Source organism: Peromyscus leucopus, chromosome 6 (genome assembly GCF_004664715.2).
Source record: "Peromyscus leucopus breed LL Stock chromosome 6, UCI_PerLeu_2.1, whole genome shotgun sequence".
Taxonomy (NCBI): Eukaryota; Metazoa; Chordata; class Mammalia; order Rodentia; family Cricetidae; genus Peromyscus; species Peromyscus leucopus.
The window spans coordinates 17,576,952-17,649,040 of NC_051068.1; the positions used below are offsets into that span (position 1 = coordinate 17,576,952).

The window sequence follows — 72,089 nt, forward strand, 5'->3', positions numbered from 1 at the left end:
ACATGCCAAGCATGTGCTGTTGTGCCAAGCTTCAACAACATCTTGACTTTTAAAGTTTGGCAGAGGATATTATTTTTTTTTCTCTTTGGATGGCATATATTCATGACATTAATAATGCCTGGGGATCCTGTGTCATTAGATTGTGGGTGACATTCTTTCTACTTGTTGCATATACTTTGAATTTTTAAATAAATATGAGTATTTTGCCTGCATGCATGGATATGTACCACATGTGAGCCTGGTGCTCCTAGTAGTCAGAAGAGGGTCTCAGAACCCCTGAACTTGAAGTTATGGACAGTTGTGAGCTATGTAATTCTGGCAAGTGAACCTGTTTCCTCTACAGTATCAGCAGGTGTTCTTAACTACTGAGTCATCTCTCGTGCCCTGTTTTTTTAATCTACTAACAATGATTATATTTTCATTTGTGCATGTCTAATGCATTTAGCATGCATTCCTTTTAGTGAGAGCTTATTAATTGTAGTTTAAACTGTGACACTTCAGGCTTCTGGGAGCTGAATACAAAAATGGAATGAATGTATATCTCTTTGTCAGAACTTCAGTGAGGCCCTGTTTTTTTGTTTCTTTGGCTGGTTATCTTTTTGAGGAAGGCACAGGGTCCAAATATGTAAGTCTGGCTATCCTGACTCACTTCATAGACCAGGCTGGACTCCAACACCTGCCTTTGCTTACTGAGTGCTAGGATTAAAGGTATTAGACAGCCGGGCAATGGTGGCGCACTCCTTTAATCCCAGCACTCGGGAGGCAGAGGCAGGCGAATCTCTGTGAGTTCGAGGCCAGCCTGGGCTCCAGGAAAGGCACAAAGCTACACAGAGAAACCCTGTCTCGGGAAAAACCAGGAAAAAAAAAAAGGTATTAGACAATACACAAAGCTTGCCCGTCTTTCTTTGTAGTTAGTATTGTTCATAGTTTCTCTGACATGTACTTAGTATGTTGACTTGTTTGCTTGTCTCTCTCTATGTGTGCTAATAGTCATTTCTCTTGGAAAGGGAAGTTCTATTCAAATGGCCAAGAAATGACACATGAGAACCTCCTTTTCAATTTCCTTCTAAACTGACTTGGTGATTATATTATCACCTATGATGATGTGCTTATCAACTTCCCTTGGGAGGAGTGGGCTTTACTGGATCCTTCTTAGTAGAGTCTCCACAGAGATGTTATGCTGGAGACCTACCCAAACCTCATCCCTACAGGTAAGACTGTGGATTTTCCTTCAACATTTAAAATAAGGGGACAACGTATTCTAGGATTTTCATGCTCTTCTGTAATTTCAGTCAATAAAAGGGAAGAATGTGGTGAATGAGTCAGGCATGATTTGTAGGTAAACTGTGTAACATGAATTGCTGAATAATCTTATTAGTAAAAAAACAAACAAACAAAACAAAAAATACCTAGAGCCAGATATTGGAATGAAAGCTGAAAAATCAGAGAAGCAGAAAGAAGCCAGCCATGTTCTTACTGCTAGGAAATCCTCAGCCCAAGAGCGAGCTATTTCCTATATACTCATACCTGTATACATTTCTGTGCCCTGCCATCTCACTTCCTCTCTCACCCAGCCACATCACTTCCTCTTTCTGCCCAGCTCTATTACATTCTGTCTGTCTGTATAGACCTCCAGACTTTTAGGTTAACTAGGGCTGGGTTTAAAGATGTGTGCCACCATACCTGGCTCTGTTTCAGTATGGCCTTGAACTCACAGAGATCTGGATGAAGATCTGCCTCCCGAATGCTAGGATTAAAGGTGTGTGCTACTACTGCCTGGCCTCTATGTTTAATATAATGGCTAGCTTTTTCCTCTGCTCTTCAGGCAAGATTTATTTGTTAGAGCACGAATAAAATATCACCACAAAACCGGATAAAGAAATTTAAATTTTGCATAGTTTCCAATAATAAATCAGACATTTTCTGGTATTAGGGTACAAATGGGAAGACCACAATATTAAAGAACATTGATCTAGAAGACACGGAAGATAATTTTTATGATGAAAGATAATACAAATATCCCAAAGAAGAATTTTTTTATTTGGTTTTTCAAGACAGGGTTTCTCTGTGTAAAAGTCCTGGTTGTCCTGGAACTTGCTTGGTAGACCAGGCTGGCCTTGAATTCCATATAAAAAATTTTAATTTGCCCTGGAAATTTTATGGAAAAGCAACAGTGTAAATGAGCACAGCTTTCAGTGTATTGATGATTACCTGAATTCTCACATTACTGTGTATCTCAATGTTAAGTAGATGTTCAATATGGTGGTATTTTATTTGTACTGAAATGTGATTTTAAATGTATGTTAATAAATAAAGTTGCCTGGGGGTCAGAGCTATTAGAGCCACAGCCAAAGCTGGGCGTTGGTGGTGCATGCCTTTAATCCCAGCACTTGGTAGGCAGAGCTAGGTAGATCTCTGTATGTTCAAGGATACAGCCAGCATTGGAGACACACGCCTTTAATCTCAATACCATAGAAGACCTGGAGGGCTGTACAACAGACAGTGAAGAGGCAGTCATGTGGTTGGTTTTATAACCAATGAGAAGGCAGAACAGAAAGTCTATATAAAGACAAACAGACAGGAAGTAGGTCTCTTTCCTGAAGAGGCTAGCTGCAGGGTAAGGTTCTTAGCTCTGGTCTCTTGGCTTTCTTCTTTGCATTGGTTCTGTGTTTCTTATTTAATAAGACGGTTGGTTACATTTACAGATCTCTGTTTGCAAGGCATTCCTCTCAGAAATAAGACAATCAAATAATGCCTTAACAGATATCACCATTTTAATCATAGCCTCATGAGAACTAAACTATAAAACTGTTAATATGTTTAGTTCCATACCACTCAGGTATCGGAAAAGGCATACATGTGCATTGGGAGTTAAGTATATGTTCAAAATCTAATGACCAAATACTACCTTGTAAATCTAGTGTAACTTGTGGTGAGTAACCAGAATTTTGTGATTGAGACAATTTATGAGAATTAAGAAGGTTGTTGAGGAAAAGCCAGAATATCTATACCACATCTCTATGAGGAACAAAAATACAGTTTAGGAATGCAATATGGAAACTTTTGTTAATCTTTCTGTAATGGTATACTATAAATCACTGTGGAAACATGCTAAGGTTGCATAAATGATATGGAAAGAAGCAATGTATCTCTCTCTTACCAAGAACAATTAGAAGACGTGTAGTAGTCCCAACTTTGAATAACCTTTCTGAATGTGATATAAGTTTATAAATAATTGCTTTTCAAATCTCACTGGAAACACATCAGCAAACTCACCCCACAGAAAAGACCTTTAAATACAAAAAGATTGTAAATTCTTCTATTTGTTCTGGTTTGTTTTGCAAATGTAGTGTGACTCACCACAAAGGAAAATGTTATAAATGGGATCAGTGTGGTAAAGCTCTGAGTTCTTCCAGTTTTCTTCAATTATATGAAAAAAAACTCATATGAATAAGGGTACTATAAAAGTGATCCATGTACAAAAGGCTCTAACAATCACTGGTATCTTCAAACACACAAGTCAAATTGGCAGCAGACCACACGGTGACCTTCTGTTCAATGTTAACCCAGCTCCCTGTTAAGATGAGCCCATCCATCATCAGGCACTGTCTCTGTAGAATTAAGACATCTGGAGGTTAAATGTTCATTTTCCCCCCTGTTCTTTAAATGGCACTTTAGTTAGGTTATTATGAATAGTATCATTAGTTAGGGTAGTGCAGTGCTCTCATGATTGCAGTGTCTCACATGATCAACAAACCAACTCTGTCTTCCCAACACACAACAGCACACAATGTACATTCCCTTCCACTGGTGAGGGCAGCAGTCACAGTGAGGAAGGTGTCAGTGAAGGACAGGTGTCTTCTCTTTAATGTCATTAACCTTGAAAATTACTGCCTCTGTTTTAGTATGTGACTGTCAACTAAAGCTGAGTTCTCAATTAAAGGCATGAGCCACCATATCCAGCTTGTCTGCCCTTTCATAAAGTTAGTAATTGCTGATACTGTTTCTCTGATGTATACTCAACACTGTTGATCTGTTTGTGTGTCTCTCTGAACATATGTTAGCAGGCATTTCTCCTGCAATGCCATATCCTACTGAATGGGCCCAGAAACAAAAGGGGTTATCCTCCTTTTCTCTTTCCTTCTAAAATGACTTGTTTTTCTCTCCAAACTGCAGGTTTCATTTCTTTTTGCCTTACTTGTTGCTCTTTTTCACTATAGACCTGCATGAATCATAAGTACTAACTGTATCACCGACTCAGTGTTTTGACAAAGAAGTCATTACTTTTTAATTCTGCCTCAGTTTCTCAGTACTTGGGCAGAATACAGACAGATTTCTTTGCCAGGATAATATACAAATGGCCTGGCTAAGTTACTGGTTTACTGCTGTGAGGGGAACATTGTCAAATCAACACTTACAACAGGAGGTTTTTAACTGAGAGGTTGCTTACACTTCTCAGAGGATTAGTCCTGTTAGTGTTCACCACAGCAACAGCCTGCTTCTGCTGTCAAAGTAGATAAGCTACGTCATCACCTGCTGCCAGGGCCTTTCCACCATCAGGATTTGATATGGGCACCCCTAAAAAGTGCCCACCAGGCACAGCTCATTCTCTTTCCTCTTTGCCTCCTCTCACCTGTCTTGTCTCTTGTCTCTCTTGCCTCTCATGCTTCTCTTCTTCCTCTTCTTTCTTCCTCTTGTCTGTCTGTCTGTCTGCCTCTCTCATGTCCCCACTCTGACAAGGCCCTGCGCACATTCACTCTCATCCTCCCCAATAAACCCCTTGCACCAACTTTGTTGCTTGTGGTGTGTGTGCTTAGTGGCAGGCACACTGTGGCAGGACCCACCAAAAGTACCCACTTCACCTTTCTCGTTTTATTCTTTCAAGTCCATTATCATCATTGTAGGAAAGATGGCAGTAGGAAAGCACGGATCTAAGAGTTTACATCCTGATCTGAAGGCAGCGGGCAGCAAACAAGAGTCCATTCCCAATGACATACCTCCTCTACCTATTCCATATCTCCTAATGTTTCTCAATCAATCCACTAAATGAGGAGCAAGCATTCTAATGTCTAAACATATGGGGGCCATTCTCATTCAAAGGATATGACCTCCAGCATGGTTTTTGTGTGGAGTTTATTTCCCACTGTATTCTCATGACCATGACCTCCATCCACTATGTAAATTACTCTCAACAGTCATTTTCCAGATCTTCTTGGAATGGCCCATTTAGATCTGTGTATACAGGGACAAATAGCCAAACGAATGGAAACACATGAACTATGAACCAAAGGCTGAGGGGCCCCCAGCTGGATCAGGCCCTCTGAATAGGTGAGACAGTTGATTGGCTTGATCAGTTTGGGAGGCAACTAGGCAGTGGGACCGGGTCCTGCGCTCATTCCATGAGTTGGCTGTTTGAAACCTGGGGCTTATGCAGGGCCGCTTGGCTCGGCCTGGGAGGAGGGGACTGGACCTGCCTGAACTGAGTCTACCAGGTTGATCTCAGTCCTCGGAGGAGGCTTTGCCCTGGAGAAGGTGGGAATGGGGGTGGCCTGGGGGGAAGGGGAGGGGAGCGGGAGTGGGGAGAACAAGGGAATCCATGGCTGATATGTAGAACTGAATTGTATTGTAAAATAAAATAAAAAAAAGACCTGTGTAGAGTTTAAAATGGCTTTTGATATTCAAAGTCCTGTATATCTCCTGCATATCTCCAAAATACATTTTTCTCAGATTCTTACAGCAACAGCCTCTTTTTAAGGGTAGCCATTTTTGTTCTAAAAATTTTCTCTGTTGCTGTGATTAAATTCTTTTACCAAAAGCAATTGAGGTTATATATACAGGCTTACTTTGCTAACACTGCCAGGGCACATCCAATCATTGAGGGAACTCAAGAAAAAGGCATGGCTAGTAACGGAAGGTGTAAACATAGGAAAACATTGCTTATTGATGTGTTCTCTTGCCTGGTTATGGTCTTATGCTCAGCTAGCTCTCTTATCAAGTCTGGGCCACGTGCTTAGAGACACTGCCACTCTCAGTGATTGGACCTTTCTACTCAAACAATAAATGTATAATCTCTCAGGCATAGCAACAGGTGATTCTGATCTATGCCAGCCCTCAACTGATAGTCCTCAGATCATGCTAGGATATGTAACAATGACAGTTGAGGCTAACTAAGACACACAGAAAATAACGTGTAAGAATACTTAACAATTCCAAATCAATATATAAACCCTATCAATTATAAAAACAAAAACAAAAAAACAAGAAAACAGCAACAATTGGAAAACACAGATATGCCAAGAAATGAGAACAGGGAAGCCCAGGGCTGGGTAGTGGTGGCGCACACCTTTAATCCCAGCACTTGGGAGGCAGAGTCAGGTGGATCTCTGTGAGTTCGAGGCCAGCCTGGTCTACAGAGTGAGATCCAGGACAGGCACCAAGACTAAACAGAGAAACCTTGTCTCAAAAAAACCAAAAAAACAAAAAGAAAGAAAGTTCCCCTCAAACAACAAATTTCTAGAAAGTAATATATGTTAGCCAATTTTCAAAATACAAAATTTCATGTAAGTCCATCATTTTTTCAAAAAATAATACATTCTTAAACCTATAATTGATAGAGAAATGCAATATGGACAGCACCACTGATGAAAGACACAAACAGAAACATACAAATATAACAAGTTCCTGAGCATTTCCTGTTCACAGCCAAGCGGCCGTGTCCAGACACCATGGCCTAAATGAAAAGGGCTGGATCTTGATGAATGTCATAGACTCTAGAAAGCTTGGCAGAGATGTGAAGGAAACTGGAAATTTTTTTTGCCTGGATTCAGGGCTAGTAAGAAGATTCATCGGAAGCTCACAGCCACTAAGGGATCCCAGCCAGCCTGGGTCCTCCAGAGTGGCCGAGAGCGGCGTCTCTATGATCAAGGAGCCATAGAGTGGGCCTCTCTTCCCCGTGCCTGAGCAGTAGCTGTATCACCGAAAGATGGCGGAGGAAGGGAGAGAAAAATGATCTCTTTGGTTCCGGAAAATCTCCTGAAAAAGAGGAAGGCTTTTCAGGCTCTCAAAGCAACCCAGGCAAAGCAGGCCCTTTTGGCAAAGAGGGAGGGGAAATCAAAAGAATTCAGGTTTAAGCAACTGGAATCATTCATACATGCGTGTCCGGCAACTCGAAGTGAAACCTCGTGCATTGGAAGTGCCTGATAAACATTCCTTGGCCTTTGTTATTCGCATGGAAAGGACAGAAGGAATGAGTTTATTGGTACAGAAGACCATAGCAAAACTTCGCCTGAAGAAATTGTTCAGTGGTGTCTTTGGCCATGTCACCCCTCAGAGTGTGAAAACGCTACGCACAGTGGAGCCTTAAGTGACCTGGGGATATGTGACCTTCAGACCTTCCAAACTGAAGTCTGTCCGGGAACATGGACAAGCAAGGATTAACAATAAGACTGCCGCTGTGACAGACAACACAGTGATTGAGGAGCACCTGGGGATATTTGGTGTCATTTGCCTAGAAGACCTCGTCCATGAAATCGCCTTCCTGGGCAAGCATTTCCCAGAGATCTCCTCATTCTTGTGCCCCTTCTGCCTCTCCATGGCCCGGCATGCTACAAGAACAGGGTGGGGTTCCTCAAGGAGATGGGTTCTCCTGGCTATCAGGTGAATGTATCAATCAGCTCATCCACCAGCTGAACTAGACTGGGACCAGGATTTCCAAAACCACAGTGCACTGGAAGAGTGCTTTTGTATTTAAGATGACCAAGTATCTTCAGAGAAGATTGTTTTCTGCCTTCCAACACCGGAAGGAAGAGGCCGGGAGAAAGACGGGGGTCTGAGCATTGTGAACTTCAGCACAGCTCAGTTCCATGGAAAAATGGCTGCCCTGCTTCACCCTGTCTGATATCTTGGTGTATAATGTTGGGTGAGCAAATAGTCCAAACATCCCTCCCCCCCACCCCAACTGCTTCCAAGACTAACGCAATGGACCAGACCAGAGGCATACTTGAGTTTGGAAGAAAAGAGTTGTTTTTACTTTTTATTTTATTTTTGTCAGTGCAGGTGGCTTTTTTTATTTGTTTGTTTAGGACAGGGTCTCACTGTATACAATCCTAGCTAGCTTTAAACTCCATAGCAATCCTACCTCATCCTCCTAGATGCTGAGATTACAGGTGTGTGCACCCCCAGCCTTGGAACTTATTCCTCACACATGAAATATGGTTAGGAAGTAACAAAAGTGTTGTGTGGTCTTGTGCTGTGAGGCCATGGTGTGACATCAGTGTCAGCTTTGGTCAGGTTTACCTGTCCTGAGTTGGCATGGTGCCATTTGAACCCTGACCCGCTGTTTAATATGGGGATTGTCTATGCTAGGAAGACACATAGCCATACACACACTCCCAACTGTGCTCAGAACTCCATGGTGCTGAGACACACCCTCTTGGAACCCATGCCTCTTACGTGAGGACAGCCTGCTTTTATGTGCATTAGTCTAGCATTCTGTTCTAGAAGAGCCTAAAGTTTAGTCTTGGTTGTTTCCTGTTAGAACTAGTGATGAACTGGGCCTTGTGTTACACCCCCTTAATCCCAGTGCTTGGGAGACAGAGGCAGCAGAGCTCCTGAATTCCTTGCTCTACAGAGTTCCAGGACACCAGGGCCACACACACAGGAACTGCTCAAACAAAAAATGTATCTGGGAATTGCCCATTAAATTTCACCCTGGGTTTCAGAGTGGCCTTGGAAATTCCCCTATCAGCCTTTCCTTAAAACCCACACCAGAGGCTGGGTAGTGGTGGTGCACACCTTTAATGCCAGCATTCGGCGGCAGGTGGGTCTCTGTGAGTTCAAGGCTAGCCTGGTCTACAGAAAGAGTTCCAGGACAACAGGCACCAAAACTACACAGAACAACCCTGTCTTGAAAAAACAAATAACAAAACAAACAAACAAATAAAAAAAAAACCCACATCAGGGGTCTACTTTCTTAGCCATTGTTTTCCCTTGAGCTTCTCTGTAACCTTGGCTCACTGTGAAATTGAGTTAGAAATAATAGCAAGAGCCAAAGCCGTGTGCTGGTAGCACATGCCATTAATTCCAGCACTTGGGAGGCAGAGAAGGCAGATCTCTGAGTTCATTCCCAGCCTAGTGTGCAGAGCAAGTTCCAGGACAGCTAGGGATACATAGTGAGATCCTGTCTCAAGGGGGAAAAAAAGGGAAAGAAAAATTTAACAGTGCCTGAGAACATACTGGTTACAAGGTCAGTGGATTCCAGAATCCACCTGAAGTCAGTAACTGTTGTTGTAGAGCGTTGGGAGATGAGGTAACCAAAAACGCCTTGTAGTCATGGAGAAATGCTCGTGGGTACCATGCTTAAATGAGGGAACCCAAGGCAGTGTTAGAGTGCTTCCCTAATATGTGTGAGGCTCTTGATCTAAGATAAGGGGGCATGGCTTCAGTTTCTGGCCTGAAAAATGGAGCTAGTATCTTCCTGAATGTCTGCCTTGCTCACAATTTAAAACAAGTTTTAAATTAATTATAAGTAAAACAGTATTTTTAGATGGAAAAAAAACCAAATATAATAAGTTCCTTTAAACAAGAACTACAAGATCCTAATTAAAATAATTGAATCATGACCCTAATTAGTCTTAGCAATAAAAACCAAAAGCCAGGTATTGGGTTAAAACCTGAAAGATCAGAGAAGCAAAGGAGCAGCCACCAGTGACTTCTTACCTTTTCAGATCCTCTGACCAAAAGGGCTGTGATCCTGTCTCCACCCTACCTTATCACTTCCTTTCTCCACCTTCCTGGTAAGAGTAAAGTCAGGAGATTCCAGAGTGTTGGCATTAAAGGCCTGAGCCTCTCCAGTGGTGAGATTAAAGGTAAGAGCCTCCCAAGCCTGGTATTAAAGGCATGAGCTACCCACACCAAGATTCTGTGGCTAACTAGGCTAAACTCTACCCTCTGATGTCCAGGCAAGCTTATTTGTCTAAACACAAACAAAATATCACACAACATTTCTCCCTTTTTGCCTAAATACAAAGTGAAGGTTTTGATGAACACAGAAACTATATACAATAACTATATATAAATATATAAGGCAATAATTACATTAACCATGCCTAGTCCATTAACATTTGACAAATTAAGAGAAAACACTCCCATTATCTATCCTATCTTGGTGAGTCCAAAGTGTGGTACCTAATTCACCTTCTAGCCTAACTTGCATTACAAACCCAAAACTATCTTTTTATGTCTCTCAACCTTATACACTTTACACCTCTTTTATGAGTGTCTTTTCTGAATTTGTTCAAAAGGAAAAGTATAACCATCTAATCTTTAACTCCATCAGAGAACTTAGAAGGATATAATATTACTAAAGTAAACAGGAAATTAAAAACAAACAACTTGCAAGATTAAGAAATCACAGAGATCAACACATGCTTGAAGTATACAGGCTGATTGAATTCAGTAGGATTTTCTACTGCCGTATGTCTCTCTGCAGCTGTCATTCCTCATTAGCATTTGGAAAACAAAGTTATTAAAGCTTTATGCAATCTATCTCTGGGGTCTTTATTACCCCTTCCTGTTTATTAAGCATATCTTTTAGAGTGTGATTACATCTTTGTATAACTGTATAGGATTGTGTGGCATATCTGTAATATGTTTTATGTTGTAATATGCATAAAATTGTTTCATTTTACTAGACACATATTCTGGAGCATTGTCAGTCTTAATTTGTACAGGTATCCCCATGATGGCAGAACTTCTAACAAATGTGTGATTACAGAATCAGCCTCTTCAGAACTCAAAGCCATTTCCAATTGAAATCCTGAACATGTATCTATACTGTGGTAGAAATATTTTATTTTTCCAAACTTTGTAAAATGAAACACATCCATTTTCCAAATTTCATTTGTTTGAGTACCCTTTGCACTACTCTCTGCAGATAGTGGAATTTGGTAACACAAGGAACAAATAAGACATTTGCTTATATTTTCTATGACTTTCTATCAAGTGGTGGGAAAATCCTTTTACAACCTTTGCCATTGACATAGTGTTTTAAGGAACTTCTGAGGCTTCTAGTACATTCCCTACCAATAGTTGATAAGTTTCATAAAAAAACTTGTGCTAGAGAGCCTGATAGAACCATATGGGATCTAACATGTGTTATACATAAGGGATGACTTCAACTTATCATTATTTCTTGTAACTGAATAAATAACAAAATCAAGTCTGTATCATCTGAAGTAAGTTCAATTTCAATATGTAAAACACCTCTTTATGCATAGTGAGAGTCAGTAACTATATAAAGAGAAATCTAATAATATTGCGAGAATAGCATATAATTCTGACTTTTGAACAGGATCATAAGGGCTTTGAGTCACTTTAAAAAAAAAAGAGCAATTCCTGATTTGTTTGCATCAGTATAGAAAGTTGGGGCTCCAGAAATTGGTGTTCCCATTTAATGTGAGGAAGGATAATTCTCTTGCTTTTGGGATATTTGTTGTTAATCTCTACAAAAAATACCCTGCAATCAATTGCTGAGGTTCATTTTCTTCCAATAAAGAGGAAATTTCAGCATTAGTAAAAGGTACTATGATTTCTGCTGAGTTTATTCCTGTTAACTGGCAAAGTCCAGTTTTCATTTTAGAATCAACTCAGAATTTTTCTACATAGGTCATTAATTTCTGTTTATATGATAAAAATATCCATTCTAAGATATTACCTCTTTGCATTAAAATTTCTCCAGGGAAATATGTAGAAGGTAAAATAACCAGAATGTAAAATAGTTATAGATCTACACGATCCACATGTGCATTCTATAATTTCTTTTCTATCAGAGCCATTTCTTTCTCAGCTTAAGCTGATAATCTCTTCAACTATTTATGTCCTTGTCACCTTGTAAGGTTTGAAATAAATTTCTTAGTTCTTGAGTTGTTCATCCAATTGTTGGTCATAGCCAGTTACTGTCTCCCAGGAAATTTTGAAGGCCAGTTAGAGTCCACAATTGATCTCTCTTGATTTGTAGCTTTTGGGGCTGAATTTTTTGTAAATGCATTTTATATCCTAGGTAATTAATGAAATCTCCTCTTTGTATTTTTTCAGGAGTAGTTTGTAGCCCCCAACAAGGCAAAATTTTATTTCTTCAAACATTTTCCTTTAAAGTATCTATATTTGAATCTGCTAGTAAAATATCCATAAAATGGTAAATCAAAGATGGAGGAAACTGTACACAAAGCATTTCCAATGGCTGTTATATAAAATATTGGCACAGGGTGGGGCTGTTCCCCATCCCCTGTGATAGAATCTTCCATTGATATCTCTTATCAGGCTGAGAATTACTATAATTAGATACTGTGAAGGCAAATTTTTCCTCATTCTTTTCTTGTAAAAGTAGAGTGAGGAAACAGTCTTTTAAAGCAATAACTATAATAGACCACCATTTCAGTAATAGAGAAGGGAAGGGAATTCCAGGCTGTAAAGAGCACATTGACTGAGTCACCTTATTAATAGCTCTTAGATGGGTTATCATTCTCCATTTTCCAGATTTCTTTTTAATAACAAATACAGGAAAATAATAAGGAGTGTTAAATTCCTCAACATGTTGAACATTTAGCTGCTCCTGTACCAGCTGTTGTAAGGCCTATAATTTTTCTGATGTCAAAGGCCACTGTCCACCCAGACAGGTTTGTCAGTCAGCCATTTTAAAGGTAAAGATATCAGTAGCTTTAAAAAATCAACAGCTGTTGTGCCTTGTTTTTGTACACACTGAATGGTCAGTGACTGCTCTTTATAATTCCTGTTAATATTTTTCCCAGAAATATGTTAGTGTATGGTTTGTTTCTGAGATCAGAGGAATGTTAATCTTGGTATTCCATTGCTTTAACAAATCTTGTCCCAATAAATGCATTGCTATATTAGCCACATATGGCTTTAATTTTGCTCTTTCTGACCCTTTACATTAGAACCATCTCATGCTCTATTTTACCTGAGATAATGTTCTAATCCCTAAAAGATGAACATTTACCTCTTCAAAAGTATAATTTGGATGCCAAGATTTAGGTTCAATTATTGTTACATCTGCCCTGTGTCTACCAGACCTTCAGTTACAATGTCATTTATTCATAACTTTGGCTTTGGTATTTGATCATTTATAGAAGTCTGTAAAAATATTCACTTGATGGTTACTTATGAAATTTTTGTTTTATCTTCTAAAACTGTTCTATCATCCAGAGCAGTATAGATTTTTTTTTACAATAGGCATAGGTCCTTTAATTGCTCTGGGTAGGAGTTTACTCCATGTTGACAGGGAATGACTGACCCAAATTGGATATGGGGGACTATGAGAGGCCACTGAAGGCATTTCCTGCTGGCAAAGGTTATCCTGTCTATCCCTTGTTAATTTGGACCCAATGGTCCAATGTTAGCCTTTGCTACACATTCTGTATACTCCAGAAGGCAGGGGCCTTCTAATTGAATTATTCTTATAAAAACATTGTTTCTAGGAATGCCTGTCTACACTCCTTTCTTAGGTGATGTTGTTTTCAACAATTAAAACACCTGACATTTTTTTTCTTCAAGCCTCTGGAAATCACCTCTCCTATCCAAACATCATCATGGTTATGAGACTCAATACTGACTGTATCACCTAAAGGTACTGCTCTTGCCTTTAACAACCAAATTACACTTTTGCATTGTGAATTAGCATTTTCAAATGCCAAAGATTCAATTTGTATTGGTCTAGCTTCTGACTTTGGTATATTCTAAAGTCAATCTTTGTAAAAAAAAAAAAAAATCAGTGAAAGTCTCTTTTGGGCCCTGTATAACTTTATTAAATAACTCAGATCTCCTTCTGATTTCTTCAATTCTGTTACAAGCATTCTAAGAAGTTACATGGCATATACCCAGGGTGTGTCTACGCCATAGGCATTATTTTCTCTTCTATACATGCCAAACCAAAGTGGCTTTTCAAAGAAAATGGTGAAACACTAATTTTATATTTGTATATTTGTCACCACTAATGTGAACATCTATCAGAATGTAAAATTAACATTTAGCCTATGATAGAAAATAAACCACTCTGTACCATTCTAAATGGGAACTATAAGATGTTGCCAATGCAAATGTTAATTTGCAAATGGGAACAGTGGCTCATGCCTATAACTGCAGCCACTTAGGAAGCTGGGCCGAGTACATCATCTGTGAAGCAGGGGTGAATTCTAGACAGTGTCCTGCAAACAAAGAATCTTGCCTCATTGTACTGTGACTCTCCTATTCAATACTAGAGTCAATAAAAAATACATATTAGATGAAACCAAAGAAGTAAATTATGAAACAGACTTTAGATTATAATGAAATATAAACCCAAAATTCATCATGTTTTCCCTTAATTGGACACCTAAGGTAGAATTTTATGAATACTTATTTTATCATACATATTTGGCTATGTAAAATAAGCTGCTCTGAGCTCTGAGTTATAATTGGCAAATATCATAATCTCTCAGTTATTTGTTCACTTATAAGCCAAAGGAAGCCTTAATTTTGTTGATGACAAGTTCCTTTGGCCAGGCATGGTGGCCCATGTGTATAAAAAGAACAACTGGTAGTCCAGAAATGGGACTACCAGCTGAAATGGGAGAATCCCAGCAACTTTCACACCAGTCTCGATTCTAGCCATAGAGTGCAAACCAGGTAGCCTCTACTCCTTCATCCTACCTGCACTACCTGCTGGTTCTGTTTTATCCTGACAGCTTACTGAATTTGAGGAGACATCGAGTGCACTGGACAGGGAGAAACAAAGAGGAAATAAAGACAGCTGAAGGACATTGGAAGGGAGAGTTGAAAGCCCTGTGTGACCCAGAGAGCAGGGAGCAGATGTCCAGCCCATGGAGTCTTGAGCCAATGATGCTTTCACACTACCAGCCCCTCAGCTACACAAACCTGGCCCCAAGCCTCAGTGTCTGTTCCAGGTAAACAGGGACTGCTTGCCATCATGTGAGCTAGGACACATCGCTTTAATTGGACCTGCAACACTCTCCCCTGGCACTGTGACTAGGCCTCTAAGGCATGAGTGGGGAAGAGGCAGATGAACAACCACCCTAGATAATGGGGTATTTATGTCCTTCCCAAGCCCCATGCACATACAATGAAATAACATGCCCCTACTTGGTACAAATGCTGTTGATGTGGAATACAAGAGGAGTATTAGCTTGGGATTCAAGTGGGACTGCCACATTCCAGGGGTCCTAAACTGGTTTCGTAGGCTGCAGACAAGATAATGCCCCTGATGAGGGGACAAAAGACAGCCTGAGGCTCAGAGTAACACATGTTGATGCCATATTCCCTGAAGTTCTGTAGCTTCTGGGAAGACTAAGGACATTGACCTGGGCCAATTCCAGTCTCCCTTAACTTTGTGGGTTTCCTACCAGACCTCAATGACCACTCTCAACTTGGATGACTTCAAAACCTGAAACTCCTACCTCAACTTTCAGAGTGGTATTATTGTCTTATGCCACAATGCCTGGCTCAGGTGGCTGCTTTTCAACTTCATTTAGTGAGTCATTAAAATAAGGGTTTGAGGACAATGAACAGTTAGACTTAACTATATTCAAAACCACTTATTTCTGTGAGCCTGAGTTTCAATATCTATAGAATAAGGACAGAACTCCGTTCAGGTCCTTTGATGCATTATAACAGACTCAATGATAAAGAAAGACAGTACTACTCACCATTGGAAGACAAGGGACTGTAAGACGGGAGGGCTGATGGGACCCTTCTTCTTTTACAGGAGTTAGGACCAGAGCCTGTGTCTACCTAAACTTAATCAGCCAGGCTCAGTTACTCGTCCTCAATAAGTGAATTAAAAGAGCCAAATTAGTTTATTGTGATGTGCTATAATACAGGTGCTCTGCACACAAGGTGGATAAATCTCTCTGATGTTTTGGAAAAGCCTAGTCTATTTATTGAGTTTCAGGCCAGCAAGGGAGTAATAGTGAGACTATTCTTAAAAAAATTTAAAAGAGAATGAAAGAAAAAATTCATTATAAAAATCAAAAACATGATATGGGTTCAATGTGATTAAATTGGAATAAGGATGAAAATAGAAGTTAACTCTTCTTGCCATCCAAGTAACTAAGCTACCCAAGCCATATAATGAATTTCTACCCATCACCTAAACCCTCCCCCATTCTCTGCTCCTCTCTCTCTTGCAAAGTATTGGTTCAGGTAGGATGCATATAATTCGTCAGCAGAAACATTCTCCTTGGCAGGACTATTTATTCCCAGAATGTGATTGCAAGGGAAATTTGAATGTCATTCAATCTACTGTTTGCCTAATTGTTAGCCAAAGAGAGAGACATCCGTGTCTCTTTAGAATGTCTGTACTCCTGTCAGGTAGTCAGGTGAGAGGAATGACGACGGGGTGGGGACCATTGTGTGGAAGCATGCACGGTACTGTCACTGGCAGCTACGCTGTAGTTGCCAAGAGTAATGAAAGAGTTGAAAGCTGAAGGTGGCTAACCCACCACAGCTGGGTAGATACAGAGAGCACAGGAGGAGCCAGCTTGTCCTTGGGTACACCCTAATGATTGTCCTCTGGTCATTTGATCTCTGGTTCTCACATCTAGAATCCATCCCTAACAGTTCATCCATACCCCACATCTCTTTGTAAGTGCCTGATTGCCCCAACCTTAGAGTGACTTCTGTTTAAGTCTCAGGATCTCCTGATCATCTGGAGTCACCATCACTAATGGACACTAACTGAAGCTTTTGAAGGCATTAAGGAAGCAGAATATGATGCCATTCAGACAAGTTGGTCTTCATGCCCCCAAGTTCCTTTTCTCTCCTTACAGAAGGCATAAACTCCAGCAGGGTACAGCTGACCTGTGTCCTTGTGGGCTCCCATGGCTGCCTATTTACCACATTTCAGATGAACTCAAGTCTTGTTGCTTTGGTCAAGCAGTCAGTCACTTTTTAATAACTTGTCTTGACAGTGTCTATGCTGATAAATTTTTGTACTCTTCCCACATTTTGTGTAGATTTGTGTTTTAACATTTCTTTTTTAACTCTTGGGGGAGGCCCACCACCCAGCTGCCAAGTAAATCACACACAGAGGCTTTTTCTTAACTATGAATGTCTGGCACTAGCTTGGCTTACTTTCTAGCCAGCTTTACTTCACTTAAGATTATTCCTCCCTCCTTTTTGACTCTGGGCTTTTCCCATTTTCTTACTTTTGTAAGTCATAAGCCATGGCTTGCCATGTAGCTCGATGACTGTTCCCTGGAGTCCTCCTCCTTCTCTGGCTCCTTGAACTCTCCTCCCAGATTTCTCTCCGGATATATTATCTGCCTGCTAGACACACCTATCTTTTCTGCTGCCTTGCTAATTGGCCATTCAGCTCTTTATTAGACCATCAGTTATTTTAGATAGGCACAGTAACACAGCTTCAGAGTTAACCACATAGAACATAAACAAAAGTAACACAACTTAAAATAGTAATATTCTACTAAAGATTTTGGTTTGAAAACATTTTAAGCACGAAAGTCTAAGTTAGTTTCTGATGCTATCAATGTTTTATTTCTTCTGAATCATCAGGGCTGAGGTAAAGATGAGCGTAGGATCAGCCATTCTCACCTTACTACTATTAATGTCATCTTCATGGGTCTGCGTAGGTAGATCAACAACTAAGAACAATGGTTGCTCATCCAAAGGGCCTGCCTGTGATTCCCAGGAGCCAAAGGACAGCTCACAACTCTCTGTAACTTCAAACATGGAGGATTTGCCACCATCTTCTGGTCTCCATTGTACCTGACATGCATTTGATATATATATACAAAAGGCTTATACACCTAAATTACTTTAAATTGTTTTTTAAATAATATATACATGAAGAAAACCTTTTAAATGATTTGGGATCCCAAATATATCTGCCTTTTCACTATTTGCATATCTGGTGCCCAGGAGGCAGATGAGGCATCAGATGTCCTGAAATTGGAATTACAGGTACTTCTGTGCTATCTGATATAGGTGCTAGGAATACTACTGAACTCTGGAGTACTCCATTACTCCTATCACTAGAATGTGATAAAACTCTCCACTAGACAGTTGTCAAAGGATTACAGTTATAATATATTAGAAAAATATTCATAATTTTAGATATGCTTTTCCTTTTTGGAATCTGTTAAGGATGTCCTGGAACTCATTATGAGAACAAACTTGTCCTCAGAGAGATTGTTCTGCCATTTTCTCAAAAGTGCTGGGATTATAGCATGCACCTCTAAGCCCAGCTGAGATGTTTTTAAATTGACTCAGCTATGTTCTCAATAATTTTTTTAATATTTAATTTTATACACATAAAAATGCTCAACTGTGTTTGTGTTTTTACTTGTAGCATGTTGTGTATATGGCAATGAGAGGACATTGTACTCAAAGGTGTCTATTATCTACTTCTCTTATGTGAATTTTAGAGATAAAATCCATAGTGTTGTTTGCTGCAAGTGACCTCAATGGCACTTACTAGGGTTTAAAATTATTCATGTATGTGCCTGTGTGGGTGTGTGCATATGCCACAGGACAAATGAAGGAATAGGAAAAAAATATCTTGGGATATTATGTGTTTAAGTAGTATTATTTGTTTAAACAAAAACCAGCTTTACCAAGTGAGATAATTGGCATTCATTTGTGGTTCTGAGAAAGTGTTATGAAAGTGTTTAGTCCTCAGAATAAACCAACACATTACAAAAGAAGTGACAACTGTATATCATTTTCATTTGCAAATTAGATTTATTATTCAGATGGTGCTGTTTTCCATTATCTTTGGATGAAAGTATGTTTACAACATGAAAAGACGACAATATTTTAGCTGTATCACACTTCAAATAATCTCATTTGAGAATCAGTGATATCTCAGTGGGAATGGTCTGTGGTGTATGAGACGGGCAAACTCATCACCATATGAATAAGGAAAAAAAGGAGACTGCAAATTTTTCTTCAGACGACACATATGTGTCATGGCTCAAAAAACCATAATCATCTCTCTCTCTCTCTCTCTCTCTCTCTCTCTCTCTCTCTCTCTCTCTCTCTCACACACACACACACACACACACACACACACACACACACACACACAATTTTTTTCAGTACATTATTTGGCATCTCTGGATAATTTCCTTAGAACACAGTAGTTATAGAGGAAGTCTCAAATGGATAACTAATGGGGACATGAAGACACTTGGAATATCAAATAATGTATACATATCCATAGTACATGAAACTACGTTGTGAAGTACAGTTGATTGCTGATTATGCTACATTATTACATTTCTACCACATATATGAACATACAGCTTTGGATATATATGAAGTATTTAATGTTTCTTATACTTTTGTTTAAACATAACATTAATGTTAAAACATGGTAACAGAACAGCATACATTGGGGTATATCATCTATTGTTGTACTTGTACTCAGCAGAGTGACACAAGTATCATGAGTTCAAATGTATCCCTGACTAATTACTGACATTGAAGCCAGGCTGATAATAAACAACATCAAGGGAATTTATGAAAATATGAAAAACAGAACAACTTACCACCCTTTCACAAGCACTCTCACTTGAAAAGGATGATCACAAACTTCCAGATATTTAAATAAACAATGGACCACTTAGATGATGGACATCCCATTCTATACATTGCAATAGAAAAATACCTATTACTAAGTGAAAGCACAACAGAAGATGAACAGAAGTCAAAGAAAGAATAAAAGGACAAAAATATAAACTTCACTAAATGGATTTGCCACATTTATAGCACACTTTAGTACATAACTCAAATGTTGCAAAAATAGAAACAATGCAGTGATCTCCACAATCTGTCTTGAGTGAACATGTTAAATACTATGTGCTTCCTTCAAGGAATGATGAAAAAGAAATGAAACAAGATTGTTTTCTTGAAATTGAAGAAAACTGTGATGTCAAGTTTCTATCAAATCATTTACCTGAGTAGGGTTTTTCTCTTGTAGGAATTATTTCCTATTTCCTGACATCAACATGAAATATAAAGGCTTTTAAATATCTACAGGCTGAGAGACATGGCCAAGTAGTTATAAGAAGCTCATTCCCAGGAAAAAGGTCAGGTTTTTAACAACTTTCTGTAATTCCAGCTAAAAGGAGAGCCAAGGGTATACATTTTTGGGGAATCACCATGCACACAGTAAAGACACATTGAGATCACACAATTAAAACAAATTTTTAACAATGAGATTTTCACTCAAGAATGTTTTTCTCTCTTAAGGATTTATTCCTATAACCCAGGTGTTGAAGTATCAAAAGGCTCACTTACAGAGTTTTCTTCATCATGAACTGACTTATATAACAGAAAGCAAGCAGAACAAGCATGGAGGCTTGCAGTTAGAGAAATCATTCCTGCTCAGTTGGTGGTATCATTTGGAAAGATCTGGGTAATGCATGCCCTGCTGGAAGAAATAAGTCCCTGGACATGAGCATGAGAATTCACATCCACACCATTTCCAGTTTTAGTTTCACCTTCATGTTGTAGGTGGAAGATGACAGTTCTTAGCATTCTGCTGCAGCTGCCGTGTTTGAAACTTGTTGCCATGCCACTTTCATTGTGATTCTATACCCTTCTGGACCCAACAGCCAACTCTTTCATGCGTAGACTTAGATATCACGTTTTATAACAGCAATAGACAAGGAAATACTACTACACGTGCATTAAGTGTTACACCTGGATGCCTTATTGCATGTAATTGAACTGTGGAATAGAAAATGAAAACCTTATCATTTAAATTCACCGGTCTTTTGTCCACATGAAAGATTTTACCAAACCCTTTATGGCCAGATTTCCTTCAGTATTAATTTTGTCAGGCCCTTAAAGACTACTGTAAAATGCAAAGGCTTTAAGAGACTAATTATACACTACAAGTCTTACTCTTGTATAAAGATTACCATGAAGTGCAAAACTTTACCACACTCAGTACATTTATAGGGTTTCTCTGCAGTATTTCCTCATGATTTCAGACTGCTGATTCATGTAAAGGCTTTACCACATTGATGACATTCATAGGGTTTTTCTCCAGTATGTGTTCTTCTATGTGTTCAGAGATTTCTTGCGTCTTATAAGCACTTTACCACAATTACATTCAAAGGGATTCTATTTAGAATGTGTTCTTTTATGTATTTGGAGACTACCCAGACATGCAAAGGCTTTACCACATTGATTACAATTAAGGGGTCTCTCCCCAGAATGTGGTTTTTTATGTATTTGGAGACTACTGGCACAGGCAAAGGCTTTCCCACATTGATTACATTCATAGGGTTTCTCTCCTGTATGGGTTTTTTCATGCCTTTGGAGATGACTGTGTAGTAAAAAGGCTTTATCACATAGATTACATTTGTAGGGTTTCTCTCCAGTATGTGTTCTTTCATGTATTCGCAGACTACTGGAACATGAAAAGGCTTTACCACATTGATTACATTCATAGGTTTTCTCTACAGTATGTGTTCTTTCATGAATTTTGAGATGACCATGTCGTGAAAAGTCTTTATTACATTGATTACATTTGTAGGGTTTCTCTCCAGTATGTGTTCTTTCATGTATTTGGAGATGACCTTTTTGTGAAAAGTCCTTACCACATTGATTACATTTGTAGGGTTTTTCTCCATTATGTGTTCTTTTATGTACTTGGAGATTACTGTGTCGTGAAAAGACTTTATCACATTGATTACATTTGTAGGGTTTCTCTCCAGAATGTGTTCTTTTATGCACTTGGAGATAACTTTGTCGGGAAAAGACTTTATCACATTGATTGCATTTGTAGGGTTTCTCTCCAGAATGTGTTCTTTTATGCACTTGGAGATAACTTTGTCGGGAAAAGGCTTTGTCACACTGATTACATTTGTAGGGTTTCTCTCCAGTATGTGTTCTTTTATGTATTTTGAGACGACTGACTCATGAAAAGGCTTTATCACATTGATTACATTTGTAGGGCTTCTCTCCAGCATGTGTTCCTTTATGCATTTGGAAATTAGTGGGTCCTGAAAAGACTTTATCACATTGATTACATTTGTAGGGTTTCTCTTCAGTATGTGTTCTTTTGTGCACTTGGAGATTAGTGGGTTGTGAAAAGGCTTTATCACATTGATTGCATTTGTAGGGTTTCTCTCTAGTATGTGTTCTTTTATGATTTTGGAGACTATTGTGTTGTGAAAAGGCTTTACCACATTCTTTGCATTCATAGGGTTTCTCTCCAGAATGTATCCTTTTATGGGTGTGAAGACTACTGAGTCCTGAAAAGGCTTTATCACTTTGATTGCATTTGTAGGGTTTCTCTCCAGTATGTGTTCTTCTATGTATTTGGAGACTATTGTGTTGTGAAAAGGCTTTCTCACATTGATTACATTTGTAGGGTTTTTCTCCAGAATGTGTTCTTCTATGTATTTGGAGACTATTGTGTTGTGAAAGGGCTTTTTCACATTGATTACATTTGTAGGGTTTTTCTCCAGAATGTGTTCTTCTATGTATTTGGAGATGACTGTGTTGTGAAAAGGCTTTCTCACATTGATTACATTTGTAGTGTTTCTCTCTTGAATGTGATCTTTTATGCATTTGAAGATTAGTGTGTCCTGAAAAGGCTTTATCACATTGATTGCATTTGTAGGGTTTCTCTCTAGTATGTGTTCTTTTATGTCTTTGGAGATGACTGACTCATGAAAAGGCTTTATCACATTGATTGCATTTGTAGGGTTTCTCTCCAGAATGTGTTCTTTTATGTATTTGGAGATGACTGACTCGTGAAAACGCTTTATCACATTGATTACATTTGTAGGTTTTTTCCCCAGAATGTGTTCTTTTATGCACTTGGAGATTAAAGTTTTGTAAAAACCTCTACCACATTGATTACATTTATAGGGTTTCTCTCCAGTATGTGTTCTTTTATGTCTTTGGAGATGGCAGACACGTGAAAAGGCTTTATCACATTGATTGCATTTGTAGGGTTTCTCTACAGTATGTGTTCTTTCATGCCTTTGGAGAAGAGTACATAGTAAAAAGGCTTTACCACATTGATTACATTTGTAGGGTTTCTCCCCAGCATGTATTCTTTTATGTATTTGAAGTGTAATCTGTATTGAAAAGTCTTTATCACATTGATCACACTTGTAGGCCTTCTCTCTCTTATGCGTTCTCTCTTGTACTTGCAGATTATTGGCATATTCAAAGGCTTTACAACATCTATTATATTCATAGGGTTTCTCTCCATTATGTGTTCCTTTATGTCTTTGAAGACTAATGAGACATGTACTCACTTCACCACATTGATTACATTTATATGGTTTCTCTCCAGTATGTGTTCTTTTATGTATTCTAAGATGACCATCACTGGTGAAGGCATTATTGCACTGATTACTTTCATTGGTTTTCTTTCCAATATGTTTTCCTTTACGTATTCTGAGACTAGTGTTGTGTGCAAAGCCTTCACCATACTGAATACAAATATAGGGTTTCTCTCCATTATGAATACTTTCATTCTTCTGAAGATGACTATGATATGAAGATGGTTTTGCACAATGAGTATATTTGGAGGGTTTCTCTCCTCTATGACATTTTTTGTACCTGTAATGATAATTGGCACATGTAAAAGCTTTCTCAGATTTATTACACTGATGAATATTTTCTCTTTATAAATTCATTTTATAATTTAGTCTAATTTTTAAGACAAATAAGATCATAAAGTTTATACTCATAGTGTTCCCCTTCATTTAGGGATGTTTGGTGTTTGAATGTATTTGTAATGGTAAGAGCCTTTATTACAGGGACCACATTTGTAACTTTTATTTTCTATGAGATTCTTCACATATTTGAAGAGAACTGGAAGAATGCAGAGCTTTGACATACTTATTACAATCATATATTTTCCATTGTGTGACTCTATTTGCAAAGTGAACTAGGACAACCATATTTATACATATCAATACTCATAGGGCTTTTCTGCAGCATGAGTTTGTTGATGTATTCCCAATGAAGAAGGAAAACCAATTAATTTAAAACTTGTATCGCATTCAAAAATTCTACTCAAATTGGGGAATACTACATGTCTTCTAATTTTCCTATGTAAGAGAGTTAACGTTGTTTCTTTCTATATCTCTATGCTCACATGGTTTGTATCCAGAGTGACATACGATACACTGATAAACTAACAAGAAAAAATGTTTCCACTGCATTCACACAGGTTGACTTTCTGTTCTTCATAGATATGTGGTATAGCAATTAAGGTTTTTCCACAACTTTCTTGGCTGTCATAGAACTTAGAAGTCTATGTCCCTAAACTTAGAAGTATAAGAGTAACACTAGCTCACTCTGAACTACATGCTTATTAGAAGGTTTTTGTGATATAATTACCACATATTCATCATGTATACCTTTTTCAATATCTAAATGGCATGAAATTAAACAGACTGGCTGTTCTGCAGCATAGCTATCATGAAGGTGTAATTCAAAGGGGGACATCAATTAAAGCATTGTGTTCCCTGTGCTCTTTCTTAGAGCAATGCCTTGCAAGCACATGTCAGCTACCTGACATTGAGGCATTTGGTTTTGTGAGAATTAAGAATCATCAGTTTGCCGGGCGTGGTGGCACACACCTTTAATCCCAGCACTTGGGAGGCAGAGGCAGGTGGATCTCTGTGAGTTCAAGGCCAGCCTGGACTACCAAGTGAGCTCCAGGAAAGGCGCAAAGCTACACAGAGAAACCTTGTCTCGGAAAAAAAAAAAAAAAAAAAAAAAAGAATCATCAGTACACTTTAAAATGTGCTCATTTACACTCTTGCTTTCATCTAAAACTTGTAGGACACATTAAAATTTCTCCATAGGTACATTCATATCAGCTTGCACATGAAAATTACCTTCCATGTCTTCCAGAACATTGACAATGTTCTTAAATATTATGGTCTTCCCTTCCCAACTGTAGCCTAAAATACAATACCAGTAAGTGTATGATATATTATGGGAAATTGTGGAATATTTAGGTTACTATCTTCAGTGAAAGTTAGAACCATGCAAGATTTATTCACCTCATTCTTCTTCTTTCTCAGTTGAAATTACAAAACTTATCAATGACTAAGGAACCATTCTCCCATTATTTTAAAATGTGATGGAAAATTCAGTCTTACCTATAGCAGTGAGGTTCCTGTATGTCTCTTGCATCACATCTTTGTAGAGATTCTTCTGGGAGTGATCCAACAGAGTCCACTCCTCCCAAGTGAAGTTGATATGCACATCATCATAGGTCACTGAAGTCTAAAATATCCCATACATGTGTACAACAGAGAGTGTGATACTGAGAACATACTAATGTACATTTCTTAAACAATATATTCATATAATTTGGGGGGCTCCCCACAGTTATTCCATGACACGAAAGTTCTAATCATCAACTCATTTTAAAAAGCAAAAACTGAACAATGAAATTCACCTCTGTCATTTCTGTACCCTTGGTCTAGGATATAGCCTTTCAAGACAAATGCATATTAAGAGACATAAAGAGAGAGGCAAGCAAACACATCAAAGTACACAGAGAAATTGAATGAACAATTATTAACTACAAAAAAGATGGGCACGCTGTGTGTATTGGTTTATGCCTTTAATTGCAGCAGTCACGAGGCAAAGGCAGGTGAATTGAATTGAGTTGCATGACATCCTGGCCTATACAGTGAATTTCAGGATAGATAGGGTTAAATATTAGCAAGACCTTGTCGCATCTATAAAAATAAATTGATCAAAAAAGGTAGAAAGAATTCACAGGTGTTTATCAAAGTTCCTACAAAGAATTATGCAAACATTCTAGTTCTGTTTTCATCTTCCAGAAACCAGTTTAAACTGGTTTAAAAAATAAGATTTTTCTAAAAGAGAATGCATGCTTAAAGTTGCAAATGAGCAGATGAAAATGTTAGCAATGTAAATATTGATCAAAATACACAACATAGGACAGTAGAGATGGCTCAGCATTTAAGAGCTCTTGCGGCTGTTGCAGACAGTTGGGCTCAACTGCCAATACTTACATGAGGGCTTACAAAACTAGCCATTACAACTTCAGGGTTTGTGAAACTACCTTGATCAGTCTGAGGAGCAGGCACACAAGGCAAAAGATGTATATTCACTCAAAAGAATTCCAAACAATTACAGTAGGTAGGAAGGATGTCACACACCTGCAATAGAATGCCTCAGAATGCTCAGGTAGTTTTAATGTCAGAATTACAGCCATCCTGGGAAAGGGAATAGTACACTCTGCCAGATTTCAAAATTGATGATTGGCTGAAGTTCAGCAAAACAGCATAAGCTTGACTTGTACAAAAACATACATTACAGGCCCATCAGACAATAGTATAAAGAAACCCAGGCATGATGGGCCACATTTATTCACAAGACATAGCAGCCAGAATAATTTGGATCTCTGAGTTTAGGCCAGCCTGGTCTACAGAACTACTTTCAGGATAGCCAGAGCTACACAGATAAATCTTATCTTAAAAAATAAATATAAACACAAAGATTGAAAAAAAACCTCAGGTTACAAAATGGCTTAGCACTGAATAGTAATTGCTTCAACTGTATCATATGGGATTTAGTGATACTACCTATAATCTTGGTGAAGTCATGACAGGCAGACACAAAGAACATGAGTACCAGACAAGGGCTGTGGAATGCTCAGGTGATTGGGCTGTACCAGTACCTATGCTTGAGCCCATCTGTGCTGGCTGGGAAGGTGTTTGTGTGATTATGCTGTGGTGTGTGTCTGGTGGCTTGATCATCATGGGGGTTGTTGCTGGAGTTGAGGGTACAGCTGCATAGGAAATGGGCTAAAAAACTCAAATCCCTTCACCAATATGGAACTTCATCCTGAAACTCCTCCTACTAAACGTTGCACAAGCACCCAAAACAAAGCCACCAAGGAGAGACAAGTATTCAAACATATCATCCCAAGTCAGATGATTTTCACTCAGTTGAATACATTATGACCCAGGTCACTATATGCTTAGGGTCATGCCATGATCAAAACTTCAATGATCCTCATAGTCTTTAAAAGCATCTACCATTTCAAATGTTCAATGTCTCTTTGGACACTCAAGGTGATTGCTTGCCTCTGACATCTTGTAAAATCAGAAAACAAGTTAAATATGAATGCAAAACAGCTTGACCACACAGCTGTTATGATAGGCCTAGAGGCCCCCACAGAACTTTTATAAGAGGCTTACTGGCAGGCAAGAATCAGATCCAGGAGAGCCTTGAGATGACACCACAAAGGGATCCATCCTGAGATAGGCCAGGGACGGGCAAGTACCTAACATCCCAAACATCCCAACCTTCAGATATGATAGCCAGAAGTCCTTGACCCTAGCACACACCCATTTCCTCTTCTTAGCAAGATAGCCCTAGACAAATGTCAGCCCGTCAGGATCCTGAAACCTGGAAATCCCCTCACTCCAACCACAGTTATGATAAAAATTCTACCATGCCTGGGCTCAGGGACTCTCTGCTCTCACCGCTGCATTAGACAGAAAAACCAAGCTTGTAACTTGAAAATAAAGTCTCTTTGCTTTTACATAAAAGATTTGGTCTCTGTGGTGGGCTTTTGGAGGTCCCCATGAACTGGCCAGAACATTTGCGAGCTCATCTGGGATCTCCCAAGCCCACAAGGAGCACTGCCCTTAGAGCCTGAGGCTGCCTGGTACATTTTCTGTGTGTCTCTGGTATGTGTTTACTTTTGTGTTTTCTGTGTTTACTTGTGTTCACTTTCCTTTGGATATCCTTTTGTAAGTAAGCCCAAAATTTGTAAACGCCTGCAAATAGTGCCATAGGCTGGGGAACTGACATCCGTGATTAATTTGGATTCGATTTGGAAGGGGGCAGCACCTCAGTTTTGTCTTCAGGAGCCAGCAGTTCTGGTTGTTTTGTTTGCAGTCCTGTGTGTGCTATAATTCCATTTGTTTTCTTTCTGACTTATGAGACTGACATAATGGGACAGACTAAGAGTACTCCTACTCCCTAACCTTGATTCCTGACAATTTTCAGGGCTTTAGAAATAGGGCAAAGAGAGAAAGAGTGGAAACTATTAAAAAAGGTAAACTTACCATCTTTTATGAGACCAAATGGCCGACATTTGGAACGGGGTGGCCAATAGAGGGAACCTTTGACTCATACATCATTTGTAGGACAGAAGACTGGAGTTTTGGCAAACCTGAACACCAGACCAAATTCCTAACACAGTCACCTGGGAGGAGGTTGTAGCACATCCTCGCCCTTGGTTAAAACCTGTCATCTCCACCGGACGGATGAACAAAACTGACCTCGCCTTAAAGGAAGACAAAGGGTGAGAGGACCTTAAGCACTTTTTGCCCCTGTGTTGCAAGGGGGTACAGAGGATTAACTCTTTTTCCCCTCCCCGTTACCGGCCACCTCTCCCAAGTGGTCAGGTGGCCAGCACAGCCCAGTGGGATGCAAGGAATGCTGGGAGCCCACCATTTACCAGGGGGTGAGCCCAATGAGAATTACTCCAGGTGCCTCTGTCACTCTCCCCTTGAGAGTGGTAGGCCCATTGGATGGTGAGGGCAATGAACGGATGCAGTATTGGCCTTTCACCATGACTGATGTTTATAACTGAAAACAAACAAACAAACAAAAAACCAAAACTCAAGTTTTTCAGACAATCTATGGGCTCTTATTAACCTCCAAAATTCGGTTATAGTTACTCACCAGTCCACTTGGAAAGACTGTCAACAGCTTTTACAGATTCTGTTTACGATATAAGAAAAAAAGAATTCTGACAGAAGCCCAGAAATTGGTTCTGGGACCTGATGGAAAACAGACTGTCAACCCTGCCTTAATAGACCCAAGGCTTCCCTCAGGCCCGTCCTAATTGGAATTTCAACTTGACACATGTAAGGAGAAGTAAGGAGAGGCTCCGGGTCTACTGCCAGGTTCTAATGAGGGGGCTATGTGTAGCCAAGCATTGGCCCACCAATTTGGGCAAAGTCAGTAGTGTACAATGGGAAAGACAGTCTCTATCAGCCTTCTTAGATCAGATAATGGAGGCCATTAGGGCAGACTCCCTTATGGGTACTGAGGCCCAGGAAAATAGATCAGCCATGGCCATGGCCTTTGTTAATCAGGACACACCTGACATTAGACACAAGTTACAAAAGATAGATGGTCTTGCAGAAAAGAGTATCCAGGAGCTGTGACCTGTAGCTTAGAAAGTGTACAACAACCAAGAAACCCCAAAAGAGATACAGATGAGGGTCATGGCATCAGAGAAGTCAAAGCAGACTCAAAATATGGTGAGAATCCTCCTAGCAGCTACTGTATGCAGGAGATCCAGGTGAAAGGAAGGTGCCAATTGAGATGCCTCACCAGAAGCCAAGAAAATGACCCCCACTGAAGGGAGTATCACAGGGTGCCAAAAGACCAGTGTGCTTTTCAAGGAAGTGGGACACTGGGCTAAAGAATGCCCTTAAAACTCCAAGTGCAAGGATTATGATCCTGGACATGTACTGGTTGCAGAATCAGGTAACTTCAGTGATAAGGGGAGTCTCAGTTTGGATCCCCTCCCTGAGCCCAGGGTAACACTCAGAGTGGATGGTAAACTTACAGATTCCATAGTAGATACTGGAGCTCAACATTCGATCTTAATCAAACCCCAAGGAAACCTTTCTCAGGAAAAGTCTGCAGTCCAGGGAGCCACAGGTATGAGACAATATTCATGGACTACCTCAATAACAGTGGATCTCAGAATAGGCTGGGTATCCCACTCATTTCTGGTCATACCTAACTGCCCTTGTCTCTTTTCAAGAAGAGACTTACTAAAGTTGAGGCTCCAATCACTTTCAATAAGAATGGAGTCTCAATTAGAAATCAGAAGGAACAGACAACTGAAATTCTCACCCTTCAGCTTGAGGACAAATATAGATTACATCAGGATCTGCCACCTGTGCCTCAGGACATGACCACATGGCTAGTCAATTATCCAGAGGCATTCACAGAGACTGGGGGCAGGGATGGGCTTGGCAAAACATTGAGCCCCAATACTAACTGAGCTGAAGACCGATGCCTTCCCCACCCAGGTGTGGCAACACCCCATGTCCCAGGAGGTGAAGGAGGGAGGGAATCACACCTCACATCAGGCACTTCATAGAACAGGGAATTCTGGTTCCTTGCCACTCAGCAAGGAATACTCCCCTGCACTCCACTAAAAATCCAAACTCAAGTGATTACCAGCCTGTGCAGGATCTTGGGGAGATCAAACTCAGGGTTATGGATGTCCACCACACTGTCCTGAATCCACTTGAATACACCCTTGAATTCACTTCCTCCCACATGGGCCTGGTAAACAGTATTTGACCTTAAAGATGCTTTCTTCAGCCTGCCCTTAGTGCAAAGAGCCAGTCCTTGTTGTACGACCCTGGGAAGGGATACAATGGACAGTTGACTTAGACCAGGCTGCTCCAAGGGTTCAAGAACTCCCCAACCATCTTTGATGAGGACCTCAAGGAATACTGGAGGGGACATCCACTGGTCACTCTCCTGCAGTATGTGGATGATCCTCTGATAGCAGCTGACAAGGAAGAAGATTTTAAGGTAAGCACTGACAATTTGCTTACTGCCTTGGGAAGTTTGGGGATCAAGCATCAGCTAAAAAGTCCCAGATCTAAAAAAAAAAAAAGTTCCAGATCTACCCACCAAAAATGACATATCTGGGATATGTCCTTGAAGGGGGTCAGCATTGGCTCTTTGAAGCCCACAAAGAGACTGTGCTCAAAATACCTGCCCCCACCCCCAGGAGGGAGATTAGAGACTTCCTTAGGTCAGCCAGCTTCTGCTGTCTCTGGATCCCCAGTTTTGCTGAACTGGCTAAACCACTGTATGAAGCAACAAAAATGCCATCCCTTTCAATAGACCGAAGCTGATGAACAGGCTTTCAGTAAGATAAAAAAGGCCCTCCTCTCGGCACCTGCACTTGGATTGCCTGATACAACCAAACCTTTCCATCTCTATGTAGATGGCAGAAAAAAACTAGCTAAAGGGTCCTGACTCAAAGGCCTGTGGCCTACCTGTCAAAGAGACTTGACCTGGTGGCAGCAGGGTGACCCCATGCCTAAGGATCATTGCAGTCCCTGCCCTGTTGGTTGAAGTTAACTTTGAGCCAAGACCTCCTTATCACCACCCCTCATGCCAAGAAGGGAGCGCTCAAACAACGGCTCTACTGGGTGAACAGAGGTCAAGTGACTCAGACAGCACAGGCCTCCCCTGCTCTACAGTTCCACCCCAGGAGACAGACAGGTCCCTAGTATTTTAGTAGAAATTCTTCCAGTCTCCCAGACAACTTCCTGGCAGGGAGTGTTTTGTGTGAACAATCCGTTACACACTCAATGTACAATGCAGCCAACCCTTTGCTTCTTAACTGAAAACTTCTACTTCCAAAAATAGGCCACATTCAAAAAGTGACTGTTGTTACTGTTTAATTGTTTTTAAAGCAAAAACAGGCCATGAGTTAGAAAACATGAGGGGCAATGGTAGGGCTTACAGGCAGGAAAGAGACTGTGGACATGATGTAGTTATAATCTCAAAGAACTATTTTGAAAAGTAGAAAAAGGCTTTAGGGCCATGTGCTGCAGATTTGTAGGAGAGCACACCAAGGATTACTCACACCTTTTCCCTCAGGCTGAACATCGTAAACCAGGAAAATAATAGTCCTCTTAGGCAGGGCCACATCATTGTACCCAGATCTTCTATTTTGGTTGATCTCGTGTAACTACAGTAATTTGGTTTCATGGTAAGGTTAGTCCTTTATCCAGATTCTTGATTTCCCTGGTCTGTGGATCCCATAAATGACCAGTCAGGACATATACGGAGCATCTGAAATTGATTACCTACCACAATGCTAATCTCAACTATTGCCAAAGCAGAACAAGTTTCACCCTCCTTCCTGCCCCTCCCTTTATACACTGTCACTACACCAGCTTCAAAATTGTTCAGGGAATTCCATTCTTGCCAGGTCCCTCTTCATTTCTAGATCTGCAACAAAAGCCAGAGAGATTGGAGGACACTCATTCACTGGTCTATGTTTCCTTCTCACTGACCAATCAAGACCCAACTGGAAGGAAGTAGAGGACTCTTCTTCCCAGCACTGGGTATCAGAGGAAGGATTAGGTTTTCCAAACAAGTCTCACTTACTTAGCATGAGGCAAGCCAAGAGGAAACATAGCTCTAAACAGTATTTAAAAATCAACAGCACTTGAGAGAAAAAGAATGAAACTATTAATGACCAAAAAACATTGGGAAACAGAAACAAATGAGGATTAGAGAAGAAATGCATTTATTTTTTCAAATTTGTATTAAGAAATTTTCTATTCATTTTACATACCAACCACAGATACCCCCTCCTCCCTCCTGCCAACCCTCAGCCCCCACCAAACTCCCATTCCCACCTCCTCCAAGTCAAGGCTTCCAATGGGGAGTCAGCAGAGACTGGTATACTCAGTTGAGGCAGGTCCAAAGCCCTCCCTACTGCAAAAGGCTGCCCAAGGTGTCACACCTGAGGCACTGGGCTCCAAAAATCCTGCTCATGCACCAGGGATGGATACCAATCACCCTGCCTGGAGGCCCACCAAACAGTTCAAGCTAAATAACTGTCTTCCATATCCAGAGGGCCAGGTGTAGTCCGATGAGGGCTCCTCAGCTATTGGTTACACAGCTCATGTGTGTCCACAAGTTTGGTGGGCATCTCTGCATGGTTTCCCATCATGATCTCAATGTCCCTTGCTTATAGAACCCCTCCTCTCTCTCATCAATTGGACTCCTGGAGCTCAGCCTGGGACCTGGCCATGGATCTGTGCATCTGATTCCATCAGTAATTGGATAAAGGCTCTATGATGACAGTTAGGGTATTCACTAATCTACTTACTGGAATAGACCAGTTCAGGCACCCTCTCAACTATTGCTAGTAGTCCAAGGTGAGGTCATCCTTGTGGATTCCTGGGAACTTCCCTAGCACTCTATTTCTCCCTATTCCCATGATGTTTTCATTTATCATGGTATCTCTTTCCTTGCTCTCCCACTCTGTCCCTGTTGCAGTTCAAACCTCCCATTTCATTATATTTTGATTCCCATTCCTTGCCCTCCATTGACCCCCCTTAGCCCCACTTTGCTTAGATAGATCTCATCAATTTCTCCATCTCTGGGCTACCTATGTGTCTCTCTTAGGGTCCTCCTTGTTACTTAGCTTCTCTGGAGCTGTGGGTTGTAGTCTGGTTATCCTTTGCTTCATACATCTAGTATCCACTTATGAGTGAGTACATATCATGTTTATTCTTCTCAGTCTTGGTTGCCTCACACAGGATGATATTTTCTATTTCCATCCATTTACCTGCAAACTTCATATCTTTTTTTTTTTTTATTGTGGAGAAGTACTCCATTGTGTATAGATGCCACATATTCCTTATTCATTTTTTTTTTGTTGAGTGGCATCTAAGTTGTTTCCAGGTTCTGGTTATTATGAATAATGTTAATATGAACATAGCTGAGCATGTGTCCTTGATATGATTGAACATTCCTTGGGTATATGCCCAAGAGTGTATAGCTGGGTCTTGAGGTAGATTGATTCCCAATTTTCTGAGAAACCACCATACTGATTCCCAAAGTGACTGTACAAATTTGCATTCCCACCAACAGTGGAGGAGTGTTCCCCTTGCTCCACATCTTCTCCAACATAAGCTGTATTCAATATTTTTGATCATAGCCATTCTATCAGGTATAAGATTATATCTCAGAGTCATTTTGATCTGCATTTCCCTGATGACTAAGGATATTGAGCAATTCCTTAAAAGTATTTCAGCCATTTGAGATTCTTCTGTTGAGAATTCTCTGCTTAGCTATGTAGCCCATTTTTATTGTATTGTTTGGTATTTTGATGTCTAGTTTTTTGAAATCTTTATATATGTTGGAGATCAGCCCTCTACAATTAATAAGTGGGACCTCTTGAAACTAGGAAGCTTTTCAAGGGCAAAGGACACAGTCAATAAGACAAAGCAACAGACTACAGAATGGGAAAAGAACTTCAGCAGTGCCACATGTGACAAAAGAAAGGCATTTTTAAAAATGTAATTTAAAAGATAATAACAATAATTGCTTTTAGCATGATAAAAGTAACTTATTTTTAAGGTAAAACACTTGGCTATATTAGCTATATTGGCTTTAAAAAAAGAATAGAATCTTCCCTAGTTGAGGAAATGCAATTAATAAGAGACTGATCTTGCCCATATGCACATGTTGGCTGCTGAGATCTTTAACCTGACACACTAGAAGCTAATCTGGTGCCCAATGTGAGACTTTTGTTACTTTTCTCTCCCAGCGCAGGTTCTGATGTCTCCCTCTCTTCTCTCCCTCTCTTCACTCATGTACTTGACAGTTCCCCCAAGACAGTGTGTTTCAGTGAGAAGACACCTCAGTGTTGTGTTCTTTTGATCCCTCTGGCAGGTAAGCATTGGGACCCCCACTTCTTTCCTTCTTTTGTGTTGTCTGTCATGGTTGCCCATCCCATTAGGAAGGCACAGTGTTTTCTTTCTGTTTTGGTTCACCCAGTGCCTCCACATAAGGACTGACCCACCTCCCCAGGAGGTGGAACCAAGACTCAGCCCTGATCACTCTAACTCATCAGGATACACCTTGTGGGAATAAGACTGTGGCCTAAAAAAACACAGAAGTAGCCCACTAAACACAAGACATAAGGGTCCAATACAAATGTTCACCCTGTTCCCTGTCGTCTTCTGACTGCTGTTTGCTTGCTGTTTCCCTCTAGAAGATGGGTAAGCTTTTCATCACCCCCACCACTGCCCTGTCGGATATCTCTACAATATCTGATGATGAGACACAGGCAGTTTGGGCCCCTAGATACTTGTCAGTTTGGCCCCCTACATCTGTCAAGGAGAACAAAACTGTCAGCTTGGGCCCGCTAAATCTGTCAAGGAGAATGTAACTGTCAGTTTGGGCACCTAGAAATCTGTCAAGGAGAAGGCAGCTCTCTGTTTGGGCACCTAGAAATCTGTTAAGAAGGAAGCTGTCAGTTTGGGCCCAAGATATCTGTAAAGGAGAATGCAGCTGTCATTAAGGCATGTGCTGCGTCCCCAGCTGCCTCCCCACCACTGCAGCTGACGACACCTCTGCTGAAATATTCTTGGGGTGTTCTACTCCAGTACCTGCCTGCCTCAGGAGGTGGCTCCTCTCCCGCAGTGCCAGCTGTCTTATAACCCTCACAGCCTGTGCCACTGTCAGTCTGCAGGCCCAGAGAAGCCTGCCCAGCAAATATGGGCCAAATGCCAATGCCCAGGCCTGGATTCCCACCCCCATAGCTGATCTCTCCCTATTCTGGAAGACAGCCAATGAGTCAGGCCCAGCTTCCCCTACTGTCAGCAGGTCCTTGATCAATGGTCCATGCAGTTACAAACCTATTTTCGTTGGTGCCAATTGCTTAAAGCTGTGTTGGAGCCCGCAGTCTTTCTCAGTTGGAGATCAGCCTATGAGGATCACACAGAACCCCAGGTCTGGACAAACATCTTACTTAACTTCCCAGTGAACTATGATATGCTCCCAGGGGACAGGGAATATATCCTTCCTGTACACCAGGCACAGATTGGTTTGAATGTCTCAAATATGGCCCTCAAGGCCTCACAAGGCGCTTGGCCTGGCCTACAAGCTCTGGACATCTTGGACAAAAAACATGCCCCTGTCCCTGGTGAGATGGAGAGATTCTATCTCCCTCCAATGGCAGCTGACAGCCCTGTTGCTAACCCATGGGAGAGGGTATACTTGTGTTTTTTCTCAGAGTGTCACTATGGTAACATGGGTCCCAGCAAGAGATGTGTACTTGGCCACAGACCAGCCTGCTTCCACCACTTCCATCACGGTGCAGCATGGTGTGCAGGCAGATGCAGTGCACTGTACAACTGACCCACAGCAAAAGGAAGTGTCCTGAGACACTAGGTGTGGCTTGAGCACATATGAGACCTCAAAACTCACTCCCACAGTGACACTTACCTGCAACATGGCCATACCTACTACAACAAAGCCACACCTCCTAACAGTGCCACCCCCTTTGAGCTTACGGGGTCCAATTATATTCAGACTACCACAGGTACTAAGTATTAATGTTCACAAGGAAGTATGATATGTTCTCCTGTGTGAGGAAACAATGCACCCATACTATTGAGAAACACTAAAAGTATGATTGCTTCTATACCATAATTTCTAAAACCATGAAATTTTCAGTGGGGTCACCTAAGGCCCCATGATAGATTATATGAAGATTTCAGCTTATATTTAACCCAATGTAGGAATAATGACAAGGTTGCCCCTTGTCCTCCAATTGGACATGGAAGAAATGAGGCACTTCTTTAATACTGGTTATGATTTTTGAGATGGCGATTTTAATAACTCTGCTTCCAATAACTTGTACAGGGCAAACTGCTATTTTTCCCATTTTTTCATTTGCCCAAGAAAAAGGCATACCGTTATTAATTACAAGTCATCCTGGTGTATTATTTGTTATTCATGACCAAACATTTGAGTCAGAAGTGTTATTGTAATGAGCATAGTAAAAACACTATATAAGCAAAAATGAAGAGTAATACTCTGCTCTCCACATCTGGAGATATGCTACCTTGATCCACATTGTGGCTGGAGAGTCTCCCCCAGGATCTGACCCTCCAATCAGAGATTTCTGTTAGAGACTGGACCTGACTTTCCAGCTAAGATACACTGGACAGCCCTGGAGAAATAGGCTTAGGACCAAAGTTAGAAATTCAGACTGTGAACCTTGTGTGATGGCCATCAGCATAATAAAATATAACATTTGTTATACTAACTATGCACATCTACCTTCTTGTTCATGATGTTTCTCTTTTCCCCACTTCCTCTCCAGCATTTGTTGTCACTTGATTAATGTGTCTTTGCCACAGTTCTTATCAATTGACCAAAACCTGATGCTGTTTCTATGGAAACAGGAACATTCTATATCAAAAACCTCCATAATTCTGATCATAGCTAATATAACTTATGGTGATATTTCATTTGTGCTGAAATATGATTTTATTTGTATGTTAATGAATAAAGTTGCCTGGGGATCAGAGGTCAAAGCCATTAACCAAAAGTCTGGCAGTGGTAGCATATGCCCTTTATCTGATCACATGGCAGGCAGAGTCTGTGTATTCAAGGACACAGCCAGCATGATGACACACACCTTTAATCCAAGTACCAACCATAGAGACTTGGAGGTCTCTATAGACAGGCAGTGACCAGAAAGTCATGTGGTTGGGTTTAGACCTGATGAGAAGGCAGAACAGAAAGTCAATAAAAACACAGACACGCAGGAAGTAAGTCTCTTCCTCAGGGGAAGGATAGCAGTGGCAGCAAGTGGTAAGAAGGTGGTCTTAGCTCTTGGCTACTGCTCTCTGACCTCTGGGCCTTTAACTCTGCATTTGGCTCTGTGTTTCTTTTTTAATAAGACTGTTTAGAATTAGATCTACACTCTGATCTCTGGGCTTTTAACTCTGCATTTGGCTCTGTGTTTCTTATTTAATAAGACCATTTAGTCATCTACAATAACTAGTTTTTTAGATACCAAATAGCAAATGCCTCAATACAACAGTTATAAAATCATCTGCCTCATAAAATTTCCAGTTTTACAAGGAGCTCACCTATGAGAATTAGCCAGGTTTGCCCCAGGAACACTCAAATCTCTAGGAACTTCTTATATTTTTGGTTGTGAGCCATCTGTCAGACCTGATTGCTAATTTCTAAAGACTCACAAGGCAGTAGAGGCCCCATGGAAAGTGTAAAGCAGATGGGCAGTTGGAGGTATTGTGGGGCATTTACCCACCAACCCCACAGCTCCCCAGAGTTTTCTTGAGTGTAAGCAGTAGGAAGTATTAAATAGAAAGATTTATTGTGGAGAATATAGTGGAGATAAACAGAAAATAAAGGATAGCCTCGAGAGGGCCTGGAACCTTTTCCAACAGGCCCCAACTTTCTTTGCCCCAGGGTTTTTATAGAGATGCCAAGGGGTGGAGCAAAAGACCTCCTCCCCCAGCACAGCCAAGTGCAGACCATCTCAGACACCTGCACTCAGGCCCATGGTCCTAATCATCCTCTATGCGGACCTGTTGGATAAAGCCACGAGGAACCCAAGAATGGGCTCCCACAAGGTATCTGGAAGGCACTTGGGCTCAAAGAAGGTTCTAGAGAGTAGCTTACAGGCTAAGGAATCAGAAGACAACCTGGTGGTGAGAAGGTCCTAAAAAGAAAGGGCAGGTAGACACTGCCTCATTTTCCCTGTATCAGAGGTTCACCTGTATGGCCAAGGTGAGCTGTTCCTGGGCTGTTCCCAGCATCCCACTACTCTTCACCACTACAGCAGGAGCAGTATGACCTCCACCTCTCTGTGTTTCATCATAGACTTGGTTGACTCCTTGCTCAGCAGGACTCAGGTCCTGTGGATCTCCAGGGACTAGTTCCAGGGATGAAAGGGATCAGGCAGTGTTATGTTCCTGGAATATCTCCTTCAGGTCTACAAATATTCACAGATAGGCAAGACAAGAGCTAAGATAGTGAGCAGGGCCTGTGAACTTGTGCAGCCCCACATTCCTGCCTTGCTGAGCCAATGATACTTGGAGCAGGTCCTGTGCACATAGAAAACTTCTCTGTTTTATACCTCTGAACAAAATCATAAAGCTTGTTTAAAAGCCAAACTTAAGAAAATACAAAAATACTTGTAGCTAGAGTTTTCCTGCCTTGCCCACAGTCAGGACAAATCTCTGTCACCCGCCAGTCCCACAGCCGCTCAGACCCAACCAAGTAAACACAGAGACTTATACTGCAAACAAACTGTATGGCCATGGCAGGCTTCTTGCTAACTGTTCTTACAGCTTAAATTAATCCATTTCCACAAATCTGTACCTTGTCACGTGGCTGGTGGCTTACCGGCATCTTCACATGCTGCTGGTCATGGCGGCAGCTGGCAGTGTCTCTCTGCCTCAGCCTTCCGCTTCCCAGAATTCTCCTCTCTCCTTGTCCCATCTACTTCCTGCCTGGCCACTGGCCAATCAGTGTTTCATTTATTGACCAATCAGAGCAATTTGACATACAGACCATCCCACAGCAAATACTAGCTGCTTTCAGAACCAAACCTTCCAAAGTACTAGGGAAGAGGATCAAATTTTTTGAAAAGAATACTGCTAAAAGATTAACTAATTATGAGGGTTTATTTACTTATTTCCTTTTTGTTCCTTACTTACTTTATTTTCAGATATTGTCTCATTACATTGCACAGGCTGGGTCTTACCTCACAGTCCTTGTCTTTGTTGGCCTTTCCTCAACATGACATAAGCTAGGATTATTTGGGAAGAACTTAAATTATAGGGCATTTTCTTGATTAATGATTTTTGAGGGAGGGCCCAGCTCACAGTAGAGCAGTACTATTCCTGAGCAGGTGGTATATTCAGTGTATAACTCAATAGAATATTGTGAAATAGACAGCCACTTAGTTTACTGTGTTTCATATGAAAATCAGATGTGACTAAAGAGACATTGATTGACTTATCTGCCAAGGGTTTGCAACATAAATCAGTTACAGAACGAGGAGAGGTTCTATCCTTTCAAAGGGGTTTACTTTCAAAAGTCAATATATTGTAAAAATGTGCAAGAGCTGAAGTATTAGCATTCTCATTTTTTTTCTAATTCAAAGTCACTCTCATTAAAATTAGTCACTTCAGAAATGAACCCAACAAAATCAACCACTGATTAAATTAAATAGTGATTTTCAAGAATGAAAAGTATAGAGTACAATGTGTCAGCATTTGGGGGAATGGTCAAAGTACAGTAACAATCTCTGATTCCCAGAGGCCTATAGTGTAGTACATCACCCACATATGTAAATCACAAATGGCTATTACAGCTCTATAATAGGGGCAAGGGATGTAGCTCATGTAGCTGGTGGAGTGTTTGCTCTGCATTCACACTTGTAATCCCAACACTTCTGGAGACAGAGGAAGGATTGGAAGTTCAAGGATTTACAATGCTGTCAAGGTCAGTCTTGGGAAAATTGAAGGCCTGTCTCAAAAAAACTACACAAACAAATGAACAAAAAACAGCTATAATCTCAACCAGAGTCAGGATCAAATAAGTTGCCTACAATGGCAGCAAAAACTGAGGGACTAGGGCAAAGGCTAGGCAATTAAAAGCACTGGTTACTGTGGTGGTATTGTGTTCCCCAAAATATTGTGTACTCTAATAAATTTATCTGGGGTCAGAGAACAGACAGCCACTAGATACAAAGGCTAGAAAATGGTGGCACTCACAACTTTAATCCTAGCATTCCAGAGATAGAAATACCTCTGGATCTCTGTGAGTTCAAGGCCACATTGGAAATAGCCAAGCATGGTGACACGCCTTTAATCCCAGAAAGCCAGCCTTTAATCCCAGAGAGTGGTGGTAGAAAGCAGGAAGATATATAAGGCGTGAGGACCAGAAACTAGAAGCATTTGGCTGGTTAAACATGTGGCTGGTTAAGCATTCAGGCTTTTGAGCAGTAATTCAGCTGAGACCCATTCCGGATGAGGACTCAGAGGCCTCCAGTCTGAGGAGACAAGACCAGCTGAGGATCCAGCGAGGTGAGATAGCTGTGGCCTGTTCTGTCTCTCTGATCTACCAGCATGGACCCCAATAACTTGCCTCGGGTTTGATTTTATTAATAAGAACTTTTAAGATCCTGCTACAGGTTACTTTTCTAGGGGGCTGGGTTTGATTCCCAGCATCCACATAGCAGCTCACAGTCATCTTTCATTCCAGTGGCAGGGAATCTGACATCCACTTCTGGCCTCCGTAGATACCAGAAATATAAGTGGCACATGGACATAGACATACATGTAGGCAAGGACAAACATAGGAAAATTCATATAAAAACTGCTATCTTCCAGTAAGAAATTTTCCAGCAAAAGAGTGGGGCAGGAGTGGCTGTATGATGGTTTGGGCTATAAACATAAAGAGGCAACAGTATAAAAATAAACACCAGGACTGCATGTACAGTTTTACTCACCAGAGTTAGAAACAAGGGCACTCTTGGATTCTAGCTATGCTCAATCTCTTTCTCACCTCATTCTTAATTCAGGGCCTCTATATTCACAGCAAACACCAAGCAGATCTTAAAAATCCAAGCTGGCTAGGCAGGTCTAGTGCTGTGACAATGTGATGCATTCATTTTTCTTTACATGGAGCATGTAACATAAATTGCTAAATGATCTTATTAATAAAAAACCAGAGCCAGATATTGGGGTAAAAGTTGAAAAATCAGAGAGGCAGAAAGAAAACCAGGCAGAAGTTCTTACCTCTACACAATCCTCAGTCTCAAGAGAGTGAGTTCCTCTTTCCTCAAGTCTTAGGTGTCCTGCCATATTACTTCCTGGGATTAAAGGCATGAGTCCTTCCCAAGTGAAGACATGAAATCTCAAGTCCTGGGATTAAAGGTGTGTGCTACCACTTTCTGGTATCTATGTCTAATCTAGTGCCTGGCTCTGCCCACTGATCCCCAGATAAGGTTATTAGGATACACAATATATTGAATTACACAGTATATCACTGCAGGAGCACATCATGGACTTGGTGTCCTAAAAGAACATAATCCAGGACTGCAGTAAAACTTCATTCCTTAATTTGTGTTTTTCTAGAACTTCCTAGTACATTGTTACTGTTGTAGAAAAGTAATAATAACAACATAAACATACATAATGTCTCAAAACTTACATAGAACTGTAAATGTATCCTGTACTTAAGTAACCTGAACCCAAGAATCCTAACTATCAACCAAAGAATAGAAAAAACCCAATGACTGTCTACATTTGACAGCAGATTTCACATTTGCTGCAATAGAGAATCATTAATTTAGACATTTCTTAGGGGAGAAAATAACATGAAGACAAAAGATATTTTACAGGGTTCATACCTGTAATCCCAGCTCTTAGAAGCAGCAGGATTACCCCAAGTGTTAGACCAGCCTGGTCTACATAGATCAATCCCAGGGAAGCTATCCAGCAAAGCTATCTCAAATATATTAATTCATTAATCAAAAAATGAAAATCAGGGCAACTGTAATTGAGGTAAAATATTTCTAGGCTTTGTGACAAAAAGAAAGACACTTTCTTACAGGCAGTCTCAATACCATCCACAAGGAAAGCTTGAGTCTTGATTCAAAGATGGGATACATGAAACAAAAATATGCCCTAAGAACTAAGTCATCTAACTTCACAATTATCCTACTGTGAGAAAACCCACAGAAGAAGCAAAAATTAATACAAAATATTTATTAAGAAAAGGGCTTGATCTATTTACTAAAATCATACCCAAGAAGAAAAAATATTCAACTATCAAACGAGTATTTCTAAGGAAGTGAGCAGCTCAGTGGCAGAACTACGGCCCAGCGTGAACTCTGACTGGGTTTCACTCCCAACATGAAAATCATCTAGAATAATGGGGAATCTAAGATACATAAAATTATCATAATCATAAAAGCAAATAAGCTTTTTAAAAGGAATGCTGATGAGTTGGCTGTTTGAAACCTGGAGCTTATGCAGGGACACTTGACTCAGTCTGGGAGGAGGGGACTGGACCTGCCTGGACTGAGTCTACCAGGTTGATCACAGTCCTCAGAGGAAGATTTGCCCTGGAGGAGGTGGGAATGGGGGGTAGGCTGGGGATGAGGGGACGGTGTGGGAGGGGGGAGAATAGAGGAACCCGTGGCTGATATGTAGAACTGAATGGTATTGTAAAATAAAAAAATAAAAATAAAAAAAAAATAAAAATAAAAATAAAAGGAATGCTGAGTAATAATGATGACTTAAACTAATTTTAGCAAACAAATGATACAGATCTGAAAGGAAAACAAGATTATTTTTCAACTCTGAATCAAAACCTATGCAGTAAACAAAGAAACAACATTGTTACATTTTAAATGTTTAAATCATAAACTGGAGAGTGGCCTGTGTGAAGGTAAGAGCATTAAGACAAGGCCTTCCTCAGGTGAATATGGAATTCAAGGCCACCCTGGCCTATTAAGACCAGGTCTCAAAATAAGCAACTTTGGCCCAAAATTCTTAGTCTGCATCTGTTATTTTACTTTTTCAAAGCACAACAACATTTAGTGGTCATATAAAAAAGATCTTGAACTGTAGAGATGTCTCAGGAGTTAAGAGCATTGGTTGCTATTCCAGAGGTCCTGAGTTCAATTCCCACAACCACATGGTGGCTTACAACCATCTGTAGTGAGATCTGGTGCCCTCTTCTAGGATAAAGACATACACACAGGCAGAACACTGTATACAGAATAAATAAATCTTAGATAAAAAAAAAAACAAATTAAAAAAAAATGCATCCAGGTGTGGTGGCACATACTTTAATACCAGGGCTCTGGAGTGAGAGGCGAGCAGATCTCTGAGCTTGAAGCCTGCCTGCTGTACTCAGCGACTCCAGGCCCACTGAGGATACATATTGACACTGTTTCAATGAACCTGAAACCAAAGCCAAAGGCCAGACTTGCTGGTGTAAGCCTTCATTCCCAGCACATGGGAGGCAGAGACAGGAGGATCTGTCTGAGTTCAAGGCCAGCCTGGTCTACATAGCAAGTTACATGATAGTCAGGGCTACATGGGGAGAATGTGTCCAAAAACAAAACCAAAGCAAAACAATGACATTTTACGCTATTGCTGACATTCAAAATGATTCTTAAGGCAGTAATATTAAATGAAACAATAATTTATTCATGCTGTACTCATAGTAGTCAGAGTACTCCAAGTTTCATACTTTCCAAATATTAGCTTTATAGCTAACAGAACAGACTACTAGTTCTTTGAGGTCAGAAATTTTCAGAACATGCAGTTATGTTATACAAATTACAATTAAAAAATTCAACAAAGAATGCAGTCCTGTGTAAACTTATTCACCATGCATATCCCAAGGGTTCTTTAAATATTAATCCTACTTTTAAAAGTTTGTGTGTGTGTGTGTGTGTGTGTGTGTGTGTGTGTGTGTGTGTATGAGGTATATGTATTTATGTTTGTATATATATCACTGTGTATTTCTGTGTTTGGGTGTGTGTGATGTATGTGTGTTTATTTGACATGTTTCTATTCAGTTTGTGTGTATGTTCATAAGTTTCTTTAAGTTTCTGTGTGTATTTGTATGTATTTGTGTTTGTGTGTGTGTGTATTTGTGTGTGGTATGTGTTTATGTGTGTGATATGTGTGCATTTGTGTGTGCTTCATGTGTACTTGTGTATATGTGTATGAGAGAGGTGTGTGTGATGTCTGTGTCTGTTTGATGTGTGAGTGTAGGTACATGCTATACCTCATGTGTAAAGTTCAATGGACAACTTTCAGGACGTGAATCTCTCTACCATGGGTTCCCAGGAACAAGCTTATTGCGCTTATACAGCAATGTGCTTTGCCCTGTTGAGTCATCTTAACATCTCATAAATACATGTAAATAAACTTAATAAAACAATTGCTGTCACCTAAAGTCTGTATAAATATACAGTCTTGTGTGACTGCTTTTCAAGCATACAAGAACTAACTCAAGTTTACTACTGAACCACCTTAGGTCAACTTCATGAGTGGGATGATTTTAGCACTTAAAATAATTTTATGGAAAGCAACAGTGGCTACAATTACCCAAAGTCACTATATCTGTTGGTCTTTGCAGTTGATAACACCAGTGTGAAACTTCTCTAGTGCCTTAATTTAAGATGCAGACAAATTATAAAACTATCCATTAGTATAGGCAGGTGACAAAGAAGTTTTTAAACTTTAAAAAATACAGAATATGTGCACTAGCAAATAATCCCTCTAGTGTGACAATTCCACATGATGCCAAGTTGAGAGTTCCTCCTTCTATGAAACTCTCTAGAGCTACAGATTACAAATACCTACATTAAATCAGTTTTCTTTAAAATTCCATTTTCCAAGCTCTATCTCTTAGCTGCTATGATTCAGAGTAACTCAGATTTTGTCAAGAAAGCTATAGTAAGATCTTCTTGCAATCCTGACAAGCAGTCAAATTTGTTTACCATTAGTCCACACTTGTAATTTTTTGTTTTTAAATCCCCCATATCAATCCCCCCAAATGTGTGAATGGCGCAATGGATGTGAAAAAATTCCCTCAGTCTCTGCTGCCTGTGTTATGTCAGTCTCATTGGCTGACCACTTTCCTCTCTACCTCTTAAAGGAGCAGTAAACTAGCTCCTGGTATTATGATAAGGCAGGCAGGAGGCCTTGGGAGGTTGGGCCAATGTGCCCCAGTGGGTGAGAGAGACATGCAGTGCAGACTCAGTGGAGGTCAATGTGGCATGGTGGAAAGTTACTCACCCCAGGCAAGGCATCCATGTAGAAGATTATTCTAAAAGAGAGAGGGGGAAAGGAAGGAAAAGAGGGAGAGAGGAAGAAAGAGAAAAGTAGGGTTAAAGGGAAAGTGGATGTCTGTATACCTCATGGTAGGAAAGGGAAAAGGGGGAAGAGGAAGAAGAAGGGAGAGGCTTTCTCCAAAGGAGGCCTTATGTCAGGACAGAGGGTGGGTGCCCAAGGGGAGGGCCAGAATGCGAACACTTGGGATCTGACACTAACTTTACTACTCAGAAGAGTACATGGATATAACCACAGCACTCACAAGCTGGGAGGAAAACTACCATGAATCAGTGGCCACCCTGGACTAGGACATAAAACAACAACAAAATTCCACTCAAGATAGAACAGGCCTAAATATTTGAAGTCACTGAGAAACTCTTAAACCTCAAAGTGGTATGAGCTGAGCAACACTTCAACTAGATCACTCTGGGAAATAACTTGCAGCACAAAGAAAAAACCACCACTCAGGGACTCCTAAAGAATCACTGTAGGAGGTGGCAGTGAGCAGGAAAACCATCCTATTCTAAGTACTAGGAACGGTTCCACCTGAAGTGCACTCTAAGGGCAGAAATAAAGTTTTATGTATAGGGAAAATTCCAGCTTGATACTTTCAACAATAGGAAGTCTGAAGCTAGAATCTTCCCTATACATAAAATCAGTAGACTAGAAGAAGCCATAGAGTGATTTCAAGGGTGGCTATGTGATCAGATGAGAGTGCAAAGGGACTTTGCAAATATCAGGTGCCACAGAAGCCCTTAAAAGTGGATAGAAACCTTCAGACTGGATAGAAAGCTAAAATACCAGGCACAGGAATGATTGAGAATTAGTGTCACACAACTTAATACAGTCTCTCAAAGTTACCAGCTAAGTGTCATGCTCACTCTAGCATCAGTCAACTGATATCTACCCTGAGATCACACTGCTTACACACACAGCAAGAGTTGATTTCAGCAAATACAACTATCCTGTAACTACAGGGCAGAAGCGCTAAGGATGTTATACCATTGTTTAGAAATCTAGCTAAGTAGAAATTAGTTTAAGACTGTCATGAACACTCAAAGTTGATCATCCAAAGTTTGTGTAAGAAAATAGAAATTCAATAAAATAATAGCAATTTCTCTCAAAAATGTAGAAATGTAGTGGGTAGCCATTCCAGCTTTGATCTGGAAGTTCCAACCCCCATTGAGGCTTTGGCAACTGTCACACGTACAAGGCGGGGCCAAGGGAGGCACCTGGAGACCTGAGATCTGAATGGGCCAGCGCGCTCTCTCAGTTCCTGGACCCTTGATGATGGAGGTTGACCGAGCAGAGCTCCAGAGAACACCACTGGACTGCTATACACCTTCCCCAGACCCCATGACCTACCTATCCATTCATTTGTAAGTTACCCACTAAATAAATCTTCCTTTTAACTATGTGGAGTGGCCTTAATAATTTTACCAATATAAAAATAATGGCATCACCAAAAGCAGTAAGACACAGACTTGTTCAAATATCAAAATTTACAAGCACATGTGTTTAGACCTTGTGTGTGCCTTGGTGTTCTCTCAAATTAAGAAAAAGTACTAGAGTTGAAACATTAAGAATGCAGATTGCAGATGTGCTCCAGCACTTCAAAGGTGTAGGCTGGAGGACCAGGAATTCATGGGCAGCATGTGCCATTGTTTAAAAAAGATCAAAACATAAAAGCATTACTGAGCAGCTGGCCAGAAAGCTGAGAAGGTAGAGGGGCTTGAGCCAAGCCTGACCTGAGTTCCATCCCCAGGCACCACATGATAGGCAAGAGAGAGAACTTCTGACTTCCACACATGCCCCGCTCCCCGCCACAACAATATTACCATGATTAGTAAAGAAGAAATCCTAAGATTCCATAAAACTTTGGGATATATAGGCATACATGCTTTATTCTAATAATGGTTTGATAAAAGGAAGCTGGCAGGACTGAAATCAGGCCATAGAGATTGCCACCCTAAAACTAGATCCAGATGTCAAGTACCAGTTGTAACATGGTATCCTAAAAAAAATTAATTAAATGCTACAAATAAATTTCATTGGACCCTTGAATACTTACAGGGGCCTATATGCCTACACCCTAGTGGATGTAAGCACAGGGCTTGAATTAACTAGAGAAAGTCAGAGATAAGACCACTTGGCAACAAAATCAACACTCTAGTGTTGATAAGCCACATATGGCTGCCCAATAACTATTGATTTACATCAAGAGACCCACTTTACAGGTTCTAAAGTCCAGAGGTGTCTGCAGGATATAGACATACAGTGGGGTCTTCCATCTAGCATAGAATCCAACTCTACCTGACAATATAATACGATGGAATGGACTGCTTAAAACCAAGTTATTACAACTCAAAGATAACCCTGACAAAGGCTATTGAAATTGCATGCTATGAGTCAAATACTACACAAAGATTGAACAGAACTTCTCCCTTAGAAGAAGCTATTAAGTCAGATTAGAAAGAGAGCAACAACCAGATATTTCCTGGCCATGAGGAATAATTCCTCATAAATGTGTTTACAGACCAGAAATACTCAAGACTTAAAGGAGACACAAGCTGTAGCACCTGGAACAGGCAATATAACTTGAACCACAGACAAGAAGGCAAATCTGAACCTTAAAAAATTAGATGATCTATGCGTATAATATAGTTAACCCAATATAATGCATTTGCACTTTCATAAGGATATTGAAAGGACCAAGCAGATGCCATAACAGGCTGCTCAGTCTTGTCTCAGAGATCAGGCCTCAATTTCAGTTTCCTGAGACTGAGCCAGCCGTCTCTGGGAGGGCTATGAACAAACGAAATAATCCTTGCAGTAGCTCCCTTTCTGCACATACTCTGACTGCTAAAAGTTCAGCCAGATGTTTACTGTCTGGGGCCCCTCACCAACTTAGAGTTATGTGCATGATGTGCTAGGCCAGCCAGCCCCCATGGTGGCTCAAGGGCAAAGCCTGGGACTTGTGCTGGAGAGCCCCCAAAGTGATAATTGTAAACACCAACCAGTAAATTCAAAGGTTACATACCCTCACCCAATTAAAAGAGAACAGAGATAAAAATAAACCAATCCGAGTTGCACCCATGCAAACCCCCCAACCCCCCCCCCGAAGGGCTTGTGGTTTTTGCCTTTAAATAGCTAGCCACACAAAGAAAGAGGAACTCCTCCCTGACTCACTGTATTGGGTGTAGGAATGAGTCCCCTGTCTAGACTTGTATCTGCAGAATAAACCTTGCTGTTGCATTCTAGACATCCAAGGTCTTCAGTGGTCTCTTTGGGGGGTCACAATCTGGGCATAACATATATATGTAATAGACTTAGAATTACTTTACTCAGCACTGATGCTTACTGGGCATTATACCTTCTACCCAGACAGAATGGAAAATAGAACAGGGCAAGGCAGAGCCATAATAAATTACACCCTATGCCTCATAGAAACTGCAACAAGAAAATAAAACAGGTATCAATCTGCTGGGCAAAGGCACCCAGGACATTGTTCCTGAAACTCCTCCTGTTGAATTCCATAAGTTTAAGATTAACCAGAGAGTCAAGGTCAGGCTCCTCAGCAATACCATTGTTTGCTTCACCATCACCAACCCTACTGAGAGGGTCAAAGTTGGAGATATCATAGCCTTCAATGACCACATCAAAAGCAACAGGAACAATGTATGAAACAACCACCATACCAACAGCTACCATAACAAACAAACCAAGAGTAAAGAATGATATTGGTGACTTACCCTGTTATACCTTGGATAGATTCCTACCAGAATATTAGAACCATGAACACTTCATCCCAAACCTCACATACACCATGAATGCATTCTATGTTCAACACACTCATTGTGGAGCTTTGGGGAATACCGTTTGGTATAGCTACTGTGATGAATGAGAAAGGCTAATGCCCAGATTGAGCCAAATTTGAGAGCCATAGTCACCAATGACCAAGAGGACATTAAAAACACCAATTTTAACAAAAGAAACCCACTGAAATGCTACTTAACACAGATCTGGAGAAATATCACAGCAGCATCAGCCATCTACAACTTTAACTGGAGAGAAATATCTACTAAATCATTCTTCCACTCACAGTGAAGAACAAGGGGAGAATGAGATTTGAGATGTCAGACATGAAGACAGCAGCAAATGCAAAATTCCTCTCAGCATTTTTGGCCTCATACATATTGCAGACCAACCCTAGGCTTGGCAACCATTACAATAAAACTACAGGGATTGTATTTACAGAGATGTAAATAAAAATATATACAATTATCTCGACTGGAACCAGAATGAGGAGCCAGATAAATTGACTGGGGTGACAGTAATATCAGCCACAACAAAGCCATGTGAACCCAGGCTTTTTCAGAATTGTACTTTTAATCCAGACAGTAATAGAAGAAAGTGATGGGAGCATTTTCTCTCTTGGAATACAAGACCACTACCATATGAATCCAAATGTCTAAATTCACTTTTTGGACTATACCCAAAACTGAATAGGCCAAATGTGACTGTAGTGTTTGTGGCCAAATTCCCTAACCTACCCTACTATGGAAAGATGGACATATGGATAGAAAAGGCAGTAAATGATTCATTTCCACATATTAATGACTGGCTAGAAACTGCAGGATTGGGGACACATGTTACAGATTTCCATTGATTTTGACCTGCTGCCACAACCCTTCACACATCTTTGTGACATCGAAGCCCCATCACCTGAGCAGAATCCATGCAGACCCTCAGACACTTTGCACCTGCATGATGTTCTACAGAACTCAGATTATACCTTAGCATACCCAGCCCTATTTTGTACTGACATGGCCTATATATGGCCATGATTTTTAATGCAAAGGCCTCAACGCTCATAATAGAATCTCTGGGATGGGTAACAACTGATGCAAACAAGACTGGTGTACTGACTAATGTCACCTCTTGCATATGGGTAGACGACTCAATGTAATCATCCAGTTCACTCTGGACTTGTGAGAGCAAGTCTGTACAAAAATCCCTGTAGTCCATCAAGGGTTCCAACTTCAACTGGACCACTACCATACAAGGTTTAATACACCAGCAACAAAATAAACAATCTAAGTGGTGGAAGGGACAATGGAAAACATAACTGACCCACCAGTCTTTTTCATACACCACTCTCAGAAGATTTACCACTTGACAACTACATTTACTGACACATTTTTTAAGGTAAATTATAAAACAAAAGGAACAATGGACTTCACTAATTACCAATGATACACTGAAACCCATAATTGTAACTTAAAAACAAAAATCTGCTTGCCAAATGAGAAAATTTTTATAGCTGTGATTCCATGCATGTACTCCATGACAATGAAACAATAGACTTCCCAATACCTCTGGATATCCACATCAGGAACACCACATACATCTTTCCTCCCCAAATATGGAACATTAGGTCCCAGACTACTGAATTCCAGCCTGGACTTCTTTCAACTCCAAATGGATTACATCAACCCAATTGTGGACATCATACAAGTTGCAAAAAGAGGATGCCCTAGATCCTATGATTCCTTTGTGTCAAGTATCACATAAAAATGGCAGACTATGGACCTGGAGAGATGGCTCAGTGGTTAAGAGCACTGACTGTTCTTCCAGAGGTCCTGAGTTCAATCCCAGCAACCATGTGGTGACTCACAAGCATCTGTAATGAGATCTGGAACCCTCTCCTGGCCTGCAGGTATATTTGCAGACAGAATACTGTATACATAATAAATAAATGAATCTTAAGAAAAAATGGCAGACCACAGAAACTTACATTGGTGGAAAACTGCAGGTGTGGATCTTTCAAGACTGGAAGCCTGAAAATGTACACACCCCAGATTTCCCTATTATTTCTACATGATTCTTCCACTACCACAGCTCAAGGAATGGGGAATTGGAGACTTTGGGGCCCACGAGCCCATAGTCGGTATATCACATGGAGGAACTCTGCACAAAGGAATCCAATTTGATGATGGATATATCTTCCCCATAGCATAGAAATCCTGTAAAATCAAAGAAGGCAGCCTAACACCATGTGTTATTGAGGGAGGATGGGTTGAGAACAACAAATTCTTCACAGCCCACTAAAAGGTGGCATTTGTCAATAGCCTTTCTTCCCAGCAATTGTTACTGGGGAATCTATGGTGATGCCTGACCTTAGTCTACCTGTAAAACATAATTACACCTAGGATCCAGAGGATCTTCCTTACCTTCGACCTCAAATCATGGTTCCCACATTTAGAACCCTGCTCTGAACCTGAACTGAGGAGAATACCAGTCTTCTCCTACTCCTCAGGAAATAGGTTTGCCCCAAGAAAGCCCTTATAATTGATGATCACTGGAGCTATGTTGGTTGGCTCCTTACTCAGAGCTGGCAAAGCATCTTCTGTTCTTTCAGAAATCAACACAGACACAGCAGACATGTGAAATCTTTGGTGGACTAGTTACTATTCATGAACTGATTATAGGCCTTCATCTAGAAATATATGCATTAAAGCAATCATTGGCAGCTACTAAGAAATATTTGAAATTTGAAGAGACTATCTGTAGACAACCAGATCTCTCAAAATTATCTGCTACAACTTATTCAGGGGAACAAAAAGAAGAATGTATCCAAGCAAGACTCACTTTACAATGAGTACACAGACCTATCTCAGCCCTTCCCCACAGGATTTGAAATAAAAACTGCCATCTGTAAGTCTCTACTGGACCCAAGGCAATCCTCTTGGTGTGAGCATGAATTCTGCAAAATACATTTGCACTTAGTTTATAGGAACAATGCAGTACCAGCTTAGCACACACACACATGGCCTTGGAAACTTGGCAATGAGCTTGTTGTACCTACTTATACCTTCCTATAGAATGCTTGGACTAATACAGAGGGTGTCTACTTACTAACCAGAGGTGTGCTGATATTTTGTGTGAACTCTAACAAATAAAGCTTGCCTGAAAGAGCCAGACAGAGTTAGCCATAGAGATCACCTTTAATCCTAGTACTCAGGAGGCAGAGGTAGATGGATTTCTGAATTCAAGTCCACCCAGGACTTTAGGAGAGTAATCCAGTCTGAAAGAGAAGCATCCAGGCCATAGTCACACTCACCTTTAATTCCAGCACTTGGGATCTCATGCCTTTGCTCCCAGTACTTGAGAAGCACACACACCATTAATCCCAGCACTAGGAAGGTTGAGACAGGAAGTGATATGGCTGGGTGAAGACAGGAATATATAAGGCTGGAGGAGGCAAGAGTTCAACCCCTTTTGGCTGAGGACTCAGGGTCTTCACTCTGAGGATTCGTGGAGACAGGATCTTCCCCTTTCAGCTGATGAGTTGTCAAGGTGAGAAGTGGCTATGGCTTGTTTCTCTCTGATCTTTCTGCATTTACCCCAATATATGGATCCAGGTTTTTATTATAAGACCAATTAGGATTCATGCAAAACAGAGGAACACACCATCTCACTTGAGGCCAACATCTTTGTGGCCACCACTCGTGTCCAGTGAGCTCCAAATGTGAGAACTGGCACGTTGTGTATTTATAAACAAACTCAGACCTTGGCAATGGAGTCTTTATTGCATGCTCCATGGTGGCCTTGAACCTCACAGTTGACATCTATAACATCACCATGGATACTTTGGAGTCCACTTTTTATTTTGCAGAACCTGGTTATCTGGCTATATTTAATGCTACTAGAGTTACAGTTCATTTCTCAGGACAGATATACATGTGCAAGATCTCCAGCCTAACACTCAAATGGAGGCATAACAGAGGTATGATTTTGATTCATAAACTCTATAGAATAATGACCCCAAAGATGACTTGCTAGAAAAGGCTAGAAAAGCCATTAATAAGAATTCCACTGTTCTTTCTTTTAACATGCCACAATTACAGTCAATGGATTCTGAGATTGCTAGGGATCTTGAGAACCTGGGAGGACTGATAGACAGAGTCCAATATTAATTAGCTGTATTCAAAGCAAACACTATTTCCTATGCCCATAGTTAGCAAGCTTAAAAAATGTTCTCTATTCTGCTAGCAATAGTGGAAAGGATGCCTGAAGTGGACATCTCCTGCAATCAGATTGGTGACTGCCCTAATTGTCATCAAAGAGCCTTTATCCCTTAAGAGATCCAGAGCCAAGCACTGGGCCGAGCTCTGGGAATCCTGCTGAAGAGAGGGGGGAAGGATTTTAAAAATGCTCTTTATTTGATGTCACTGGTAGGACATTCAGATTTGACTATACTTGCTTCCCCACATAGGTATTACTCTGAGGGAGCCCATTCTCGGGTTCCTCGTGGCTTTACCCAGCAGGTCCGAATAGAGGATGATCAGGACCACGGGCCTGAGTGCAGGTGTCTGAGATGGTCTGCACTTGGCTGTGCTGGGGGAGAAGGTCTTTTGCTGAACCCCTTGGCGTCTCTATAAATACTCTGGGTCAGAGACAGTCGGGGCCCATTGGAATAGGTTCCAGACCCTCTCCAGGCTATCCTTTATTTTTTATCTGTTTATCTCTGCGATATTCTCTGCAATAAACCCTTCTATCTAATATTTCCTGCTGATTGCACTCAAGAAAACTCTGGGAAGCTGTGGGGGTGGTGGGTAAATGCCCCCACAGAATGGCGCCATGAACAGGGACTAAAGGAAAAAGAAAAGGGACTAAAGAAAAAAAGGGGGAACAAAAAAAGGGGGGACTAAAGACAAATGAACAGGGACTAAAGACAAAGTAATAGGGACTAAAGATAAAGGAAAATAATAGTTTTATTACAGAGTTTTTGGTGAAAGTGCTGTCAGCCCTGCCAGTGGAAAGGCATGCTGGTGTTATGGAAAAAATATATTTTTTTCTGCAAGGCAGGGGTTTTATCCTCGAGAGAAAAGGAAAGCAGACTGGAAGGATGTCCGATGCTGCAGCAAAATTCTATCAAAATTTTCTACCTTCTATCCCTTTTTCAATTTCTATCTGTAAAAAATAAGTATAAAGTATAGGGTAGTAATATAGTGTAGGAAAAACTTAGAAGTGTAGGATTGTGTAGGAAAAAATAAGTAAGGCAACTAGACAGAAAAACTCTTCAATTTTCTCACTTTGGGAGCTATAAACGCAGACTGGGAAAAAAATCTTTCTTTGGGCTTTACGGGTAGTAGAAAAGCTCTTCTCTGAGCTTATGGGGAAGAAAAAGTTTCCTATGGAAGCTTTTGACCTGGGGACAGCTGAAATGCTAAGTCCAAGTGGCAGGAGAAAGTGTTTTCTCCCTGAGGCAAAAATGGAGGTGTAAGAAGTCAAAGTTTGAAGTTCAGAAGTTTTGGGAAAAGTTGGTTTCTCTCCTGGGGAAAAAAATCTTTCTCTTAAACTATAAAGCTTTTCTTAGAAAACTTGGGGGGGAAAAACCTCTCTAAAAAGCCTTAATCTTTTTCAAAAGTTCTCTTAAACTTAAAAACTAAAGCCTTTCAGAACTTATTCTCAGAAGGACAAAAATTAGAGTCACCTGACATATTAGTATGGGGACCACCTGTGATTAGCTCTAAGAGAAAACAACAAACCTCTTAAGACAGCAAAACCTCTAAGTTCTCTTTCAAGCTTTAAAAATCATCCCTGCAATGCAGGAGGCAGGAACACATTTCTAAAAACCCCTTCTAAGCTTTGTCTTTTCAAGCTAGTAAAAGACAGTGGGTCAGAGTACCCTGAGGGAAATGCTTGGGGAGAGTGTGGGTGAACAGCTACAGAGAGCCCAAAAGGGCAGGAAACTTTACCTGAGAAAAGCAAAAAGCCAAGCTTTTCAGTTACAGCTGAACTGAGGCATCAAGCGTTTTGTCTGAATGAGCATTTCAGAATGGAAAGGTGCTCCTAATCGTCCTAAAGCAAAGATCCCCTGAAGCAATGCAAACTGTTAGCATTGTATCCTCACTTCTGACCAAAAACCTAGAGGTGACTGGCCAGCGTCTCTGAGTTGGAGTGCATTTTAGGGATAATAGGGCTCCTGCAGTTGTAAACTTCCTGGAGCACAGAGCTGAGGCAGGAAGGTGCAGGACCCAGGGGAAGATTGCTAATGAACAAACAAAGCTAAAGCTGGTGGGAATGGCACAGTTATTCACTTTCCTACAAGTCCCGGGTTGATAGGTCCACAGCTGCAAAAAGAAATCTGAGAAAAAACTTTCCTATCAGAGAAAGGACCTTTCTGGGAAAACAGTAAAGCTGAACTGTGTCTGAAGCAGTTGTGCTGCTGAGTCAGAATACTGTCTGGGGAAAGAGCCCAGCCAGGGCAGAACAGACCTATCCAGGAGTAAAGCTTTCTTTTCTGCCAGAGAAAGCATCTCTGAGAAAAGCATTGTTTCAACTGACTCCCTGAGATGAGGGAGTGTAGCCCTGAGGGGTGATTGCCTCTGGCATAAGCTCTGTCCTTAAGCACCCAGACAAGCAAACACAACCCACTGGGGGACTGGGCCAGGTGAAGGCCTGATGAGGCAAAACACCTGTCCTAATGGGAGTTTAGAGATGGTAAAACCTCCCTCGCTAAGCTTGATTCATGAACACAGACCACAGACCCCAAAAACAGAAACGGACTAAAGCCCCTACCTTCAGTAGCAGGGAATGCTGCCACTGTAGTGTCGGAAACTGTTTCTGGGGTAGAGGGGATAAACTGAGACCAAACTGGATACTGTCAGGGAGAAAGACTCTGAAGAAACAGAGGGGACAGATTCCTCCCCAGAAAATGTGTGACCTGAAAAAGCTGCTAGAGTTTGAAACAGATTCAGGGGGAGAAAAAAAAAGCCCCTACCTCCAAAGGCAGCTAGCAGAGGTACAAAGCTGCAGACAGATACCTGAAGCTCTGCATCTGGTGGGGAAGGAACAAGCGAAATGAGATAGATCAATGGGAGAAAATCTCTTTGAAGGAGCTATGGAAAAGCTCTGTTGCAAATGATCTTGTTTTTCACTGACTGGCTAAAACACAAGCCCCGAGGAAAGTTGCTATCAGAAATGCCAGCCTCAATGCTGGCTAACGAGGCAGGTGTGGTTCTGACTAGGGGCCAGTGTCTGATGAAGGAGAGACACCTGTTAAAGCCAGTTAAAAGAACAGAAATCTCCCAATGTCCCATAGCTGAAAATGTAAAATGCTTGTTCAAATCTCCCATTGCAAAAGCAAAAAACTTTGTTTAAACCTCCCGGGCACGAATTTGTAAGCAAGTCTGGTAAAAGAGAACCAGTTGACTCTCAGACTCAAAAAGAAATAAAGGACTGATATAAGGGACTGATATTATTATGGACTGATATAAGGGAAATGCATTCTGGGAAAGGTAGTTTTTTCTGCTAAAGATGGCGACATTGCCCTGAAACACTTTTGTCAGCTCGAAAATACATTCATGGTAAACTTAAATACAACCTTTAAAAGAATAAGGAGGATAATCATCTAAGAGTTTAAGTGTCAGTTCCAATGAAAAATTGAAAGGATACAGAACTAGGCGCTTCGTGGTTTGGGGTGGGGGTGGGGGGTTGGTAAAATGCCTTATTTACCCTAATAGCTGTGCAAAGTTTTTACTGTAGTTGGATGACAAAAAGCTACCTATAAGAGCAAACAAGCCACTTTAAAATCCTTAAAACAAGGGGAAACAGTTTATACACTGAATGTTGTCTTAGATATGAAGAAACTTATGTTGAAATTTAAAAAGTTCTTTGCCTTTTGAACAAACTGCCTGCAATGAGTAATTCCTGTGCAAATCTAATAAGGAGACAAGGAAACAGGCATTCAAAAAAGAAATGACTGCTTTATAGATGGGAAACAAACTTCAGAAAATCTAGCTGTCTTACAAAATAGTTGCTTTACCTGAAAGTTCCTTATAAGAAATCAATGCTAAATATCACTGCTGCTAATAACATCAGGAGTTAAATCTAATGAAGTGAAAATACTAAATCCTGAAACTCAAGTGAAATGGAAAGATCCCTGTTCGGGATTAAGGAAGGGTCCCTATCCTGTGTTAATATGGGGTCGAGGACATGCTTGTATTTTTTTCACAAGAGGAGAATGAAGCTCGGTGGTTACCGGAGCATTTGGTAAGGAGTGTGGAACTAAGAAAAGTCAGCTCCAATGACAGTAAGGAGCGTGGAACTAAGAAAAGTCAGCTCCAATGACATTCCTATAAAGGAACCAGAATGAAAATGTCTCCATTAGTATTTGAGGTTTTTGTCACTGGTTTAATGCAAACAATGAGGAAATAAGAGTTCAGAGCTGTGCCGCTTTTGGCTTACTAGCTCCTTTAGAAAAATACCTTTTATCACCTAATAATGTGCAGTTTCTGGTGAAGAGCTTTACAGCAGCTAAATATGGTAATTTCACCCTCAGTGTAAAGTGAAGTTTTTCAGTAGAGCAAACCAAAAGTACTGCTGTGATAGAAACGTTTGTTTGAATTGAAGTTCTTAGGGGAGCTATTATGAATTTGGGTGAAGGGACAGCCTCTAGTTAAAAACTGTTTACCGCTGACAGTACATCTCTGCCAGTTCAGAAAGGCCAAGAGAACTCAGCAACTTTGGGGTGTGGCTTTGTCCTGAGAATGTTACAATCCCCTAGCAACAAGTATCACAACTCTATAATGACAACACTCACTAAATCCCAGTGCTTTATAACAAAGCTGACTATAAACTCTAAACTTGAGAAATGATGTACGTACTTCCTGTCTAGTTAAGAAAATCTTTCTAATAGAGATGGTGATAATAATTAAGAGTAAGAAGTAGAAAGACGAAAATAGATATGTGAGTTTGTAAAAATTCTGTCTTGTTAGATCTGTGTTAAGAAATCTTTAGGTGTTTGCTAAGTTAGATATATGCTAATGGAAGCCCTATATAAGTTTGTAAAATAGATCTATAGAGTTCCTTTAAGAATATAAGCTTGTAAGAAGTATCTAAGGTAGTCTTAAGACATGTAGTAATAAGCTTGTAAGATGCTAGTTGTAAATGTAAGTTTAAATAAGAAATAAGATGGAATGAATATAAGTATATAAGGATTAATAAGAAATATATTTGCTAAAGTAGTTCTATAGTTTCCTTAAAGTATAAATAAGTAGATGTTAATATGTTATATGTGAGTTTGTAAAAATATGTAAATGTTGAGTGAGTTTATGCTTAAGCACATGTTATGTGAGTTTGTAAAAAAGTGTAAATGTTAAGTGTGAATCTATTCTTAATGTATATGATGAAAGAACCTGAGACACAGAAGGTTAGTGTCCCAGTAGACTGCAAAGTAGGCAGTCTGAATGGTTTTAAAAGCTCCAGAAGCTGCTAGGAAGCTAAGAATGGTGGACGCCAGAAGCAGCACAACGAGGCTGCACAACAAGCTGAGATCCATGGAAAATCGACACAACACAGGAAAAACCTGAGCTAACATCAAAAACAGTACGGTTTAGAATACTACTGTGCCTAAAAAGGTCTCTGGCTTGAGAATAAAAGTTCAGAGATGCTTGTTTGAACTAAAATTGTTAACTCCAAAAAGTTTTGGCTGAAAAATGTCTCTTCATAATTGGAAGTGAAAGCCTGATACCAGAATTTTTCTTGTTTGAACTTTTTTAACTTAAAATGAGATAAAATTACAAAAAGATTTTGGTTATGGATTTCTCATATTTGGAAGGCTAGTACCAGAATTTATCATTTGAATTTTAAGACTTAAATGAAATAAACAATAGAGATTTCATTGCAATAGGACAGTTTTGAGTAATGACCTAGGAACGGTTTTCTGGAATTGGGTTAAAAATGGAACTGTTTAAATGAAGAAATGTATTTCTACTTTAGAATCAAGATGCAATTTTGTGTATGAATATATTCCTTATTAACTGGTGATTTATGAATTGTTTTGTGGAACTGTTTATGTAAAAATGGAATTACTTATGGAACTGGTTTTGTGTTACAAATGGAACTATTTAAACAGAAAAGTTTGGGTTTTCTAACTAGGCTTGAGATTTTGCTTAAAATTATAAAGAAAAGGGAGAGTTAATATTCCTTAGTCTATTTAATTTAAATTGTTGTTTGAGTGGATTAATGTCATGTTTTGTTAGTAAGAAATGCAAATGGGGTATACTAAGAGACTACTTTTAAAGTGTGTAAAGAGTTTTTTTAAGAAACTGCTTTTGGATGTTTTGCTAAAAGTTTTCAAAGTGTTAATGATTAAATTGAAAATATTGCTTTTCAATATGGGTTTGTAGGAATTGTATAAGTTTGGGTTCCTCTAACTAGGTTTGAGTTTTTGTTTAAAAATTATAAAGAAAAGGAGGAGCTAGGAGATTGAATTATGTTCACAGAAACCTATTGATATTAATGCACCCTGGTTTTGTGGAGTTGAGGAAATGTTTAAGTTTGATGTGAATACATCAAAGTTTTTCCTATGTTCTGTTAACAAGAAAATTCAAATGACTGAGTTAAAGTTGTAAGATGGAGAAAATTGTTAACTATATATAGCACCATATATGCTAATTCAAATGGTTCTGTTAAGAGTTTGCTTTGAGTTGTAAGATTGAGAGAACTGTGACTATGTATAGCAATATTTATGTTAACTGGTTAATGGTAATGATGAAGCTAAGGGATTCTTTAAGTTTGTAGTCACCGAGTTTTTGGTTTAGAAAGGGCTTGAGGCAGCTAAGACTGCTGTAGTCACCTTGGACCTAATTCAAAAGAGAAATACCATCTATACCATCCTCTTCTCCCATACTGGTAGGTGTAACAGCTATGGAGATTGCTGAAAGCCATTAATAGTTATTTTTTTATATATTAAGAAGGGGGGACCTGTGGGAGCCCGTTCTCGGGTTCCTCATGGCTTTACCCAGGAGGTCCACATGGAGGATGATTAGGACCATGGGCCTGAGTGCAGGTGTCTGAGATGCTCTGCACTTGGCTGTGCTGGAGGAGGAGCTCTTTTGCTCCACCCCTTGGCATCTCTATAAAAACCCTGGGCCAGAGACAGTCGCTGCCCATTGGAATAGATTCCAGGCCCTCTCAAGGCTATCCTTTATTTTCTATCTGTTTATCTCCGCGATATTCTCCCCAATAAATCCTTCTATCTAATATTTCCTGCTAATTGCACTCAAGAAAACTCTGGGGAACTGTGGGGGTGGTGGATAAATGCCCCACATTACTCCACTGGAAAAAGGAGAGCTCTTGGCTTTTTGCATGCATCATATTGGTCCTTTGGGCATATAAATTCCTTATGGCTATTTTGGGCTTGTTTAAGAAACTTTTTCTTAGGAGGAGCTATAAAAATGAGCTCCAGAGACTACTATCACATCAGAAGGAACAAAGCAGCTATGTATGATTCCTGCAAACAATTCTACGCAAACCATGATTAAAGAAACTTCATGGCTCATCTCCATGATGACTCTGCAGGTCAGGAATATTGTATTCCAGATTTTCAGTTCTGCCCCCCAATGTCACTGTCATTTTTGCCAAAAGAGAAGGTATAGCTACATTGGTCATAGACCAGAGATGGATGCCTCTGGAGACTCAACAGACTTCCTGATGCTTTATTATTTGCTTTTTCATACTAACATACAAAAAACTGAGAAACAACATTAGAAGCTAATTATGAAGCTCACTGGACTCTTGGTTGCTCTTTTCATTAATAAAAGAAGAACTACCTCTCCCATGGCTAGGAACTACATGCTCCTACTTGACACTGAACAAGTAAGGATGATGCTCTACTATGATTGGTTTAGCTCAGAGTCCAACAGCTCCAACCCTGCTATGGCCCCCTTTAAAACACTTTTGACTGAAAATGATTGCATTTCCTTTTCTTTCTTAATGTGTTCTCAACTTGATTCATACCAAACCTGGAGAAAATATGAATTTGGGGAAATCTCTATATAACAGAGAGATCATAACAACATCCTGTAATCTATATTGATTTGACCATTTTGCTTAATGTTTGTGTGTTTTAGTACCTGAGATTTATATTCCTGCATTTATTTGTCTATTAGTAATTAGAATATTTATTGTATGCCACAAGGACCAGGGGATGGAATGTAATGAGCATAGTATTAAGAGAACATACATGTCTTTTAGACATGTAAAAACAGCTTAGTCAGGAACCCCAATACACCCAAGGCTGTACCTGATAACCAGAACTCCATAATATCACTCATTTAAGATAACCAGACAATCCTAAGACCCCAGGACACCCACTGGACAGTATATAAGCACATACCAAGAACAATGTTCTGCTCTGCACATCTGAAGAGACATCACCTTGATCAGACTTGCAGCTAGAGCATCTCCCCCAGAAGTCTGACCATTGAATCAGAGACTTCTGTTAGAGACTGGAACTGAACTCCAACTAGGATATGTCACATAGGTGAGTACCCTTAAGGAAACAGACTAAGAACCACATTTAGGAATTTAGAGGGTGAACCTTTTGTGATGACCATAAACAAATATAGCTTTTGTTATACTAACTATGCATATCTACCTTCTTGCTCATCAAAGTTAGGATCACTTAGAAACCATTTTGTTTCCTATGATTGATGATTGGATGTAAGTCTGCATCAGAGTGAGGAAATGGAAACTTTCTCAAATAAAATGCATGATCACAGATTTTGAAAGAAACAGTATGATTTGTACTGTATAGCTAAAGCAATTTGTCTTGCTCTAATTGCTTTATAAGTCATAAGAACTTTTAAAGAAAATGTATCCCCATTTTTATGTGTACAGCATATGTTCAAGAGAATGACTTCCATGTGTGTATAGGTGACACACAAGAAAAGAGGGTGTCAGTTACCCTGAATCTGGAGTAGTAGGTGGTTATGAAACGCCCAACATGGGTGTTGGGACAGGAACTCAGAGATAATACTGTTTATCCAATAAAACAAAAGTCTTTCACAGATGAACAAGAACAAGACTAATTAAATAAAGAAGTAAATAAATGATCCTTGGGAACATGATGCATCAATATTAAGATGCTGTGTAAGGTAAACTTGCACCATACATTGAACACAATCCAAAGACAATACTCAACAATTTAAATAGGAAAGCTGATTTCAAAGCTACATGCAACGTCGAAACACTCAGAATGCTCAATGGGATTATGAAAAGATAGTACACACATTGACACAATATGACTTCCATATTTACCCGAAAAGCTGCAACAATCAAGAATGTGTACAGTTGTGAAAGACTAAAGAGGATGGAGAGAAAAAGCAAAGAACAAAAGTAGGAAAATATAGTAAAATTTTAATCAAAAGACCAAAGGGAACTCAGCCAGGAAAAGTATGATCTTGATCAATGTTACCCACCTACCTATGATTCCATGTGTATAGAAATTAAATAAACTCAGGCTTCACAACTTTTACAAAATTAGCTCATAGTAAACCTTAAACTGCTATGCTTTTGCCCTCTGGCTACTGATACTTCTTCCAGAGAGGTACCATGATCTTTGCAAAGGGTGGTGAACTTCTCCAGTGTGAAACCTCAGTAAACCCCCTCCCCCACTCCATCCCCTACAGACAAAGAGAAGCTTAAACCAGGATTCCTAAGTGTACATATGAACTTAGATCCCTTTTCCCCAGGTGGCTGTATCTGCTACAGAAACTAAAGAAAACACAGAGTCAGGATATTCGAACATCTGGCAGAGGCTAAGTGGTCATAAAACATCCCAAACTTCTGGAACCCCGGAGACAGCTCGTAAAACTCCTAAACACGGTTGCTGAACAAATGAGAAATAAAGATAACATGAAAGACCACTGATATGAACCAAAAAAAGAGGGAGGCAGGCTGTAGGAGATGAATTATGTGGTCTGTGCCTTTAAGAACTAGCCTCACAAAGAAAGGGGCTTGCTCCTTCCAACCTCCCTGCTGTGTGTGAGAGATTTGCAACAAGCCCCCTGCTGAGGCATGTAAACTTCATTTGAATAAACCTTGATTTTGCGTTCTGTACCTAAGGTCTCCAGTGGCTTCTTTGGGGAAGAGATCTGGGCATAACATCCAGATCCTGCTACAAATCTGTGGCCCTTCATGCTCCCTTGTGTTTTCAGGCAAACCTAGCCCCAATGATGCCTACACAGAAAACACTGTAGAAGAATAATTTAATGTCTGATTCCACCCACATAGATTATTTCATCCCACAAGATGTGGCATCTGCCCTATCCACCTGCCCAAAACCATGCAAACATGATATACCTCTGCAGATCAGAGCTTCCTTTTGTCCCCTGAAACTGACCTTCACTGAATCACATCACAGTGGCTGGCAGTAACAGAAAGCTAAAAGCATTCTAATCATGTATTGCTGAAGGATGATCCCCATCACTCCCTTTCTACCATTTTCTAAACTGTCTGTAACATTTATAAGACAAACCTGAAAGGGAAAAGTAACATCCAGAACTTGCAGAAACCAGACCTTCAGTTTTCCAATCCGTCTTCCCAGACTCCCACTGTCACAGAAGCAAAGCCTGTGTGTGCACACTGGACAGTGATATTACAAGCATCATAGCCTCCCATGCCAGGGTGGCAGAGCCTTCTCCTCCCCAGGGATTCCACACTCAGGAAGGATCAGAGGCCAAGGGCCACTGCCCAGGTCACCACAGGGACCAACAGAAACAGTCTGGCTTATGGTCCATCTTAATCTCAGCAGCTCAGACTCTGACAGCTCAGCTAACCTGCTCTTCATAGTTTGAGGACAGTGGACCCCACACTCACCATACCATGGCTGTGGTCTTCCTTACAGCCCCCTACAGCAGAAGCAGAAGAGAATCCTGGAAATAACCTGTAAGCTCCCTCCCACTGGTGCTCCTCATGGCTAAGCCTTCCCAAAGCTCCTCATTAATTAGGACCACCCAGTTGGACCTCAGGACATTAGCAGTTACCCTATTGGGTGAGCTGAGATCAAATATCTCTAACTGTACAAACCCTCCCAGCTCTGCCCTTCAACAATAGGGTCGGAAAGGACACTAGTCTGGGAAATTTGTAGTTTAATAAATAGAATCTTCCATTTTCCAGAGCACTTCCTGTTCCACTTCCAAGGCACAGAGTCCTTTGCATGCACATTCCATTACACACTCAATGCCCAGTGAAGCCAACCCTTTGCTTCAGAGCTGGGAGGTCCTGACGCCAAACACAGTTCACATTCAAACAGTAACTGTTGTGGAAGCTGAAACATGTCATGGATTAGAACACAATGATGGGAGGGCTTGGAGCCAGAAAAGTGATAGTGGAAATGAGGTAATTATAATCTAAAAAATTATGTTGGAAAGTTGAAAGAGGCTTTATGGCCATGTGCTCCGGTGACTAGCGATGTGTACTAGAGCACACTAAGTACTACTCATGCATTTCTCCCAGGTTGTGTGGGGCGTTTACCCACCAACCCCACAGCTCCCCAGAGTTTTCTTGAGTGCAAGCAGCAGGAAATATTAGATAGAAGGATTTATATCTCGGAGATAAACAGATAGAAAATAAAGGATAGCCTTGAGAGGATCTGGAACCTCTTCCAACGGGCCCTGATTGTCTCTGCCCCAGGGTATTTATAGAGATGCCAAGGGGTAAAGCAAAAGACCTCCTCCCCCAGCACAGCCAAGTGCAGACCATCTTAGACAACTGCACTCAGACCCATGGTCCTAATCATCCTCCTCTATGCGGACCTGCTGGGTAAAGCCACCAGGAACCTGAAAATGGGCTCCCACAAAGTTGTACATCTTAAACATGGAAAAGATTCACATTAGGCAGGGCCACATCATTTTATCCAGTTCTTCTATTTAGGTTAAACTGGTGTAACTACTGTAATTTTGTTTCACAAAAATTCAGTTCTTTACCCAGATTCTTGATTGTCTGGTCTGTGGAACAGAGAAATGACCAGTCAGGACATTTATGGAATGTCTAAAATTGATGATTTCACTACTCATTGCTGCTGTCTGTCAACTGTCACAGCAGGAAAGCTTTCACCCTCTTCTTGCCAACCCTTTCTGTGCTGTGACTATACCTGCTTTACTGTGGGTCAGTGAACTCTCTAGATTTCATTGTGAAATTACAAATGATGTGGCTGGTTAATCCTGAGGAAAACATTTAAATCTTACCATACTAACCTCTCAAAACATGGTAAGTGAGGAACTCAGTCCCCTACCTAGACCCCTGCCTTGGCTATTCTGCAGCCATGACAGGCTTCAGAAAAGACCCAACAGGATGTAGGCCCCTGGAACAGTACAATGTGCCCTTGAGCCCCCAACCTTGGGTCTACCTCTAGTTACAGGAAAACCCCTTCAGATGCCCCCATATAGTAGAAGAAGCCAATTAAAAGTTACAGCTAGTGGACTCATGATAAAGGAAGAATGGAGTTACCACAGCAACCGCTGAAAGAGTAGTAGTTCCTGCAGCTGCAAGTTACCCAAGGACAGCAACTCTGGATGGAGGTTCATCAATCCTGAGTCTGTTCCTAATTAGTCTGTAGACCCCAACACCCCTCTTGCTTTACCCAATAAAACTGCTCCATTGCTACTCAGGTTCTCTCCTGCTCTGCTGCTGCATCATGTGAATGAAGAGGCCCTAGTTAACTAGCAAGAATAACAAGACTCTGCTTTTGCATCGAATTTGGTCTCTTGATGGTCTTTAGGGAACTCTGGGTACATCAGCTAGAGTACTACTTATCTTAGGAATATCTGGGTGACAGCCCTCTCTTAGCTTAATTCTACTTTGTGACTGAATGTCTCCTAAAAATGGGCAAATCCTTATATCGTCAATTCTATTACCACCAATTCTACTCTTCTACATCACAGTTTAGCAGTGGAGTGCTACTCTACACAGGAGATGCCCTTTACAAGCTTCACAAGATTAACAAGAGACAAATCATAACCTAAATGTTAAAAGTGCAGAACTTCTGAAAGATACTAGAGAGCAGGGCTCTCCAAGTTTGGCAAATCTGCTTTCCAAGGTGACAATACAAGGACTACAGGAGCCAGCACTTCACAGTGACATCAACAACAAGGGTATTTGTGAGTCTTGTTCCCAATGCTCTGCACAGACACAGCCCAAGGAGTTGAGTTATTCAGAGACTGCCACCCAGCCCAGGAAGTTGCAAGGATCGTGTAGGACACGCAAGACCAGGAAGTCACACGTGGGACTCCCAGGGCCACACAGGACGAGTCAAGACCATGCTGAACTCTGCGCTGGCTGCTGACTCCCAAGCAGCCCCGAGAGGACAAGGCTCCCATGGCTCAGATGGCCGCTCCTCCCAGTCTGGGTAAAGTAGTCTGTCACTCACCATGGCCGGCCACTCCTCCCATCTGGGAACAGAAGCCCCTGATCTCCGATCTCCGAGTGGGGGCTGCGGAGCGCTCCAGACACAGCAGATCCTCAGACCCCATGGAACAGCACACGGGCCAGCTTCGGATTTCCTCAGCACATGAGCTGAGCCAGAAGCCTCCTGCCTAGAGGAAGAACCCTCTCATCTGACTGGCAGGTCCACTAGAGGCCCTAATTGGCTAGTGAGGTTTGAGTGAAAGGACTGGGTGAGCTGAAGGGACTCAGCTCAGTGTTTCCCTGCCCTAGCTTCCAAATGAAGCACAAATGTATCCCAGGTTGGCTGGAAATTTGTGCCAAATTCCACTTAAAGTCTCTAGTTAATTAAAACAAACAAACAAACAAACAAACAAACAAACCAGCAATGAGTTCAGTTTGAAAAGGAAGCATTCCATTTCAGAAGGAGGCTAATCTGACAATATTGCACAAGAGGAACATGATATCTCTGGAACACTATAAAAAATAAGTCCACAGTGCCTGGGACCAGTTACCACAGCCCCAGGTGTGGAAAGAGATGGTTCTCAGGATCTGAAGAAACCCTTCCCAAAGGCACTGGTCCCAGACTTTACCAGCTCTCCCAAGCTCTCTCTCTCCTAGTTTTAGAGAAGGAACTTTCCCCCTCTGTGGGAGGCCATTTTCAGGTTCCTCGTGGCTTTACCCAGCAGGTCCACATAGAAGATGATTAGGACCACGGGCCTGAGTGCAGGTGTCTGAGATGGTCTGCACTTGGCTGGGCTGGGGGAGGAGGTCTTTTGCTCCACCCCTTGGCATCTCTATAAAAACCCTGGGGCAGAGACAGTCAAGGCCCATTGAAAAAGATTCCAGGCCCTTTCGAGGCTATCCTTTATTTTCTATCTGTTTATCTCTGCAATAAATACTTCTATCTAATATTTCCTGCTGCTTGCACTCAAGAAAACTCTGGGGAACTGTGGGGTTGGTAGGTAAATGCCCCACACTCCTCCCTATAATCAGGGCCTTAGAGAAACCTCTCAAAGACTACCCAGGTTGGAAAGCTGAGAGAGGCATAATTTGTCAAGTATCTTCTAGAAGTTCTGCACTTTGAATTTGACATTTATGTGTAAGATCCACTTGGAGTTAATATTGTGGAGATTACAAATGGCATCTCATGTACTGGGTAGCACTCCTCTACTGAGCTGTGATGTAGAAGAGTAGAATTGGTGATTAAAAGGATTTAGCAATTCTTGGGGCATAGTAAATCATACAAAGTGGAATTTAGCTGGCGGGTGGGGTCTGCCTCTAAAACACCCAAAGACAAGTAGTATGCAAACCAGGCCTGTTGCAGAATAAGATGCTAGGATGTAATAGTTTGTTCAGCTTTTATGTATAGTGGTCACATGTCTATACATGTGCTAATGGGATGTGAGTCTATGGAGAGGATAGAGTGAACCTTCTGTATAAAGATCCCTCCATACTAAGCTGGAACATCATAGTTTTAAGAGGGATTTCTTAATTGTTCTGTACTGGACACTGTACACATCCATTCAATGTTTGGTCATGTATTTGCTATTTCTTTGTATTGCCTACATATACTCATTAAAAACTAAAAATCAAAAGCATAGTTTTAGTAGTGATTCCATGTATTATATATGAAGACTGCCTTGTGATTTCTCTAAGGTTCAGTTTAACAGATTGTACCTAGGAAGTACTATTTATTACATTATCTTACAAACAGTTTCTATTCAGCTTTCTTTTGTTTGATTCTTGTTGCTCAACACTATCTAACAATATTTTTTAATACTGGTTAACAAGGCACTTCTTTAATACTGGTTATGTTTTCTGAGATTCATATTTTAATACCTCTGCTTCCAATAACTTGTACAGGGTAAACTATTATTTTTTTGCATTTTATCATTTGCCCAAGAAAAAGTCATACCATTATTAATTCCAAGGCTCCTTGGTGTATTATTTATTATTCATGACCAAACATATTTGAATCAGAAGCCTTATTGTAATGAGCATAGTAAAAACATACATATCCTTTTGTGATACCTCAGTAAAACCCCCCACTCTATCCCCTACAGACAAAGAGAAGCTTAAACCAGGATTGGTAAGTGTAGATAAGAACTTAGACCCCTTTTCCCCAGGTGGCTGTATCTGCTACAGGGACTTTGGAAAACACAGTCAGGATATTCAACCAAAAGACTAAGAAAGGAGGCAGGTTAAAATAAATTATATGGTCTGTGCCTTTAAGAACTAGCTTCACAAAGAAAGGGGAGTGCTCCTTCCAACCTCCCTGCTGTGAGTGAGAGATTTAGAAGAGCCTCCCTGGAGGCTTGTATACTTAGACAACACCTTACTTTTGCATTCTGTACCTAAAGTCTCCAGTGGTGGCTTTGGGGACTGTGATCTAGGCACAACAAGACCCTCACTCTATTGTCTCAAAAAGGGGGGCTTAGACAAAGATATCTCAATATAGGTAGACCCAGGCCAGTTTCAAGTCCCCAGAAATGATGGCACCAGCCCCAGGAACAAAAGAACAGAGTCAGGATGTCTGATGGTAACCAATTAACCACAAGATGCCCCTCTCCAGAGATAACATGACCTGACCCTGGAGAGAAGTTGTAAAATTCCTGACAAGGCAAACAGACAAGCTAGAATAAGATAAAGTCCAGGCCCAGGAAAAACTGGACCAATCAAGGATGGACCCGTACTAACGCCCTCCCCTCTAAGAAATTTTATGGGTTTTGCCTATAAAAACTAACTTCCCCAAGAAAGAGGTACTCCTCCCTGCCTCACTGTATTGGGTGTAGGAATGAGTCCCTGTCTAGACTTGTATTTGCAGAATAAACCTTGCTGTTGCATTCTGGACATCCAAGGTCTTTGGTGATCTCTTTGGGGGGTCACAATCTGGGCATAACATTTGGTTCCCTGACCGGAAAACCCCAGAGACCCCACCGGGACCCTCAAGGGTCCAGAGGTTTATTGAAATCTACCGGTAAGAGCGCTCTCTGTCTTGTCTCTGTCTCTGTCTTGTCTCGTTATGTTTTTCGCCAGTCGACTTACTTGTACTTTGCAGGATTTGTACTTTGCAGGCACAATTTGTACTTTGCAGGCTCTCACTGGGACAGATGTGTCCGGACAGTGATCCTGGGAGGGAAAGAGAGACGTCTCATTTCCTGATTTGGGCAAGGGACCCCCTAGTCCCGAGCCATTTGGGGCCACCTCAGAGGTGACCATTTGGTTTTAGGAGTCTCCTCCAGGGAGTGCTCAGGAGAGGTACCTTCCCCCATGGTGGGAGGAAGTGCCACTTTGTATTTTGTCCCGGGAAATTGTTAGAGCCATTTTGTGGGGTTTTTTGTATGTTTTATTGTGATCATTGTTACTTTACACTCTGTTTCTCTTCCAAGAAATAAGGTGCATGTCTGACTGACAGGGATGTGAAAGCCCCCTGATGTCTGTTTGATCAAGGACAGAGATCCTTGAGTTTGGATTGTTTTTGGTGTGATTGAGCCTGGAGGGTCACTCTCCACAGAGCACATCAGACTGTCAAAGTTTTTTTTTTTGTGTGTGTGCTCTTTGTCTTGTGTGTAGTGTGTTAACTGTCCTCATTGTTGACTTGACAGTGATGGACGCTATGGGACAGTCCCCTTCTTCTCCACTAGACCTTTGCCTAGCCCACTGGAGGGATGTGCGAGCCACAATCGAGGGGCTTGCTAGCTGTGAGTGAGGCCATCATCATCTCAGTGCTGATGTGCTGGTACTTGAATTGTCTGTGTAAATGTCATCTGTTTCTGCTACTCACCTCCCTTATTTTCCTGGGGAAAAGGAGAGAGAAGCACAGCGAGGGCCACCTCCCTCCCTCCCTAGCTCTCTTGCTATCAGGACTGAGGTCAGCTGGCTGCTCTCACGAGGGTGGGGGTGCATGCTCTCCGTACAGGCAGGCTAAGATGAGAGCTCTGGACAGGGCAATGGGGACTGCCTGCAATTGACAAAAACTGTGTGAACACTGAACAGAGAATCTGATTTTAGTCAGAGGAGTTAATAAAAACTTTTTTTTCAGGAACACTGGCAGCCAAGGACATACTTTATGACCACTGCTCCCCCTCCCTTCCTTTACTGTGATAAATTCATGGTCTCTTCTGCCAGCCAGGAATTTCTCTTGTTAGCCCTTCTCTGTCCTGATATTGCTTTAAAAAAAATGTTACCAGTTCAAGATACTAGGAAAATTATGCTTTTGTTTCCACAGGAAAAATAAAAATTTACATGGGTTTTGGTCATTTGAGTTCAATGTGTTACAAATACTTGCCATCATTTAAGAAAATTGGTTTCAAATTATTGTTGGTTAAGATAAAAGTTTAAATAAATGATTTTTGGTTTGAGGAAGCAGTTTAAGATATAAAAATTTAAAGGCTTAAGCATGTCATGAGGGTTTGAATATATGATATTTTGGGTCTAAATAAATAGTTTGAGATATAAAAATATAAAACTTTAAAGTTTAACTTTAAAGTTTAAATAAATTATAAGATTTAAATAAAGTTTATATAGGGTCTAAGATATAAAGATTTTATATAAAATGCAAGCTATTAAAATAAGTTATAAAGGTCTGGCTCCAAGAATGAAATATCACTGCCTATGATTGATAAGCTACCACGGCTATGTTATAAATTTAATCAACAGTTTCTTATTTATGGTATAGTGCTGATGCAAATTCAGAGTTATTCTTGTTATGGTATATGCATATATTTCTGTTCTTGTTTAAAATATTGCAACTTTACAATATATTCTTGATTACTAAAGAAAACCACAAAAAAGATTTTGGTAAGACTTTCTGTTTTTTTTTTTTTTAAAAATTGTCTAAAATAAATGTTTAAAGGATCAAAGAAATGGACTGAGGGTACAAAAAGGTTATAAAAGGTCAAAAAAAATATAAACTGTTTGTTATGGTTTCTTATACCTGCAAATACTAAATTTAATTCTGGTTGTTTTTCATCTTAAAAATGGCTAATGTTTGTGCAAACTGCTTATATATGTATATGTACAAGTATGTGACTTAAAAATGTAAACAAGCTTTAATTGTACATATATATATATAACTTGGATCCAACTGTATATATATATATATAGATATATATATATGCAAGTAATTATTATTTTTAAAAAAAAGAAAAAAAACGTGCTTTAAACAGCAACCACGTGGCTTCCTCCATCTTGGCTGGTGACCTCATGGGCAGCCATGTGGCTGGCAGCCATCTTTTACTAAGGTTATAAAGATCTACTCGGGATAACACATAAGTACTTATGTCTTTACCAAGTGTTCAACAAGTTTCTAAAAAAATTTAAATAGATAACAACATATGTTTGATAAATAAGATATTT

The 72,089-nt window shown here is 40.5% G+C and overlaps 2 protein-coding genes and 1 pseudogene across 2 annotated transcripts; 1 reads left to right on the forward strand and 2 right to left on the reverse strand.

Annotated features, from left to right (window-relative positions):
* The first annotated feature begins 1,177 nt into the window (after positions 1–1,177).
* Positions 1,178–7,694, forward strand: LOC114688254 (annotated as a pseudogene).
* Positions 7,695–21,449: 13,755 nt separating this feature from the next.
* Positions 21,450–22,672, reverse strand: LOC114688256 (zinc finger protein 844-like). Its single transcript, XM_028862876.2, has one exon. It carries the CDS (start codon positions 22,242–22,244, stop codon positions 21,498–21,500), a length of 747 nt encoding a protein of 248 aa, XP_028718709.1. The 5' UTR covers positions 22,245–22,672; the 3' UTR covers positions 21,450–21,497.
* An 18-nt stretch (positions 22,673–22,690) lies between these two features.
* On the reverse strand, positions 22,691–24,915 carry LOC119088246 (zinc finger protein 431-like). The gene is made up of 3 exons (XM_037207277.1): positions 24,909–24,915; positions 22,798–23,680; positions 22,691–22,712 (listed from the first exon to the last, which is right to left on the reverse strand). The coding sequence occupies exons 1-3, from the start codon at positions 24,913–24,915 to the stop codon at positions 22,691–22,693; spliced, it is 912 nt and encodes a 303-aa protein (XP_037063172.1).
* Between the last annotated feature and the right edge of the window lie 47,174 nt (positions 24,916–72,089).

Excerpts from the sequence above, each read along its gene's own strand:
- LOC114688256 (XM_028862876.2), bottom strand. The coding sequence starts at position 22,244 with ATGAATGCAAAGAATGTGGTAAAGCCTTTTCACAACACAATAGTCTCC.
- LOC119088246 (XM_037207277.1), bottom strand. Across the intron at positions 22,713-22,797 it reads GTGATAAAGCGTTTTCACGA|TCAGTCATCTCCAAAGACAT; the intron begins GTCAGTCATCTC and ends CCTTTTCATGAG.